General features: G+C 42.8%; 1 protein-coding gene across 2 annotated transcripts; it reads left to right on the top strand.

Annotated features, from left to right (window-relative positions):
• Positions 1-20271: 20271 nt before the first annotated feature.
• Positions 20272-59411, top strand: tnfsf11 (TNF superfamily member 11). Of its 2 annotated transcripts, none has more exons than XM_073045997.1 (5): positions 20272-20435; positions 38256-38411; positions 47894-47930; positions 50097-50183; positions 53863-59411. In XM_073045997.1, the coding sequence occupies exons 1-5, from the start codon at positions 20289-20291 to the stop codon at positions 54282-54284; spliced, it is 849 nt and encodes a 282-aa protein (XP_072902098.1). In that variant the 5' UTR covers positions 20272-20288; the 3' UTR covers positions 54285-59411. The 2 variants fall into 2 exon arrangements, with proteins under 2 accessions (XP_072902098.1, XP_072902099.1); XM_073045998.1 differs by lacking the exon at positions 20272-20435 and adding an exon at positions 21808-21883.
• The last annotated feature ends 4637 nt before the right edge of the window (positions 59412-64048 follow it).

The following is a 64048-nucleotide window of genomic DNA, read 5'->3' as shown; positions in this document are numbered from 1 at the left end:
CAGTCGCTTATATGGGACAGCTTTTAACAGGACAGGAGCCTGTTGCTGGACAGTTTCTAACTAGTGTTAGTCATGTACACTTGTGTGGCCTTTAGACACAATGGCATGCTTAGAGCAAATATTTTTTAAAAGTGTCAGTTATGTGCTTGTGTTCAAAAAGCAGTGATCTTTGTCACTGATAGTTGGCGAGAAGTGAGCAGTAAGACAATTTTGAACTGATTTGCTTGTTGTGGTTTCAAGCATTCAGGCTTGGCGATGCCAGAAACGGCCAGAAGTGAAAGTGAAACAATTTTATTACTTCAACAAGGTAAGAACTGAGAAGAGTTTGAAGATATTGACAATTATCTTGAATGAAGATTAAGATTTGGAAGATGCGATCACTGAAAGCATTGTATGACAGCAGTCCATTATCTGCACTAGGTTCTGAGCTGATTTTGTTCATTTACTGTCAATCAAAAGAACACAGCAGCGCATACACTGGATGAATTCCTCATCAATCACTATTGAAGTTCAGGGTAAATTTATTATCAAAGTACATATATGTCACCATATACAAATCTGAGAATAATTTTCTTGCAGACATACTCAATAAATCCACAATAGAGTAATAACCGTAACAGAATAATAACCATAATAGGATCAGTGAAATACCGCACCAACTTGGACAGTCAACTGGTTTGCAAAAGACACCAACTATGCAAGTACAAAAAGTAGAATCAGGTTTATTATCACCAGCATGTGATGTGAAATTTGTTAACTTAGCAGCAGCAGTTCAATGCAGTTCATAATCTAGCAGAGAGAAAAAATAATAAGATAAAAATAATAGTAATAAATAAACAAGTAAATCAATTATGTATATTGAATAGACTTAAAAAACATGCTAAAACAGAAATGCTGTATGTTTTTTAATGAAGTGAGATAGTGTCCAAAGCTTTTAAGTCCATTTAGGAATTAGATGGCAGAGGGGAAGAAGCTTTTCCTGAATCACTGAGTGTGTGCCTTCAGGCTTCTGTACCTCCTACCTGATGGTAACAGTGAAAAAAGGGCATATCCAGGGTGCAGGAGGTCCTTAATAATGGACATTGCCTATCTGAGACACTGCTCCCTAAAGATGTCCTAGGTACTTTGTAGATGAGTACCCAAGATGGAACTGACTAGATTTACAACCTTCTGCAGCTTCTTTTGGTCCTGTGCAGTAGCCCCTCCATCCCAGACAGTGATGAAATCTGTCAGAATTCTCTCCACAGTACAACTATATACAAACCCCATTTCCAGAAAAGTTGGGATATTTTCCAAAATGTAATAAAAACAAAAATCTGTGATATGTTAATTCAAGTGAACCTTTATTTAACTGACAAAAGTACAAAGAAAAGATTTTCAATAGTTTTACTGACCAACTTAATTGTATTTTTTATTAGTTTTCCAAAACATTTTACAAATTAAAAACCCCAAATCCCAATGAGGAACATTAATACAGTGCAAAATTAAGCATACAATGACAATATGCTACAAAGGAAGAGAATTAACAAAAAAGCACCTAAATTAAAGACAAGTAAGCTTAGTATCCTCCCCAAGCCCCACAACACAAGAAAAAACAACAACTCCAGACCAACCACAACACAATATAGAGAGTATAAGTCAGAACAGTCAAACTCCCAGACTGTGAATACACTTAGCAACAGAGGATAATAATGCCTACAACCAGAAAAAAAAGGGAGCTGAAAGCAAGGGACCGAAAAGAAGAAGAAGAAAAACCAAAACCCCTAGTCAAGAGGAAGGTTATGAAAGTACTCGATAAAAGGTCCCCAGACCTTATGGAACTTTAGATCCGAATTCAGAACTGAATAATGAATTTTTTCGAGGTCCAAGCAGGCCATAATGTCGTTAAGCCATTGCGCATGAGTGGGCGGGGCAACATCTCTCCATCTAAGGAGGATCAAGCGTCTAGCCAGGAGAGAGGCAAAGGATAATATTCGGCATTTGGTCGGACCCAGACATAAATCTGTCTCGCCCCAAAAACCGAACAGAGCAATTAAGGGGTTTGGTTCTAGGTGCTGTTTCAGAATACACGATAACGTAGTGAAGACATCTTTCCAGAATTTCTCCAAACTAGGACAGAACCAGTACATATGGATGAGAGAGGCCACGCCCCTCTTGCATTTATCACAGAGCGGACTAATGCTAGGGTAGAATCGAGATAGTTTAGATTTAGACATATGGGCTCTATGAACAATCTTAAACTGTAAAAGGCAATGGCGAGCACAAAGAGAGGTTGAGTTAACCGATTTGAGAACTGTCCCAGCTCTCCTCTGATAAGGAGATATTTAAATCCTGCTCCCAGGCCATTTTAATTTTATCCACAGGGGCCCATTGTAAGGCTGCTAGTTTATCTCAGATACTTGATATTAAACCTTTACCTAGTGGATTGATGGAAAGAAATAGGTCCATAGCATTTTTCGCAGGCATTTCAGGAAAGTTAGGAATTAAAGGAGCAATAAAGTGTTCGATTTGGAGATATCTGAAAAAATGAGCGTTAGGCAGATTGAACTTAACAGAGAGCTGCTGAAAAGAGGCGAAGCGATTATCAATGAAAAGATCTTCAAAATGTCTAATGCCCTTCCTATACCAAACATGGAATGCTGAATCATACGTAGTAGGTAAAAAAAGGTGATTATGTGCGACAGGGCTGGAAACGGAAAACCCCTGGAAGCCATAGCATTTCCTGAACTGAGCCCATATATGCAAAGTGTGTCTATGAGAGGATTAGCTATTGATCTGGGCAGACTACTAGGGAGTGCAGAGCCAAGAAGTGCAGAGATAGATAATTCTTTAGTGGAGCTCAACTCCATTGCCACCCAGTTAGGGCACTCAGGTTGGCCGTGGAAGAAAGACCAGAAGGCAGCACAACGTATATTAGCTGCCCAATAATATAAGCGAAAGTTAGGTAAAGCCATGCCACCCTCTTTTTTAGATTTTTGGAGATGTATTTTATTAATTCTAGAATGCTTATTCTGCCACAAATATGACAAAATAATAGAGTCTAAGGAATCAAAAAAAGATTTAGGAATAAAAATTGGGATAGATTGAAATAAGTATAAAAATTTGGGGAGAACATACATTTTAACAACATTAATACGACCTACCAAAGACATAGATAGAGGTGACCATTGTACCAGATTCTGTTTTATAGCATGTGAAAGATTGGCAAAGTTTTCACGAAAGAGATCTTTAAACTTCCTTGTGACTGTAATTCCAAGATAAGTAAATTGATTATGGACTACTTTAAAAGGGAGATCACGAAATGTTAGTTCTTGTGCTTCTTTATTAATTGGGAAAAGTTCACTCTTATGTAAATTAAGTTAATAGCCAGAGATCTGGCTAAACTGGTCAAGAAGTGAAAACATTAGAGGTAAGGACGTAGACGGATTTGAGAGAAAGAGTAATAAGTCATCAGCATAGAGAGAAACTTTATGCTCAACACCCCCTCTCCAAATCCCGGTCAATTCAGGACAGTTTCGAAATGCTATCGCCAGAGGTTCTATAGCCAAATCAAAGAGAAAGGGACTTAAGGGGCATCCCTGATGGGTGCCACGTTTGAGATTAAATACTTGGGATTTCTGAAAATTAGTTAAAACAGAAGCAGTAGGACACAGGTACAGCAATTGGATCCAGGAGATGAAACTTTGGCCGAGGTCAAATTTTTCTAAGACTGCAAAAAGGTAGTTCCACTCTATACGGTCAAATGCTTTCTCCGCATCGAGGGAAATAACACATTCAGGAATCCCAGTTGGAGGTGAGTATAAGATATTGAATAAACACCGGATGTTAAAAAAAGGGAGACGGTTTTTAATAAAGCCTGTTTGGTCATCAGAGATAATGGAGGGAAAAATGGTTTCTGGTCTATGAGCCAAAACTTTAGCTAAGATCTTTACATCAACATTGAGCAGAGAGATCGGCCTATACGAGGAACACTCTGCTGGGTCTTTGCCCTTTTTTAAAAGAAGAATAATAGATGCCTCATTGAAAGAGGGTGGCAATTTGCCGTAATTAAACGAGTCAGATAATACTGAAAGTAACTGAGGAGAAAGAAGTGAAGAGAATGATTTATAAAATTCTACAGGGAACCCATCAGGTCCAGGAGATTTCCCTGAGGACAGTGCAGAAATTGCAAAAGATATTTCTTCTGATGATATAGGCGCATTGAGTTTGGCTTTGAAATCAGATGAAAGTGAGGGGATATTCAGATTCTGTAAAAATTGATCCACAGAGATATTGTCATTCAGAGATTCAGAGTAATAAAGCCAAGAATAGAAATTTTTAAATGCGTCATTAATTTCTAAATGATCCGATGTAAAGTCTCCGTTCTCCTTCCGGATCTTTGTAATATGTTGTATGGCTTTGGAACACCTCAGCTGATTGGCTAGGAGTTTACCAGACTTATCCCCATGAATGTAAAAGCGACTCTTGCTTTCGAGAAGTTGGCGTTCGATAGGTTGAGTGGACAGAAGGTTAAATTTAGTTTGGAGTTCAACGCGCTTCTTGTATAATTCAGGGTTCTTAGTTTGGGCATATATTTGATCCAATTCTTTAATCTGGTTAATGAGGTCTAGTCGATCTGCACGGGATCTTCTGTTGAGATTTGCTGTGTAAGAGATTATTTGACCCCTCAGATATGCTTTCATGGCATCCCAGACAATCTGGGATGGCACTTCAGGTGATGTATTAGTGTTAAAATAAAAGGTTATCTGATCCTTAATGAATTTTTAAAAATCATCATCCGATAATAAAGTTGAATCAAACCGCCAGTGTTTATTCCTCTGAGGGAGACCAGGAAAGTTCAGAGAGAGAGTAATTGGGGCATGGTCAGAAATCAGTATACTCTGATAGTCACAAGAGTGGGCAAATGGAATAAGTTGGTTATCGAGTAAGAAGTAGTCAATTCTAGTGAAGGTATGGTGAACATGTGAGAAAAAAGAATAATCTCTCTCCGTAGGATGAAGGAAACGCCATATATCAGAGATACCAAAATTAGAGAGAAACGATTGGATAGCTAAGGCAGATTTAGTAGGTGATCTGGTAACAGAGGACGATCGATCCAGATTAGGATCCAACCAACAGTTGAAGCCACCACCCAGTATAAGAGAGTATGAGTTTAAGTTTGGTAGTGAGGGAAAAAACAGTTCAAAAAAGTTAACATCATCAAAGTTGGGGGCATACAGGTTTGCTAGTGCAACTTTAGTGTTATATAGTTTACCAGAAACAATAATAAAATGGCCATTTGTATCAGAAGTTTTATTATGGAGTTCAAAAGGAATATTTGAGTTAATAAGAATGGAGACTCCCCTAGCTTTAGCAGCAAAGGATGAATGAAAATGCTGACCCGCCCACTTTGACAGAAGCCGGGAGTTATCAACACAACGAATATGAGTTTCTTGAAGGAAAGCAATGTCAGCTTTGAGTTGTTTGATATGTGAGAATATTTTCCTCCTTTTAACAGGGTGATTCAATCCCTTTACATTCCAGCTCACGAATTTAAGTGCACTAGCCATTATCAATTACTAATGCATAAAAGGCAGCAGGCATATAAAAAGTCAAGCAGTACACTAGCAGTCTGGGAGCAGAGATGTAAACATAGATTCGTAAAATCCACCCCACCCACACAACCCAAAACTAGACGGCTACCAAAACAAGTAGCTAGCTCTACCAAAAAAATTAACCCAAATACAACTTCCAGATCTGTGTCATTAACAGCAGTTCCGTATAAATACTATAGCAAATAGTAACTAGTTTACGCACTAGAAAACATAACTACAGATTAGAACACCTTCTGCAGAAATATAAAACTTAATACAGAGAAAATCGGGAGAAAATCAAAACTAACCTACCCGCGAAAAATTATAGAAGAATAAAGTAAGAGAAAGGGGAAAAAAAGGTAAAAAAGAAAAGGAGAAGAAAGGGAAAATTATAAATTCAAGACGAGTATTTATCAACCATTTACAGAGAGGAGAGAAAAAAATTCAGAGATTAGAAAAAAGGGTGAAGAAAAGAAAAATAAATAAATAAATAAATATTTTAAAAAGGAAAAATAAATCAGCAATTAAACTGTGAACCAACAAACAGGGAGGCCTTCACTAACAACTTTAAACCTCCAAAACAAGTTAGAGTCAGTTGTAGAACTCTGTAGATAAAGTTATACAAGAATAAAATAGATTACACACACACCAAATCCAGGGAGAGATTGTAAACAGCCCTTAGAGTTTCAATGAATAATGTCTGAATTCACGTAAAGTCTGAGTCCAGAAAAAGTAATTTTACTACGAGAAGTACTTATCCACCGTTTTAGGAGGTCCGATCGGGTTCCGAAGATGACTGGATAGCCGGAAGACTTGCCACAAATGCTTCAGCTTCCTTCACTGATTTAAACCACTTGTATTTTCCAGTATTAAGCTTGATTCATAGATCAGCAGGAGTACGAAGAGAGGGTTTAAAACCACGATCAAAAAGCACTTTCATTGCGCCTTTAAACTCAGCACGCATCTTTAAGGTCTGGGGTGCAAAATCTTCCACAAAGCGAATGGTTGTATCATGGAAAGAAAAAGAACCTCTGCGACGTGCCTCCACAATCAGACTGTGTTTTACCTGGTATTGATGGAAGCACAAAATTACTGGTCGCGAGCGGGAGCCCAGAATTCCGGGGGGAATGTAGACCCTGTGTGCCCTTTCGAGCTCAGGCGGGTTCGGAAGCAAATCTTTCCTGAATATCTCACAGAGAAACTTGGCGAAAAACTTCACTGTTGATCCCTGTTCAGTGGCCTCTGGTAATCCAAGAATTCTAAGATTGCAGCATCTGCTGTGATTTTCGAAATCCACCATTTTGGAAAGGAGTTTGTTACATTTCCCCTCTAAGCTGGAACAGAGAGTCTCCAAGTATCGAACACGGCTTTTTAAATCTTCAGAGGTCGAATCGATGCGAGATAAGTGTTCAGCATGTTTGTCCACTTTATCGTTGATCCTATCCAGTTTGTCTTCCAACTGTTTGAAAGTGGTTTTGAATTCCTTTAAAATTTCGTCTTGAAGCTGTCCGAGTGCAGCCCGGGTCTCGTCTGAGAGAGCCGGAACTTCCTTTCTCCCGGATTTAGAACTCTTGCTAGACATTGTAAGTTAGATGTGTTCACAGGCAAGTAAGAAATACCGAAAAAGTTCCTAATTAAGGTTTAAAAAATGGAGACATTTAGTGCAAAGATAGCGACCGTAATGGAACAAAAGTTCGGAGCAGCTAAGCAATCACCATCTTACTGGAAGTCCCAATTGTATTTTGTAAATATACACAAATTTAGAATTTGTTGGCTGCAACACACTCAACAAAAGTTGGGACAGAGTTAAAATAAGATTGAAAAGTGCACAGAATATTCAAGTAACACCGGTTTGGAAGACTCCACATAAAGCAGGCTAATTGGTAGCAGGTGAGGTATCATGACTGGGTATAAAAGTAGCATCCATCAAAGGCTCAGTCTTTGCAAGCAAGGATGGGTCATGGTTCACTCCTTTGTGCCAAAATTCGTGAGAGAATTGTTAGTCAGTTCAAAAGGAACATTTCCCAATGTAAGATTGCAGAGAAATTAGGTCTTTCAACATCTACAGTACATAATATTGTGAAAAGATTCAGAGAATTCAGAGACATCTCAGTGCGTAAAGGGCAAGGTCGGAAACCACTGTTGAATACGCGTGATCTTCAAGCCCTCAGGCGGCACCGCCTAAGAAACCGTCATGCTACTGTGACAATTATAGCCACCTGGGCTCGGGAGTACTTCGGAAAACCATTGTCACTTAACACAGTCCGTCGCTGCATCCAGAAATGCAACTTGAAACTGTATTACGCAAGGAGGAAGCCATACATCAATTCTATGCAGAAATGCCGGTGAGTTCTCTGGGCCCGAGCTCATCTCAGATGTGGAACCGTGTGCTGTGGTCAGATGAGTCCATATTTCAGCTAGTTTTCGGAAAAAATGGGCGTCGAGTTCTCCGTGTCAAAGATGAAAACGACCGTCCTGATTGTTAACAGCGAAAGGTGCAAAAGCCAGCATCTGTGATGGTATGGGGGTGCATCAGTGCCCACGGCATGGGTGAGTTGCATGTATGTGAAGGTACCATTGACTCTGAGGCGTATATTAGGATTTTAGAGAGATGTATGTTGCCATCAAGGCGACGTCTCTTCCCGGGATGTCCATGCTTATTTCGGCAGGACAATGCCAGACCACATTCTGCACGGGCTACAACAGCGTGGCTTTGTATACACAGTGCGTGTGCCTGACTGGCCTGCTGCCAGTCCAGATCTATCTCCTATTGAAAATGTATGGTGCATCAGGAAGAGGAGAATCAGACAACAGAGACCACGGACTGTTGAGCAACTGAAGTCTTATATCAAGCAAGAATGGACAAAATTTCCAATTGCAAATCTACTACAATTAGTATCCTCAGTTCCAAAACGATTAAAAAGTGTTATTAAAAGGAAAGGTGATGTAACACAATGGTAAACATGCCTTTGTCCCAACTTTTGTTGAGTGTGTTGCAGCCATCAAATTCTAAATTTGTGTATATTTACAAAATACAATTAAGTTGGTCAGTAAAACTATTGAAAATCTTTTCTTTGTACTTTTGTCAGTTAAATAAAGGTTCACGTGAATTAACATATCACAGATTTTTGTTTTTATTGCATTTTAGAAAATATCCCAACTTTTCTGGAAATGGGGTTTATAAGTTTCTGAGTGTATTTGTTGACATGCTAAATCTCTTCAAGCTCCTAATAAAGTATAGCCGCTGTCTTACCTTCTTTATAACTCCATCGATATGTTAGGACCAGGTTAGGTCCTCAGAGATCTTGACGCCCAGGAACTTGAAGCTGCTCACTCTCTCCATTTCTGATCCCTCTATGAGGATTAGTATGTGTTCCTTCATCTTACTTTTCCTGAAGTCCACAATCAACTCTTCCATCGTACTGACGTTGAGTGCCAGGTTGTTGCTGTGACACCACTCCACTAGTTGGCATATCTCACTCCTGTACACCCTTTCGTCACCATCTGAGATTCTACCAACAACTGTTGTATCATCAGCAAATTTATAGATGGCATTTGAGCTATGCCTAGCCACACAGTCATGTGTATACAGAGTAGAGCAGTGGGCTAAGCACACACCCCTGAAGTGCACCAGTGTTGATCATCAGTGAGGGGGATATGTTATCACCAATCCACACAGACTGTGGTCTTCTGGTTAGAAAGCCAAAGATCCAATTACAGAGGGAGGTACAGAGGCCCAGGTTCTGCAATTTCTCAATCAGGATGGTGGGAATGATGGTATTAAATGTTGAGCTATAGTCGATAAACAACATCCTGACATTGGCGCTTGTGTTGTCCAGGTGGTTTAAAGTCGTGTGGAGAGCCATTGAGATTTTGTCTGCCGTTGACCTATTGGGGCAATAGGCAAATTGCAATGGGTCCAGGTCCTTGCTGAGGGAGGTGTTCAGTCTATTCATAACCAACCTCTTAAAGCATTTCATCACTGTCGATGTGAGTGCTACCGGGCGGTTGTCATTAAGGCAGCCCATATTCTTCTTCTTAGGCACTGGTATAATTGTTGCCTTTTTTGAAGCAAGTGGGAACTTCCGCCTGTAGCAGTGAGAGGTTGAAAATGTCCTTTAATACTCCCACTAGAAATAATAATAAACAAACAATAAATATCGAGAACGTGAGATGAAGAGTCCTTGAAAGTGAGTCCATAGATTGTGGGGACATTTCAACAATGGGGCAAGTGAAATTGAGGGAGGTTATCCTCTTTGGTTCAAAAGCCTGATGTTTGAGGGGCAATAACTATTTCTGAACCTGGTGGTGTGAGTCCTGAAGCTCCTGTACCTTCTTCCTGATGGCAGCAGTGAGAAGAGGGCATGACATAGGTGGTGGGGTCCCTGACAAAGATTGCTGCTTTCCTGCAACAACAGTTTGTACTGTACTATTATTGGTAGTGCTCTAATTTGTTCTGTATTTCACTTAAAAACATAATTTGTTTCTTAGTTAAATGGTGCTTGTCTTTCTTTATACTTTATTATTATTTCCACAAAGTTTTGGCTAATTGGGGCACCTGCTTAATTGATCCAAAACTTGCTGGTCCCATGTGTCCCAATACATACATAAACACACAGTATGTATCCTGTACACCTGCTTGTTAATGCAAGTATCTAATCAGCCAATCATAGAGCAGCAACTCAATACATAAAAGCATGCAGACATAGTCAAGAGGATCCATTGTTGTTCAAACCAAACATCAGACTGGCGAAGAAATGTGGTCTAAGTGAATGTGGGTGGCAGGCGGGTGGTTTGAATATCTTAAAAACTGCCGATCTTCTGGGATTTTCACTGTCACATACCCTGTGACTGGGTTAACAACCAGCAGAAATGGAAAACACTTTGGAGTCTGCTATTACTGTAAACTAATAATTTTTATTAGTAAACTAAGCAATACAGTACTATAAAATGCAAATATATGAAACAGGTTAGCAATGATATATACAGAAGTGTGGAAATAGGAACCAAAACCAGGCTCTTTCAGCGTTAGGGGTAAATGGATACAGTCTTACAATATGATGCAGAGTTCAGTTCAGTTCAAGGTATTTGTTTGAGTATTGTTGGAGAGAGAGATAGAGAGATGATGCCATTGCCGTCGATCTTCCCGTTGTTTTCCTGTTGTGGTCACCAACTATGACCATACCATGTACGACTGTTCTTCAGTGGTGGACCTGTCACCCAGGCGAGGGTGGACACACAAACAGTTCCACACCGGTCACACCTTTACACACTGTGAGCGACTGATCGATTCCCTGAATCGATCCTCGAAAACTCCCATTTTCACATGGGTGCACAAAGCTTGTTTAGTGTCCCATGGTGCATCTGCCTGTGTCCTAGCAGACCCGCTTTTTATCTCCACATGCTGGACACCAGCTGTCCATCAACCGGCTCCTCCCTGCTGTCTCTGCAGGAATCTTAACAAGCATGCAAAAATGTCCTTGGAGAAAAGGTAAACAATCAGCTGAGGAACCATAACATTAAATCTTGTCTCTCTCACATCTGCGCTGGACGCCCCCCCCCCCCCCAATAGCAGCACAGTTCATAGGGTCAATTCTGGACCCCATCACAAACTCGGTTTGCCCATCACACCCCCTCCCTTTTAGGAAATTTTTACGGGGGGTAAAAATTTAAAGGCAAATGTACATTACAGAGTCTAAGTTAATGTGAAAAAGACTAAGGAGCTGGTGGTGGACCTGAGGAGGGCTAAGGCACCGGTGACCCCTGTTTCCATCCAAGGGGTCAGTGTGGATATAGTGGAGGATTACAAATACCTGGGGAAATGAATGGACAATAAACTGGACTGGTCAAAGAACACTGAGGCTGTCTACAAGAAGGGTCAGAGCTGTCTCTATTTCCTGAGGAAACTGAGGTCCTTTAACATCTGCCGGATGTTGCTGACGATGTTCTACGAGTCTGTGGTGGCCAGTGCTATCATGTTTGCTGTTGTGTGCTGGGGCAGCAGGCTGAGGATAGCAGACACCAACAGAATCAACAAACTCATTTGTAAGGCCAGCGATGTTGTGGGTGTGGAACTGGACTCTCTGACGGTGGTGTCTGAAAAGAGGATGCTGTCCAAGTTGCATGCCATCTTAGACAATGTCTCCCATCCACTCCATAATGTACTGGTTAGGCACAGGAGTACACTCAGCCAGAGACTCATTCCACTGAGGTGTAACGCTGAGTGTCATAGGAAGTCATTCCTACCTGTGGCCATCAAACTTTACAACTCCTCCCTTCGACTGTCAGACACCCTGAGCCAATAGGCTGGTCCTGGACTTATTTCCACTTGGCATGATTAACTTATTTTTATTTAATTATTTATGGTTTTATATTGCTATATTTCTTCACTATTCTTAGTTGGTGCGGCTGTAACGAAACCTAATTTCCCTCGGGATCAATAAAGTATGTCTGTCTGTCTGTCTGTCTAATACAATATATAGGTAGTCATTAATTAACAGGGTAAAACAGATATAATTTCAAATTTAACGTCTAGATAAACAATCTGCAATCACATTGTCAGTACCTTTTATATGTTTTATTTTGAGGTCATATTCTTGTAATATCAGACTCCAATTCAGCAACCTTCTGTCCTTATATTTCATATTAGTCAGAAACGCTAATGGTCAGTGTAGATTATTAGTGGCTTCTGTGCAGGGCAAACATAAACTTCGAAATGCTGTAAAGCCAGAATCAATGAGAGTAATTCTTTCTCCACAGTGGAATAGTTTTTTCTGATGTACATTAAATTTTCTGGAGAAATAAGCCACTGGGTGTTCAATCTTTCTGTCCCCATCTTTCTGTAGCAATACTACCCCGGAAGCCTCGTCACTAGCATCCGTTGTGAGAGAGAAGGGTTTTGAAAAGTCAGGTGCTTTTAGCACAGGATGGTAACCCAATATAGTTTTCAGCCTCTCAAAGACTTCCTGGCAAGGGTCACTCCATACAAATTTCTTACTCTTTCTCAAGAGGAAGAGGAAGAGCGATATCTGCAAAGTTTTTACAAAACTTCCGGTAATACCCTACCATTTCTAGAAACCTTCTCAGAGCTTTCTTGTCAGTCGGAACGGGGACTTCAGAAATAGCCTGCACCTTAACTTGTACTGGAGCCAGCTGCCCCTAACCTACTACATACCCCAGATACGTGACAGTAGCATGGCCGAACTCACTTTTGACGAGGTTCACTGTTAGAATGGCTTCAGACAGCCGTTTAAACAGCTTCTCCACAGCTGCAATGTGCTCTTCCCATGTGTCACTCCAGACCACTAAGTCGTTGATATAAGCCTGTGTTTTCTAAACCTCTAATTACCGAGTCGATCATCCTTTGGAATGTCCCTGGAGCATTTTTCATCAAAAGGCAAAACATTATACTCATACAACGCTGATGGCGTGACAAATGCTGAAATTTCTCTAGCCCTGTCAGTTAATGGAACACACCGATATCCCTTCAGCAAGTCAATTTTCATGATGTACCTAGCCTTTCCAACTCTATCAATTCAATCATCTACCCTCAGAATAGGAAGCATCAGTCTTTGTGATGGCATTTACTTTCCTGTAATCAGTACAAAACCTCACTACCATCGGGTTTCGGAACAGTCACTCACGGGGACGCCCAGTCCAAGGTAGATTGCCTAATGATACCTGCAACTAGCATATGTTCAATTTCCCTTTCCACCAATTTGCTCTTTTCTAAATTCATTCTATACGGATGTTATTTAATGGGCTGGGCTGAAGTGACAATAACATCATGTACTGCGACCGTGCATCGCCTTGGGACATCTGGACATAAATCCGTATGCCGGTTAATTAACTTTATCAGCTGCACTTTCTGTGTAGACTCCAAGTGATGGACCTTATCAATAAGGTTGGTCAAAATAACAGAATTCTCCAGTCTGGTAGACACTATATTTAACTTATTAAATTGCTCTTGCCCCTCATTATCAGATTCCACAACTTCATTTCTTTTCATGACAGCACTGACTGGTACTGTCTTAGAGTCATGATATGGTGCTGATAACGCCAAGGTCGCAGGTTCAATCCCGGATGAGCCCCCAATCTGGCACGTACCCCGTGACTGGGTTAAGAACCAGCAGAAATGGAAAACACTTTGGAGTCTGGTATTACTGTAAACTAATAGTGTTTATTAGTAAACTAAGCAATACAGTACTATAAAATGCAAATATATGAAACAGGTTAGCAATGATATATACAGAAGTGTGGAAATAGGAACCAAACCAGGCACTTTCAGCGCTAGAGGTAAATGGATACAGTCTTACAATATGATGCAGAGTTCAGTTCAGTTCAAGGTATTTGTTTGAGTATTGTTGGAGACAGAGATAGAGAGATGATGCCATTGCCGTCGATCTTCCCGTTGTCTTCCTGTTGTTGTTACGTTCCCCAGTAACCGGGTAATTTTCCAGCAAAGATAGATGGATCCACTGAAGCCTGATGCTACTATTTTCAAACGTTTTTATTTATAAAGGGGCACAAACGTATGGTTAATACCAAACATTCAGATCATATACGTCGTCACAACTCAATCTAAAGCACAGGTATAGTAATAATCAATCAGAAATAAGCTCTACAGTTTTCTAGGGGTAATGTAGATATATATTGTTTACTGGATATTTAAAAGTCTTTTTGTGGTCACTGCAGTTCCACCAACTGCATTCGTTGTGGTGTCGCGTTGGTGCACTTTTGTTATACAGAGAGAGAGAGAGGGGATGAAAGAGTTACCCGACAGGTTTTCCAACCTGGAGGAGTTCGGTTTGTCGGAGCCTCGTTGGGGGAATGAACGCTCATCTGTGGCCTCCCCTGTAGCTAAGCCGTTCTTCTGTTGTGGGGTCGCCAATCCCAGGCAAGGAAAAGACGCACACGAACCCCACCACCGGCTGTCGCTCTCTAAACGCTGTCACAGGATCTCAAGCGCGTCTTCTGGTGCGTCTGGCGCCCCGCCTCAGCAGCCCACCTTTTATCTGGACTGGCAGGGTTGTAGATGTCCATCAGGGTAGGGGGGCGAGGCAATCCTTCCCCCATCACCCATCTCACATTGCCCTGAGATTTTGCACGTAGGCCAATTCCTTATCCCACAAAGGTGTCTCCCAAGACAATGGCTATGTCTGAGGCTTTTGTCTTGTTGAGCGACCAGTCCACTTTGCCCGAGGGCTTTACACGTGGTTTTCATGAGACAATAGTCAAAGAGTCGCTTTATTCTGCTTCCCTGGGGAACGTGGTCTTCAGCACGTCTCCCTCTCTCTCTTGGGTCATTTGATCCCCCCTTGACTAGGGCTCTTGCGAATCTCACAAAAGAGGGGGCTGGGGTCATAACACCTCCCCTCTTAAAAGTTTTTTACCAGCGGTTAAAAACAAGTTGGTACAGAGTCTTATAGGATTTTTTTTTCTAACACAATACACAAGCTCCTCTCTTCACAGAGTACTACCGTTATACATTCAAGTCAGTATCTAAACAGATAACAATTACAGTGTCCCTTTCTTTAATATCTTAACATCGCGTACCGTACTAAAGTCTGGTAGCATCAAACTTCAGCTCAATAACCACCTATTTATTTATTTTCTTCAGCAACAAAACTAAGGAGGTGTGTTCTTAGCTTAGGTGCATCTACAAAAGTTTATACAAATACTAATCGTTTCGGTCGTGTTATTTCACCGGCAGGTCTCCAAAGGGGTTGTCTTTATTAGTCACAGGCTTTGGCGCAAACCCGTACAACCGGCGTTGCTGTTTAAAAATGGCATTTTCTATTAACCATCGCCTCTTTTCCAGAGAGTCTCCCCGTGGGGAACTTGAGTAATTTGGTGAGGTACTCTCCCGCCTTTTCTTTTCACGAGGGTTATTCTCTTAACTCCGTGTCCCCAACCTAGTCCATCATGGGAATTTCCACCCAATTCTTTAATGCTACACAGGTAGTTAACCCTTTTGTCAAGACCATGCAGGCTGATGTGGTTCAGTTCGAACCTTTTTCTCTGGCCGCATTTAAATTTTGGCTTCCTCACAGTGCTTTCTTGAATAACAATAGCGTGTGAGGCACCCTTACATTCCAAATCAACCTGTAATCGATGCGCAGGCATCAATCTAGACTTTAACTTTTTTTCATTCGATTTGGGAACTACAGATTTACCATTCTCCTCCACAACAACAGTTATCTCCCCATTCGTAAACTCCACATTAACTCTGAACACCCCCTTCAGCACAACCATCTGGGAACTCACACTTCCCAAGGTTAACCCTTTTTTTTCCGAACCAAGTCTATCTGCTCCAAAAGGACGACCGTCTCGTCCAGCTGAGTCAAATACCTCAGATTTTTTCTGAGCTCTGTGACTAGGTTCAGGACCACGTGCATCCCCATCTTGGACACACTCAAACGGGGCATTGGCCTCTTCCAGGCTTTCAATACCCGTACCCTTTTCAAATTCTAAATTCCCCTGATCCTCCCAGTTACTCTCTGGGCAACTCACTTCCGGAGTAAACTCAACCCCGCGGGCTGAAACAACCCCATCTGCCAACCCAGCAGACTTCTTCAAGGTAATGGCATCCTTTTCATCGAGGACTGCCCTCATTTCATTATCGGGAACACCTTTAGAATTTTCAACTTCTTCAAACAGTCCTGCCAAACCAGACAGATCATCCATGTCCAATCCTGGACCTTTTAACAGCTTTATCTGTTTCTCATCTTTATTTCCTACTTCTAGGACCTTTTTCTTCGCTAAGGGCAGATCTACCTTCTCTCCCTTACCCCCTTTTACGTTACTATCCCTCGTTTTACCACCCTCAAAATCCTCGTGGCACAGGGTCGGTAAAGACGTCTGGGCCAAATCAAAACTGGCCAATTTTAAACTGCTCCCATTCTCAGCTGCCGCTGTCGACAGGCTGCGAGTGTCCGCGCATGCGGTATAGCTCGGGGACTCTATGGGCGGGGCCTCAACACGCACCGGTCGGCGGGTCATAGTCATGGCCGACCAAACTTTTCCTCCTGCTAAATCGTTCCCAAGTAGGACATCCACGTCAGTTCTTGGGAATTCTGATGGCACCCCCATTTCAACTGATCCATACACCAGCTCACAATCCAAAATGACCCTACGCAAAGACACCCTTTCTGTCCCTTTTCCTATTCCTCTCAGGGCTACCTCGCCCGTCGGAGGTCCGAATTGTAATACATTACGGCTAATTAATGATAGCTCCGCCCCCGTGTCTCTCCAAATCCGTACGGGAATTGGCGGGTCCCCCTTCCTCACAGACATGTGACATAAATCTCCGACCCCTCGCGCTCTCTGCTCCCCTGGGACCCTCTTGCTGATTTTCTGATTACCACTGCACACCCGATAGGGATTGCTGCTTTCCCTCTCTCTGGCTCCTTTCTCGGAGCAAAGCATTTAGATGCAATATGTCCCACCTTTCCACAATTAAAACAGGTCAAGCCAGGACCTCTCCTGCCGTCTTGCCTCTCCTCCTCAATTTTACCACTAGCTCCCAGCGGGATCTCCGCCTCAGCCGGCGGACTTTCTCTACCGTTCCCACGGTCTCTCTGGTAACTTTTTGGCAAGGAAAACTTTGTCTTGTGGGTTAGGGCATATTCATCTGCGAACATTGCAATTTCTGAGATGGACTGATTCGTCCTCTCATTCAAATACATCCGGATCTCTTCCGGAACACAACCTTTAAATTCCTCAATCAAAAATAACTCCCTGATATGCCCATAATTCTCGGCCACCTTTTCCACGGTGCACCAACGGTCCAAGAGCACACCCTTCTCATGGGCTAGCTCGGTATATGTTTGATTCCACCCTTTCCTTAAATTTCGGAACCTTTGTCTATACGCCTCAGGTACTAACTCGTAACCTCGGAGAATGGCCTCCTTTACTTGATCATAATTCCCTTCCCCTTCTGGGGGCAACGCGGCATATGCCCGCTGTGCTTTCCCTCGTAACACACTTTGTAACAACGCCACCCACTGCTCTCTGGGCCACTTCTGATTCACTGCCACCTTTTCAAAAAGCAAGAAATAACTATCAACATCCGTCTCCTCAAACGGGGGGACCAACCTCAACGCCCGACTAACATCAAACCCCTCCTCTCTCTCTTGCCCTTGAGCTCTTCGCTCTTGCTTTCGCCTGTCCAGCTCCAATTCATGGCTCCTTTGTTTCTCTTTCTCTTCTGCTTCTGTTTCTAGCTGCTTTAGCTGGAGCTCATGACCCCGTTTCATCTCTAATTCCTTTGCAGCTCGTTCCTCAGCCTTTTCCTTTGCAGCTGCTTCTAGCTGCTTTACTTTAAGATCATGGTCCAACCTTATTTTCTCCAACTCTACCTGATCTGTCCCACTCGCTAATCTCTTTTCGGGGATATTTTCCAAATCCTCAGCTGCAAACACCTCCTTTTCAATGTAATACTGATTTATGACCCCTCGCACTTCCTGCTTTTTCATTGATGACCTCACCTCTGCGAGGCCTAACCCCTTTGCCAGATTTACCAAGTCTGATTTGGTAGCCATCCCTAGCATCTCTACAGTCGGATTTCTCATAAATTCACCCACATCCATCTTCGCTGGTTTCCTGTCTGGCTACCTGCGTAACCAGATTTAAGTTTGGACTTACAGCCCGATTCACTGACCCTCCTCTTTGGTTTCAAATCCGGGACGAACAACCCACTTGTTACGTTCCCCAGTAACCGGGTAATTTTCCAGCAAAGATAGATGGATCCACCGAAGCCTGATGCTACTATTTTCAAACGTTTTTATTTATAAAGGGGCACAAACGTATGGTTAATACCAAACATTCAGATCATATACGTCGTCACAACTCAATCTAAAGCACAGGTGTAGTAATAATCAATCAGAAATAAGCTCTACAGTTGTCTAGGGGTAATGTAGATATATATTGTTTACTGGATATTTAAAAGTCTTTTTGTGGTCACTGCAGTTCCACCAACTGCATTCGTTGTGGTGTCGCATTGGTGCACTTTTGTTAGACAGAGAGAGAGAGAGAGGGGATGAAAGAGTTACCCGACAGGTTTTCCAACCTGGAGGAGTTCGGTTTGTCGGAGCCTCGTTGGGGGAATGAACGCTCATCTGTGGCCTCCCCTGTAGCTAAGCCGTTCTTCCGTTGTGGGGTCGCCAATCCCAGGCAAGGAAAAGACGCACACGAACCCCACCACTGGCTGTCGCTCTCTAAACGCTGTCACAGGATCTCAAGCACGTCTTCTGGTGCATCTCGCGCTCCGCCTCGGCAGCCCACCTTTTATCTGGACTGGCAGGGTTGTAGATGTCCATCAGGGTAGGGGGGCGAGGCAATCCTTCCCCCATCACCCATCTCACATTGCCCTGAGATTTTGCACGTAGGCCAATTCCTTATCCCACAAAGGTGTCTCCCAAGACAATGGCTATGTCCGAGGCTTTTGTCTTGTTGAGCGATCAGCCCACTTTGCCCCAGGGCTTTACACGTGGTTTTCATGAGACAATAGTCAAAGAGTCGCTTTATTCTGCTTCCCTGGGGAACGTGGTCTTCAGCACGTCTCCCTCTCTCTCTTGGGTCATTTGACCCCCCCTTGACTAGGGCTCTTGCGAATCTCACAAAGGAAGGGGCTGGGGTCATAACATTGTGGTCACCAACTATGACCATACCACATATGACTGTTCTTCAGTGGTAGACCTGTCACCCAGGCAAGGGTGGACACACAAACAGTTCCACACCGGTCACACCTTTACACACTGTGAGTGGCTTATCGATTCCCCGAATCGATCCTCCAAAACCCCCACATTCATGTGGGTGCACAAAGCTCGTTCGGTGTCCCCTGGTGTATCTGCCTGTGTCTTAGTAGACCTGCTTTTTATCTCCACATGCTGGACACCGGCTGTCCATCAACCGGCTCCTCCCTGCTGACTCTGCAGGAATCTTAACAAGCATGCAAAAATGTCCTTGGAGAAAAGGTAAACAATCATCTGAGGAACCATAACATTAAATCTTGTCTCTCTCTCTCTCACATCTGTGCTGGACACCCCCCACCCAATAGCAGCACAGTTCATAGGGTCAATTCTGGACCCCATCACAAACTCAGTTTGCCCATCACATCACATACAAGTCTTTAGAATTAACAGAGAATGGTGTGGAAAACAGAAGAAAAAAAATCTGGTGAACTGCAGTTCTGTGGTCAAAACACCTTGTTAATGAGAGGGGTTAGAGAGGAATGGCCAGAGTGGTTCAAACTGGCAGGAAGGCGGACCATGACTCAAATGACCTCGCGTTGCAACTGCGGCGTCCCTGAACGCACAAGGCGAACGTTGAAAGCGACGGGCTACAGCAACAGGAGACCACGAAAATACATCCAGTGGCAGGAGGTACCCCATAAAGTGGCCACTGCATGAAAATCATAATTATTCAATCACCAGATCAATATATAGCAAGTAGGCACACAATTATAAATACAAACTACACAGTTCTAATCAAATAGCCTGTTTGTTAGCAATCAGACACCACGTGTATAATCACAATCACACATATGCCCCTCACGGTCACGCAGTATTCTTCAAAGCCCACGGGCTCCCGTTTGAGCGGCGGGCGGGCGGCGCCGGGACTCGGAGGGGTGTGTTCGGCAGCCGGCTGCCGTTGATAGGACGGCCGGCCGCCCGCCCGCGGCAGGTTATTTGCATTTCACTCTGCCGTTCAGCCATGGCCGAGACGGATGGTCGGCTGAATGGCCGCGGCTTTGCGGCTCCCAGGGCGGCCGGGCTCCTCACCCTTGTCCTGTGTGTCAGTGCCCTGCAGCTTGCCCTCACCATCGGTTTCATCTGTTACACCCAAAGCCAGTGGCTGCAGGTAGGAGAGAGGCGAGGAGGGAATAGGGAATGGAGAAACCTAGGGTTGTTTCGTGGCCATTGCACGGTTTGGGACGGCGCCGCCGGGTAGAGCTACTACCACATGGAGCCAGTTACACGGGTGTTGTGAATGTGGTGTTTGCACGCTTTCCCTTTCTAAGTACGGGGGGGGGGGGGATTAATTGATTGATTGACCGCTCTCTCTATTGGGTGGATTGATGTAGGAACTGTGTAAATAGGAACCCGTTACCGAAGAGTCGAAAAGCTGCGGTACTGTGTGGTAGCCGGTTTCTGCTCTACGTTTGTTGGTTGTAGAGGTGGGTTGTGTGAAAGATTGCTGCGGCCTGCCGTTCAGATTGGGTAACTCCTTCCCTGCAATATAATCCAGACTGGGAGTCTGAATGCTAAATCATACCTGCCGGAATTAGGTCGACTCGGCAGTCCTGTCATTTTATGCTTCTCAAGCTTCAACTAACTTCCTGTTACGTCGGAATAGTGCACAAGTCCACAGACGGAGGAATCAAAGTGGGAATGGGATGTGGGGTTAAGGAAGGAGGTTCAGGGTTAGTCCTGTGAATGGAACGAGGTTATCCAGACTGTTCTCAGTGCCGAGATGAACAATAACAAGCCATCCTGATAGCGAACTTTTACAGACATGAGTTGAGTTTGTCCTTAACTTTGGAAATCGCACGATTTGATAACCATGCTTCCCCGGTTTTGTAATGAATAGCTTCAAATGCGCATAAGATCACAAGAAAGAACTAAAAATGCAGGGAGAGATGAAACGAATTCTGCTGTTGGCTGAATACAAGGACCTTTTGGATTTGGCCAAACAATGGGAGCTTGTCCAAATGTACAGGAGCATGGAGACAGCCTGTGCAGTAAATTAGAAGTGCAGGTGAATTGGTGTTTCAGCGGGAAGGGTTGGTTGGATTTCTGGATAGTGAGAGGATAAAAGTTCAAATTCAATGTAAGTTTATTAAAGTACCTGGACGTCGCCATATGGTGCCCAGAGATTAATTTTCCTGTAGGTATTCGGAGTAGAACTAAGAAATACAATAGCAGCAATGAAAAACTGCATACAAAGACTGATAAACAACAAATGTGCAGAAGAAGAGAAACTGCAAATAAAAAGACTAATATAAATAAATAATGCAGAAAATATGATCTGTAGTGTCAATGAAAGTGGGTGTTGGGTTGTGGAATTAGTTCAATGTTGGGGTGAGTGAAGTTATCCATGTGGTTCAGGAGCCTGATGGTTGAAGGGTAATAATTGTCTAATAATAATAATAATTGGCTATTAATAATTATCCCTGAACCTGGTGGTGTATGACCTAAAACTCTCGTACCTGCTTCCTGATGCAGCAGTGAGAAGAGAGCATGGCCTGGATGGTGACGGTCTTTGATCGATGCTGCTTTCTTGTGGCGATGCTCCTCGGAAATGTGAAGGTGATCGGGGAAGTGCAACTGCAGAGAGTCGAGGGTGGGAAGGGCAGACTGAGGAATCATGGAGACAATGGTCATTTCAGAATCCTGAAAAGGGAGTGGAGGTGACCGGTGATGGAAAATCAGGAGGATGCTTCATTGAATGTGGATGGAGAATAAGGACTTAGAGGACTCTGTTAAAAGTTGGGGTGAGGGCAGAAGAATAGGAAATGGAGGAAATATGTTTGAGAGATCAGTCAGTAGTGCCAGGGGGGGAAACTGGGTTTATGGTAGAAGGAAGATATCACAGAAACACTTGTGTGGCAGGTCCCATCATCCGGACAGATGCAATGGAGACAGAGCAGCTGGTCAAACAGAATCATTGACAGGAAGCGGGTTGGGAAAGGTGTGGTTGAGAAAGCTGAAACAGATCATAGGAGTACCATCCTGCTCAGCAGGTTTGATGACAATGTTGGGATTGGTCCTTGTTGAACATATTAATAGGTTAATTGCCCACTGTAAATTGCCCCTAAGATATGTGGCAGCATCTGAGGGAGGTTGATGGGAACGTGGAGAGACTTAAATAAAAGTTTAGTGTAAATGGATAGTTGATAGTCAGTGTGTATGTGATGGATGGCGGGCCTGTTTCTGTACAGTATCTTTTGACTACTTCGAGAGTGATTTGATACTGTTATAGAGAGGTCAAGGGCATGGAAATGCAATTGAATGTAGACATTATGCATGAATTGCAAGATACAATGAGAACATACCTGATATGTCTATGAAAGTGCTTGGTCATCCAGGTCATTGTATATCAAGCATTGTAAATCAAGGCAACCAGACACTGTGGTCTAGAAGACATTTCACCACTCATCTGAGAGGCTGTTCCATGATTGATAGTCACCAAACATCAAATTCCTGAGTTTTTCAAACCTACAGACACACTCAGACTGAAATTCGTCCACCCCAAGGATCTTATACCCAAACGTAAACAGAGTATTGCCATCTCATGCAGTGAGAACTGCACAGATCTGTACATCATCGAGACAAAACAATCCCTTCTCAAACGGATGGCATAACAGAGGGAGGTGAGTACCTCGGACAAGACATCAATAACAAGTATACCGTTTTGGATACTGTTGGTGGGGGTGACCTACCAGGGACAAGTTGCAGTGGTTGTGTCTCTGGCACTGAGACTGGACCCTCAGCTCAGAAGGGAAGGAGGGAAAAGAGGAGAGCAGTAGTGATAGGGGATTCGATAGTTAGGGGGAGAGATGGGAGGTTCTGTGGAAGAGATCGAGAATCCCGGATGGTCTGTTGCCTCCCTGGTGTCAGGGTCCGTGATATCTCAGATCGAGTTCTCAGTATTCTCAAGAGGGAGGGTGAGCAGCTGGATGTTGTGGTCCATGTAGGGACCAATGACGTGGGTAGGAAGAGTGAGGAGGTCCTGAAAGGTGAGTTTAGGGAGTTAGGCACCAAGTTAAAGGACAAGGACCTCCAGGATAGCAATCTCAGGATTGTTACCAGTGCCACACGCAGGCGGGTTTAGAAATAGTAATATAACGCAGATCAACACGTGGCTGAAGACATGGTGCAGGAGGGAGGGTTTCAGATTTATAGATAATTGGGCAGTTTTCCGGGGAAGGTGGGACCTGTTCCGGTGGAACGGTTTACATCTGAACTGGAGGGGGACAAGTATTCTTGCAGGTAGGTTTGCTAGAGAGGCTCCAGTGTATTTAAACTAGACACAAGGGGGGAGGGGAACCAGAGTGTAGGAACAGATGTATGGGAGAAGGAAGATAAAGAAGATAGTAAAGTTGTTTGCACCGTTAGTGATAAACAGAGAGTAAGAGGTGGAGAATTTCTTAAATGCGATTATTTTAATGCTAGGAGCAGTGTAAGAAAGGTGGATGAGCTTAGAGCCTGGATTGTTACCTGGAAATATGATGTTGTAGCTATTAGTGAAACATGGTTGCAGGAGGGGTGTGATTGGCAACTAAATATTACTGGATTTCAAGACGTATAAAAAGGCTGGATGAACTCAGCAGGTCGAGCAGCATCCGTTGACTGCTTCTTTCAGCGGATGCTGCCCAACCTGCTGAGTTCATCCAGCTTTTTTCTACATCTTGATTTGACCACAGCATCTGCAGTGTACTTTGTGTTCACTATTACTGGATTTCATTGCTTCAGGTGTGAACAGGGGTGTATTATAGACCATCTAATGGGGAGTGAGAATTGGAGGAGCAAATTTGTAAGGAGATAGCAGATATTTGTAGTAAGCACAGGGTTGTGATTGTGGGAGATTTTAATTTTCCACACATAGACTGGGAAGCCCATACTGTAAAAGGGCTGGATGGTTTGGAGTTTGTAAAATGTGTGCAGGATAGTTTTTTGCAGAAATACATAGAGGTACCAACTAGAGAAGGGGCAGTGTTGGATCTCCTGTTAGTGAATGAGCTAGGTCAAGTGACAGAGGTATGTGTTGGGGAGCACTTCAGGTCCAGTGATCACAATGCCATTAGTTTCAATATAATTATGGAAAAGGATAGGATTGGAGCTAGGGTTGAGATTTTTGATTGGAGAAAGACTAACTTTGAGGAGATGCAAAAGGATTCAGAAGGAGTGGATTGGAACAATTTGTTTTATGGGCAGGATGTAATAGAGAAATGGAGGTCATTTAAAGGTGAAATTTTGAGGGTACAGAATCTTTATGTTCATGTTAGGTTGAAAGGAAAGGTTAAAAGTTTGAGAGAGCCATGGTTTTCAAGGGATATTGGAAACTTGATTAGGAAAAAGCGAGATATCTACAATAAATATAAGCAGCATGGAGTAAATGAGGTGCTCGAGGAATATAAAGAATGTAAGAAGAATCTTAAGAAAGAAATTAAAAAAGCTAAAAGAAGATATGAGGTTGCTTTGGCATGTAAGGTGAAAATAAATCCAAAGGGTTTCTACAGTTATATTAATAGCAAAAGGATAGTGAGGGATAAAATTGGTCCCTTAGAGAATCAGAGTGGACAGCTATGTGTGGAGCCAAAAGAGATGGGGGAGATTTTGAACAATTTCTTTTCTTTGGTATTCACTAAGGAGAAGGATATTGAATTGTGTAAGGTAAGGGAAACAAGTAGGGAAGTTATGGAATCTATGATAATTAAAGAGGAGGAAATACTGGCGCTTTTAAGGAATATGAAAGTGGATAAATCTCTGGGTCCTGACAGGATATGCCCTAGGACCTTGAGGGAAGTTAGTGTAGAAATAGTAGGGGCTCTGACAAAAATATTACAAATGTCATTAGAAATGGGAATGGTGCCAGAGGATTGGCATATTGCTCATGTTGTTCCATTGTTTAAAAAGGGTTCCAAGAGTAAACCTAGCAATTATAGGCCTGTAAGTTTGACGTCAGTGGTGGGTAAATTAATGGAAAGTATTCTTAGAGATGGTAGATATAATTATCTGGATATACAGGGTTTGATTAGGAACAGTCAACATGGATTTGTGCATGGAAAAGGTCATGTTTGACAAATCTTATTGAATTCTTTGAAGAAGTTACTAGGAAAGTTGATGAGTGTAAAGCAGTGGATGTTGTCTATATGGACTTCAATAAAGCCTTTGACAAGGTTCCATACGGAAGATTAGTTAGGAAGGTTCAATCATTAGGTATTAATATTGAAGTAGTAAAATGGATTCAACAGTGGCTGGATGGGAGATGCCAGGGAGTAGTGGTGGATAACTGTTTGTCAGGTTGGAGGCCGGTGACTAGTGGTGTGCCTCAGGGATCTGTACTGGGTCCAGTGTTGTTTGTCATATACATTAATGATCTGGATGATAGGGTGGTGAATTGGATTAGTAAGTATGCAGATGATACTAAGATAGGTGGCATTGTGGATAATGAAGTAGGTTTTCAAAGCTTGCAGAGAGATCTAGGCCAGTTAGAAGAGTGGGCTGAAAGATGGCAGATGGAGTTTAATGCTGATGTGTGAGGTGCTACATTTTGGTAGGACTAATCAAAATAGGACATACATGGAAAATGGTAGGGCATTGAAGAATGCAATAGAACAGAGTGATCTAGGAATAATGGTGCATAGTTCCCTGAAGGTGGAATCTCATGTGGATAGAGTGGTGAAGACAGCTTTTGGTATGTTGGCCTTTATAAATCAGAGCACTGAGTATAGGAGTTGGGATGTAATGTTGAAATTGTACAAGGCACTGGTAAGGCCAAAATTGGAGTATTGTGTACAGTTCTGGTCACCGAATTATAGGAAAGAAGTCAACAAAATAGAGAGAGTACAGAGAAGATTTACTAGAATGTTACCTGGGTTTCAGCACCTAAGTTACAGAGAAAGGTTGAACAAGTTAAATCTTTATTCTTTGGAGCGTAGTAAGTTGCCGGGGACTTGATAGAGGTATTTAAAATTATGAGTGGGATAGATAGAGTTGATGTGGATAGGCTTTTTCCATTGAGAGTAGGGGAGATTCAAACAAGAGGACATAAGTTGAGAGTTAATAGGCAAAAGTTTAGGGTAACACGGGGGGGGGAGCTTTTTTTAAATAATTTTTTAAAATGAATTTTCAAATGGTTACAGAAGGAAAAAAAGATTATCAACCCTTCCCCCCCTCCCCTTAACCCCTCCCCCTAACATATCCCTATAGAAAGAGAAAAAAAGAGGAAAAAAAAGAAAGAATAAAGAATGCCTGGATATCGGAAGATCCTCACATGCTCCATGGAGTTCATAATAGCTTTAGTATATATATTTATTTCTTTCCCCAAATAACCAATAAATTTATCTTCGGAGCACCTATATATTTAATCCTATCTTTTGTAAATAAGGGCGCCAAATTTCCAGAAATATTTCATATTTATCTCTTAAATTATAAGTAATTTTTTCAAGTGGAATACAGCTAAAAGCTATATCTATTTTCATTTTCTTAATGTATGTTAAAATTCTTTTTCTTTTCACTGGTCCATTAAGCCCATTAACATTAAAACTTTAAAAATTCATTAAATTAGTCATTATTTTTAACAGGGTTACTCCAGTATATAGTAATACTTAACTTTTCAACTTTCGTAGTACCTTGGAGAATCTTTTAAAAATTCTCCATGTTGCTATGTGTCTCCCCCCGATTGTCCAGGCAAAGAAAAAAAGATTGAAGAAATATAGATTATAGAGAAAAAAATAACAAAATACCCCCCTACTAATGTTGTGAATAAAAAAAAAACATATCATTACCCCCCTCCGTTGTACGGGTCATGGCAATCTCCATGATTACACACGTGAATCCCGTAGCAATCGATCGGAAGTTTTCCCACCTCCCCTGTAACATAAAAAAGTATATATTAGAGAAGAAAAAATAATATCACTACTCTCGATTAATATTTCTCAAATTTTTACCTTTCTCCCCCTGTATCATATAATTAAGAATATATTTAAATATTCTTCTATCCTTAAACATCCATCAACTCCATTCACTGTCCCTGTCTTCATCTTTAATCCGTTTCACTTTTAAATCTTTGGCTGTGGTTAGCGAATATTTGGGAGTTCTTGTGCAAATTCTTCTGCATCCCGATAATCAGTAAAAGATCTTTTTCCGTCATCCAAAAAAATTATCAGGGTTGCCGGGTAGCGCAATATAAATTTATAACCCTTTTCCCATAAAACTTTTTTCGCTGGGTTAAATTCCTTCTTTCTCTTCAAAAGGTCATAACTTGTATCAGGATAGAAAAGAATTGTTTTCTCTTCTATCATCAATGGCCCATTTCTCTTTCTGGCATCTTGATATCTTAAGCATTTTATCAAGATTGATCGTGGGTTTTGATCAACTTGAGGTCTTGATCTTAAGGCTCTGTGAGCCCTTTCAATTTCAATTAACTGGGTTCCTTCTTCCATTTCCAAAATATCCGGAATCCATTTCTGAAAAAAGTTTGTTGGATCCTCTCCCTCTATACCTTCTTTAAGTCCAACAATCTTAATATTATTTCGTCTGCTAAAACTTTCAAGTACATCCACTTTTTCCAACGACCGTTTTCTTTCTGATGTCCAGGCAGAAATATTATCTTCCGTTTTATTCACACTATCAATGGTGTCTCCCGTTGTTTCTTCCAAGTTTTTAATTTACTTGTCCATTTTGTCCTGTCTTTTCATCATTTTATCAAACATAATCTTCATATTTTAATCTTTTTTAATGCTTTTAATTCATGCATTATTTGCACCAAAGGTTTTTTTGTCTCCAATATCACCTCCAACCTCTTCCTGTTGCTCTTCTTTGTTTGTCTCTTCATCTTCGTCTGATTTATCCAGAGAATCTGATTCCACCTCATATTCACTTTCAGTTCCAATTGTAGCTGGGATTTGTAGTTTGGGTTGCTTGTGTTTGCACATGCCCCTTCCTTCACGCATGCGCAATTCCTGTTGCTCTTTTTTTTTTGGAAACGGTTGATGTTGCCGCAGTTTCCTGTTCAGTATCGCCGGAGGTAAAATGCATTTGCCTGAGGCTCTTTCATGGCGGCCAGCCTTGATTCTTTTCCAACTTGTGTTGTCTTCAAAGTAGTAGTTTTCTTCTGCTTCTGTTTAGGAGACATATCTTAAGACAATCCTGAGTAGTTTATAAGTAATTTTTAAAAAGTATTTACTAACTTTTCTTCACTTAAACATTATTTTACTGGTTTTTTACGGAAGAGCTGGATTTCCACGTCTCGATCCTACGTCATCTCATGACGTCCCCCCGGGAACTTCTTTACTCAGAGAGTGGTAGCAGTGTGGGTCGAGCTTCCAGTAGGAGTGGTAGAGGCAGGTTCGGTATTGACATTTAAAGTAAAATTAGATAGGTATATGGACAGGAAAGGAATAGAGGGTTATGGGCTGAGTGCAGGTTGGTGGGACTAGGTGAGAGTAAGCGTTCGGCACGGACTAGAAGGGTCAAGATGGCCTGTTTCCGTAATTGTTATATGGTTATAAGGGACACACCTTTGATAACTATGTGCACATTTTGAACAGGAAGGACAGGTGGTTTGAAAGAGGGGTTAAAGAAGCCATCTTCGTCAAACTGGAAAACCCACCCCTGTGCAGAGGGGAGGGGTACAACAGCACCTATGATCTACTTGCATTGTAGTCCTAACATCTCCACCCCATTATCTCCACAACAGTTCACACCTTCATTCATGCAAAGATAAGACTAAAGACCCTCTCATTACCTCTACGACTCTTAACGACTCTGATGTGATTGCTGTACAGTACCTTTAAACAACTCACAGAGTTTATGGCAGAAAACTACCCACCATGGACTAGGGCTGAAGAAACCCTCTCTGATGAGTAGCAAAACATTTTTTAGACAACACAGCAAGTCCAGTGGCCTTGATTTACCACTGCTTGATAAACATAGCTGATAGTTTGAACAGGCTGGAGAGTGAAACTTCAGCTAAAATAACATGGAATAAATCAAACAAGATGATTAAGGTTAGGGAAATTATGGTCAACACCTTTATCAAAGGCAAGAGGTGAACTAAAAGCCATTGAGGAGAGACGGTAAAAGAGGCAGATGAAAATCTTGTCCGCTCCATCACTGGAGAAGTCTCAATTGAGGGGTGATTATCCCCTCAATCACCGATTGAAGAGCAATCGAAAATCCCCCAAAATTTGGAACTCTGAAATTAGAAACCGAGTTAACCATGTTTTGACACATGCTCTTGGCCCAGAAACATTGACCCTGTTTCTCTTTCCATGGATGCTCCCTGACCTGATGAGATTTTCCAGCCTGTTTGATGTCAGGCTTCTGGTGTCTGCAATTTTCTAATTTTCAGTTGCTTATCCTGAACTACAGCTCAATGGGGAAATGCTGTAGCCAACTGGTGCTCAGAGAATGCTGACATATTGCATGAGACAAATGGTCAGGTAATGGATAGTGAAGCTTTGGCAGGTTAAATGTGGGAAGGATATTGTGTTGACAATACTTTCCTCATCAGGACTTTGTGGTACACAGGCTTTTCAGGTAAACAGTCTATTAATACTTAATGAAGATAAAATGAAACCAGAAACTTGTGAAGTGAACACCGTCCCTTCTAATCTTACATTCAGATTGAAAGCTGCTTTTGCTAAAGACAGTCAGCGACTGCAGTGATAAATTTAAAGGTATGCAGACATTAAGAAAAAATGTACCCTAATGAATTCGATCACCAGTTCCCCCGATGGAATAGGAATCCTGCCCAAACTCAGGCAAAGAGTGGACATACAAAGTAGCATGATAGCAGATGTAAACAGTCCTGTGGTTTGGTGGTGATTGCCCCAAAGCAGCAGTAGTTGCTTCTCTTGTGCCTTGATAGTCACTTCACTGAGTTGCTAACACTGAGTGTCCAGTCATTGACCACACTGGATCCCTGACCAAAGCTCTAAAATTTATTGGATTGATTTTTGGCTCTGCTGCACAGAATCTCCAGTGACAACCGTGCTGAAATTTAGCTGGAGCTGAGGCTTCATCCCCACTATTACTTACATTGAATCCGTAGAAGTGATTCAAAATCTCCACTTAGCTGCAGTTACTGAACTTGTTCTGACTGCAGTATGATGAAGCAACCCTGATAGCACTTTATGCGTATGATGAACAAGAATTTAATGATGTATCCTTGCAAGACACAGTGGAGTTACCTTAACCGAATCCATTTGGAACCTGATGGAATTTTGTGAATAACATCGCGACTAACAATTTTACTGTCTGTTGAAAAGTAACAATCTGGTTGATTAGGAACAGTGATCATTTTGTATGAAACTTTGGAAGTAGTTTAGTTCACTCTGCTCTACTTTGTTCTCATATTCGTCAAGATTCCTCTCACGGGTGAATATTGAAGTATTAATTCCCTCTCACTTTATTAAATTATATTACATACAAGCTTAATCAACCTGATTTCTTGTTTGACAGTGTTGCCATTTCCAGGAATTGGTGTAATGAACCTTACTATCCTTCCTCTAAAGGAAAGTATACAAGTTCCTGCATGTGGAAGTTGAGAAAGGTGATGTGCTGGAATTTTTGAAAAACATTAGGATAGAGAAATTACTAGTATCAGGCAGAATATTCCCCACAGAATATTCCCTAGGTTACTACAGAACTGGGGGAAGAGATTGCTGCACCTTTGGCGATAATCTTTGTGTCTTCATCAGTCGCAGGAGCAGCTCCAGAAGATTGGAGGTTGGCAGATTTTATTCATTTATTTAATAAAGGTAATATGAATAATCCTGGGAATTACAGACTAGTGAGTTTTATCTCAGTGGTAGGAACATTATTGGAGAGGAACCGTAGAGACAGGATTTCTATGTATTTGGAGAAGCATTGTCTGATTAGGGATTGTCAGCGTGGCTTTGTGAGAGATAGGTTGTGCTTCACGAGCCTAATTGGCCTTTTCAAGGAAGTGACAAACAAATTGAAGCTCGACCAGTTAATGTAGTGAATATGGATTGCAGTAAGGAATCAACAATGTTCCCCATTCGGAAAGTCAGGAGGTAAGGCATTCAGGGAAAATTGGTTGCGTGGATTCAGGCAACACACACAAAATGCTGGTGGAACACAGCAGGCCAGGCAGCATCTACAGGAAGAAGTGCAGTCGACGTTTCGGGCCGAGACCCTTCATCAGGACTAATGGAAAAAAGAGATAGTAAGAGATTTGAAAGGGGGAGAGGAGAGGGAGACCCAAAATGATAGGAGAAGACGGGGAGGGATGAAGCTAAGAGCTGGGAAGTTGATTGGCAAAAGGGATACAAGTCTGAGAAGGGGGAGTATCATAGGGTGAAAGGCCTTGGACGAAAGAAATGGGGAGGAGAGCACCAGAGAAAGATGGAAGACAGGCAAGGAATTATTGTGAGAGGGAAAGAGGAAAAAAAAATTAAAAATTAGGAATGGGGGGCATTAACGGAAGTTAGAGAAGTCAATGTTCATGCCATCAGGTTGGAGACTACCCAGATGGAATATAATGTGTTGTTCTCCTTTCTACCTCCTACCCAAGAGGGTAGATCCATTGTTTCAGCTTGCTTCTGCCCCACCAAACTCACTTCTGCATACCTCGACACTGTTTTATCCCCCCTTGTTCAATCCCTTCCCATCTATGTTCGTGACACTTACCATGCTCTGGATTTTTTCAATGAATTCAAGTTCCCTGTCCCCTATAGTCTTATTTTCACCATGGATGTCCAGTTCCTATATACCTCCATCCCCCACCAGCAAGGTCTCAAAGCTCTCCGTTTCTTGTTGGATTCCAGACCCAACCAGTTCCCCTCTGCCACCACACTCCTCTGTCTATCGGAATTGGTCCTTACTCTTAATAATTTCAACTTTGGCTCCTTCCACTTCCTTCAAACTAAAGGTATAGCCATGGGCGTCCATATGGGTCCCTGCTATGCCTGCCTTTTTGTTGGCTTTGTGGAACAGTCCATGTTCCAAATCTATATGGGTATCTGTCCCCCAATTTTTCTTCGCTACATCGAAGACTGCATTGGCGCTGCCTCCTGCACGCATGCTGAGCTTGTTGACTTCATCAACTTTGCCTCCAACTTTCACCCTGCCCTCAAATTTACCTGGTCCATTTCTGACACCTCCCTCCCCTTCCTTGATCTCTCTGACTCCGTCTCTGGAGACGACTTATCTACTGATATCTACTATAAGCCCACGGATTCTCACAGCTACCTGAACTATTCCTCTTCCCACCCTGTTACTTGTAAAAATGCCATCCCCTTCTCACAATTCCTCCGTCTCTGCCGCATCTGCTCTCAGGATGATGCTTTTCATTCCAGGACGAAGGATATGTCTTCCTTTTTTAAAGAAAGGGGATTCCCTTCCTCCACCATCAACTCTGCCCTCAAATGCATCTCTCCCATTTCATGCGCACCTGCTCTCACCCCAGCAGCCTCCGTGTCCAACGTATAATTCTCCGTAACTTCTGCCATCTCCAACAGGATCCCACCATCAAGCACATCTTTCCCTCTCTCCCACTTTCTACTTTCCACAGGGATCACTCCCCCTATGCAACATCCTTATCCATTTGCCCCCCCATCCATTCCCACTGATCTCCCTCCTGGCGCTTATCCTTGTAAGTAGAACAAGTGCTACACCTGCCCTTACACTTCCTCCCTCACCACCATTCAGGGCTCCAGACAGTCCTTCCAGGTGAGGTGACACTTCACCTGTGAGTCGGCTGGTGTGATTTACTGTGTCCGGTGCTCCCAGTGTGGCCTTCTATATATTGGTGAGTCCTGACGCAGACTGGGAGACCGTTTTGCTGAACACCTATGCTCTGTCCGCCAGAGAAAGCAGGATCTCCTAGTGGCCACACATTTTAATTCCACGTCCCATTCCCATTCTGATATGTCTATCCATGGCCTCCTCTACTGTCAAGATGAAGCCACACTCAGGTTGGAGGAACAACACCTTGTATTCCGTCTGGGTTGCCTCCAACCTGTTGGCATGAACATTGATTTCTCTATTTTCTGTTAATGCCCCTCCTTCTTACCCCATCCCTAGTTTTCAATTTTTAATTATTTTTTCTCTCTTTTCCACTCACAATAACTCCTTGCCTGTTCTCCATCTTCCTCTGGTGCTCCACTCCCCCTTTCTTTCGTCCAAGGCCTTCCATCCTATGATACTCCCCCTTCTCCAGACTTGTATCCCTTTTGCCAATCAACTTTCCAGCTCTTAGCTTCATCTCTCCCCCTCCTGTCCTCTCCTATCATTTCAGATCTCCCCTCCCCTCCCCCTTTCAAATCTCTTACTATCTCTTTTTTCCATTAGTCCTGACGAAGGGATTCGACCCGAAACATCGACTGTACTCCTTCCTATAGATGCTGCCTGGCTTGCTGTCTTCACCAGCGTTTTGTGTGTGTTGCTTGAATTTCCAGCATCTGCAGATTTCCTCGTGTCTGCGTGGATTGAGACTGGCTTGCCCACAGAACAGAGGGTGGTTGTAGATGGACTGTGTTCTGCCTGGAGATCAGTAACCAGTGGTGTTCCACAAAGTTCTTTGCTGAGACCCCTACTTTTAGTGATTTAAAAAAAAAAATGACTTGGTTGAGGAAGTGGAAGTGTGCATTAGTACATTTACAGATGGTATGCATGTTGGTGGAGTTGTGGATAGTTGTAGAAAGTTGTCATAGGTTACAATGGGACATTGATAGGATGCAGAGCTGGATTGAGAAGTGGTAGATGAAGTTCAATCTGGAAAAGTGTGAAGTGATTCAGTTTGGAAGATCAAACTTGAATGGGGGTAGTGAGGGTAAAGGCAGATACATCAGGGATATCTAAGAGACTCTTGGATAGGCACATGGATGAAAGAAAAAATAGAGGGTTATGTGGGAGAAAAGTGTTAGATTGATTTTGGAATAGGTAAACAGGTCAGCACAACATCATGGGCCAAAGGAGTTTCATGGAGGAGATGCTGGTTGGTTCTTCCCCAGGTTGGGAATTCTAGAACAATGATAAGAACTTTTGTCATGGGATAAGAAGAGTTTTGGGATGGTGAATCAGTATCATGGCCATGGTAGCTGATTGGTCAATATTTTAAGGAGGTATATGGGGAGGTTGGGATATATGGTACTGATATAGAGAATCAACTATGATGTATCAAGTAGGCTTGAAAATTTGTATAGAACTTAGAACAGGCCTTTTGGCCCACATGTAAGCTGATCAACTTACAGATGCCTAATTAAATGGATCCTGGACTTCTTGACTGAAAGGTCACGGTCAGTCTGTGTTGGCAGAATTATCTCTATCGCCGTCATTTTGAGCATTGGTGCCCTCCAGCTGCTGTTCATGCATGACTGTACTGCTAGATCCATTTCAGATCCAGTCAGGTTTGTTGATGGCATAACAATGGTTGGCCTCGACGTGGACGAGACCAAAGAGATGATTGTGGACTTTGAGGAAGACACAGGCTGGCCATTCCTCACTGCATATACATGGCTCCTCCATGGAGAGAATTAGGAGCACCAAGTTTCTGGGAGTGCACATAATGGATGATCTCACCTGGCCCCTCAACACCACCTCTTTGGTCAACAAAGCACAGCAGTATCTCCACTTCCTGAAGAGATTGAGACAAGTAAAGTGAGGCTTTCCACCCCCACCACCTTTCTAACCAAATTTTACAGAAGTACCATTGAGACTTCCTGACCAGCTTCATCACCAGTTGGCACATGAATTGCAAGGCATTTGACAACAAGTCCCTACAGAGGATTGCAAGGACTGCTGAGGATCATCGGGGTCTCTCTTCCATCCATCAGAGATATTTATCAGGAGTGCTGCATGTGCAGAGCCCTGAATGTTGTCAGTGATCCCTCTCATCCACATAACAGTCCTTTGCCTCCCTGCCATCAGGCAGGAAGTACCATAGCATTAGGACGAGAATTGTTGGGATGGGAAACGGCTTCTTCCCCAAGGCTGTAAAACTACTGAACGTCTCTGCCACCACCTGGGTCTCATCACACGTGAAGTGTCAGTAGTGTTATACTGTTCACTTTTTAACTTGTGTCATGTGCACCTTATTATTTATTAGTGGTAATATTACTTTATGTGTGTGAGTTGTGCAGTTTGGTCTGGAGAAATGTTTTATTTGGTGGTATTCATGCATATGGTGGAATAACAAGAAACTGAATTTGAACTTGATACTATTAACTTTTGCCTGCACATGGTCCACGTCACAATTTCTGCACATTTGTCTATCTAAGAGACTCGTTAAACCTCTATAATATCTGGTTCCATTACGCAGCCTGGCAACACATTTCTGGCACACTCCACTCTGTTTGTTAGTATGTATTGCAGTGCAAATCTCCTTTGAATTTCCCCCTCTCAACTTGTACAGACCCCCTCTAGTATTAGACATTTTAACCCAGGAAAAGGGCAAAGCGTGGATAGTCAGTACATGATTTTCTATATATGAGTTTCTGTCCGGTTTCCCTTCAGTCTCTGCCACTCTAGAGTTCGTCGAATTTCTCCTTGAAACACCTGCCTTCTAATCTGGGGAGCATCCTGGTAAGTCTCCTCTTCACCCTCTCCAAAGCATCCTTTGATTAATGGAGCGACTAGAACTGAATGCCATGCACCACATGTAGCATAACCAGAGTTTTATAGAGCTGCAACATAATCTTCTGTCTCTTGACCTCGACGCCTTAACAACTAAAGGTGAGCCACCCTCTACATGTGTGTGGTCACTTCCAGGAAGCTGTAGACTAAACCCCCCCCCCCCCCCCCAGACCCCCTCTGCACGACAACGCTTTTATGGTCCTGTCATAGTTTCACCTCCCAAAGTGCAACACTTCACACTTGGATAAATTAACTTCTATCGTTTTTCTGTCCATTTTACAACTGGTCTGTATCCTGCCAGATTCTTTCATAATCTTCTGCACTATCCACAATACCAGCTATCTTTGCTTCATCTGCAAGCTTGCCCACCCATCTGTGTTTTCATCTAAGTCTTCACATATATATGTCTTGAATATATGGAACACCTCGTTATGGATATCCAGCCAGAATGAGACCCATTAGCCTCTACCCTGTACGTCCTATGGGCAAACTAGTTCCAAATCCAAATGGCCAAGTCACTCTGAATCCCATGCATCTTAATCTTCTGAATGTGCTTTCCATGAGGAACCATGTCAAAATCCACGTAGACAATATCCTCTGTTCTGCCTTTGTCGATCACCTACTTAAAACACAACCAAGTTAGTAAGTCATGAAGTGATCTGCACAAAGCCGTGTTGATGGGTAATTGGCTTATTGTTGTCACATGTACCAAGGTACATTGAAAATATTGTACATCATTCATACAGATAACTTCATTACAACAGGGCATTGAGTTTGTACCAGGTGAAACAACGGAATGAAGTGTTACAAGGAAAGTAGGGTGCAGATAGACAATGAGGTGCAAGGCCATAATGAGGTAGATGTGAGGTCGAGTCCATCATTAGGGATTTGTTGGTAGAAACTGTCCTGGAGCCTGGTTTACTTGCTTTCTAGCTTTTATATCTATTGGTTGGGGAGGGAAGAAGAGAAAATGTTCATGATGACTTTGGTCTTTGATTATGTTGTCTGCTTCACTGAGGCAGAGGGAAGTATAGTCAGAATCCATAGAAGGGAGGCTATGTTCTCTGATATGCTGAGCTGAGTACAGCTCTCTGTGGTTTCTAGTAGTCATGGGCAGATCTGTTGCCATACCAAACTGTACGCTCTCTAGGTCCTATCTTCCAAGCATTGAATGGCCCAGGTGGGGAAGGAGGAATCAGGGTGGTATAGAGAAATGCGAGTCCAGGCTGGGAGAACACTGAAGGCCCATGTATGCTGCAGAAGGAGTGGATCTCCTCACAAACTACCCACTCACCCAGTCATCAGGCACCTGCTGTCTCATTGGTAGAAGGGTCTGTGGTTCCCATGTTGGCCTTGGCCACTTCTGAAGCCACAGCACCAGTGAAAGTCAGCATTCTGACTTTTGCAAGAAGGCATTGATCAGAATTAGAATCAGGTTTGATATCACCAGCCTTTTTTCGGGAAATATAATTAATAGAACAAAAAAAAGTGTTCCTGGGCGCAATGTCCATTTAGAATTCAGATGGCAGAGAGGAAGAAGCTGTTCCTGAATCGTTGAGTATGTGCCTTCAGGCTCCTGTACGTCCTTCCTGATGGTAGTAATGAGAAGAGGGCATATCCTGATCGATAGGGGTCTTTAATGATGGATGTCACCTTTTTGAGGCATTGCTCCTTGGAGATGTCCTGGATACAATGGAGGCTAGTGCCCATGATGGAGATGGCTAAGTTTACAACTCTCGGATCCTCCTGTTATAACTAGACTTCCAGTGACACTCTGGAGTCATATAAAATTACCACAAAGACCATGGGCCTCTGAAGGTTATCATTCAGTCTTGAGAAACTTACCCACATGTATTATTAGTATATCGGGCAGATGGACATGTGGTGACTAGCTTCTCTTACCTTATTGCAAACCAAACAGGAGATCAGAAGTCCCCAGAGAAAATTCTCAGAATTTAAAATCTACTGGGCACCCCTTCCTCCGCTGTGTCCCAGTTTGACCTCTCCCACCAAAGTTGATACCTGAGGCAGAGTGGCATTTTGTCAGTGCTCCACTGGAACTTTCTGTCTTGTATAAGGGACATCTGGATACCGGCCAAATCCAGACAAATGGGGCTAGCATTTGAGCCAAAGGGCCTGTTTCCATTCTGGTTTGTTCTATAAGCCTTTATTGCCTACACCTTGGGGTTGGGACTTCAACACAACTTGGGCAGTGAGCATTGCCAGTTGGAGGGTTCTAGCATTTATGAAGTAAAAGGCAAATGAGAATCCTTCAATCATTTGTTATTGTTGAATGAGGTGATACTTGCTGTGGGGTTTTCCAGCTGTAACATGCCTCTCTCCTTTACAGAAGAATGTCGGTGGAATCTCTGAAGAGTTCTTTCAGTGCCTGAGACTGATCTCAGATTTTAACAGTGGTACACCAAATGCATCAGAAGCAGAAATGCAGGTAGTCTCCGAGTCCTGCTCACAACAACTACAAGGACTGAAGCAACTTGTCAAGCAGGTGAGAAGTTTGCACGGCTCCCAGAGGCGATCTACAGTATCTGAGGTTCGATTTGATAGTTGTACTGCTCACTGAACTCATCGCTGCTCTTGTAGGAGTGGAGTTAAACTGACTGCCGGTGCAAATTCATCCTGTTACCAGACAGTGGAAGCAATAGGTCAGAATCTATCATTGTGAAGCAGAAGATCATGGGTTCAAATCAAATTTTATGGAAAACATGCAAAACATTATACTTTCATAAAACATCAAGACGTAGGAACAGAATTAGGCCATTCAGCCCATCATTTCTACTCCACTATTCCTTCATGGCTTATTTATTGTCCCTTTAAGCCCCATTCTCCTGCCTTCTCCCCATAACCTTTGACATCCTTATTGATCAGGTAGCTATCAAACTTGGCTTTAAATGTACGCAATGATTTGGCCTCAACAGCATGCATGGCAATGAGGTCCACAGATTAAACACCCTCGGGCTAAAAAAAATTCCTCCTCATTCTGTTCTATAGGGATGTCCCTCTGGTCCTAGACTCCCCCACTAGAGGAAGCATCCACCCATGTCCACTCTATGTAGACCTTTCATTATTCAATATGTTTCATTGAGATCCCCCTTCATTCTGCTAAACTCCAGCAAGTACAGGCCCAGAGACATCAAAAGTTCGTCTTATGTAAACCCTTTCATTCCTGGGATTATTCTCATGAATATCCTCCGGAAGCTCTCCAACAGCATCATTTTCTTAGATAAGGGGCCCAAAACTGCTCTCAATACTCCAAATGCAGTCTAAGCAATACCTCATAAATCCTAAGCGTTACATTCTTTCTTTATGTTCTAGTCCTCTCAAAGCAAAACATTCGCTTTGCTTACTTCCGACTCAACCTGCAAGTTAACCTTTAGAAGAATCCTGCAAAGGCTCTCAAGTCCCTTTGTGTCTCTGGTTTCTGAATTTGTTCCCCATTTAGAAAATATTCTACACCTTTATTCCTTCTAGCAAAATGCATGACCATGCATCTCGCTACATTATATTCCAGTTGTCACTTCTTTGTCCATTCTCTTAATCTCCTTCCACAGTCCTCCACAGCCTAGAACTTCTAATCTAGTCCTTCCACAGCCTCCCTCCCTATGTTCCCTCTAAGCTGTACGTGTGTGCGCATGCACACGTTTTTCAACCAGCGCACAAAGGAGATTAATGTGCACACAATAGGTTAGTTACCTAAAATAATGTAGTAATTAATAATTATACTTATTGAAAATAATCTTTTAGCTAAATGTTTCTTTTAACTGGTTAGTTGGTTTTTCAGATACCACAATGCATGTCATTAATTTACGTCACCTCACCTTTCCTGTTCCGGTTTGTACAGCTGCATCACGGCGGCAGCCATCTTTGGCCGACAGTGTTCATATCGTCAACTTCACATTTGGCCATGAACAAGTTAATGCCTTGTGTCTAAAATACTATGATTTTCTAGCTGAAAGTAACGTTATAGTTAGACAGTTTAATGATTTCAAATTTTCCATGCAAGAAAAAATTAAATCCAAACTGATTTCAAACTTTGCTCAAATGGTGGCATTTGTACTTCAAAATGAACAGTTTTGTGACCTTGCACAGTTGATGGACATTGGGGGAACCTTTCTCACATCTAGTGCGGACTGTGAGCGAGATTTTAGCCTAGTGAATCAACTCAAAAACAAGCTGAGAAACCGTTTAGGTGTATGTCATTTGGATATGTTAATGAGAATCAAAAGCTATCAATTGGATGGAAGTTCTATTAGTCTAGATAGAGTTTACGAAGAATGGGTAAATGCCAAAGACAGGAGAGAGAAAAAAAACTGAGTGACTTAAATATGTATGTTATTTTGTTGTTATTCTGTGCAGTTTTATGTCAGATATCTTGTAAACCTACATAAACTGTGCCATGTGCACATACTTCTGTCACTGGAAAAAAATTTGCACAACATAAGATCTTTGTACACACTGACTACTAAAAATTAGAGGGAACATTGCTCCCTGCTTCCTCCACACTGCCTTTCCGATGCTTTCCGTGCACTAATTGACTGGGGGCTGCATTGTGGCGATTGAACTAAGGTCTTTCAAATCGGTAGTTCTAATTGAGTAAGAACATAATTCTTCGTATGTTCTACTCAATATTTAACCTCCAGTTGGCATGTCAAAGCAGATTACCATATCGATGTTTGTATGAGCTTGGCTGCTGTGTTACCCATGCCATGACAGCAGCTGTCACTTCAGGTGTTAGAAGATCTATGAATTCTGATGTTTGGGACAGCCACGGTAAATAGTCAGTCAATGTGAAAGCAAGCCCTCTGGCCAACTGAGCATCAATCCACCCATCTACACTAACCCAATTTTATTCTCTATGCACCACCCTGCCACAGAATGACACTATTTATAGCAACCATTTAATTTGCCAAGCCACGTATCCTTGGAATGTGGGAGAAAACTGGACTGCTGAGGAAAAAACCCATGAGTTAACAGGGAACTGTGCAAAGTCCACACACGGGCAGCATCCAAGGTCAGTATCAAGCCCGGGGCCACTGGAACTGCAAGGCAGCAGCTGTGCCAGCTCTGAGTAAACCTCTATTGGTCAAGGCTGTGTGCACAGGAGGGACCGTTGCTGTAGAGGAATAGTGGCTTGTGATTCCTGTTGGATGATGGAACTCAGTGGAGGTATCTTGATGCATCAAAACCCAGGGAACCTGAAACAATTTGGATCATCCCCTGTAATTGCATCGTCATCCCAGTGCAACTGGCAGCAGCAGCAGCCCCAGTGAGAAACCATTGGACATTTTGACCTCTTGAGAAGAACGTTCTGAGTTGGTTCATGCTGACTGCTGCTTTGGCCATCAGGTCTGCCCTTGCCTGTGGAGAATTGTCAATGGCAGCTCGCTCCCTGAACATTGCTCTGACTTGATGGTTGAGAGCTGGCCTGTCCTGTCCTTAACTTTTGAAGCTATACTCTTAAACTAAGTTAACTGTCAAATGTTTATGATAACCATTCCAAAAACGGCTCAGTGCCAAGATTTCTGGCAGATTCTAATTTGTATGCCACATGTACATCAATGTCTGGTGTAATGAGTGTTTGTGTTGATAACAAACACATCCAGGGGTATGCTGGGTGCAACCTGCTAGTGTTGCCACGCGTTTCAGCACCAACATAGCATTCCCACTATGCTCAGAAGAACAGCACAGAACGCAAAGAAACAGAACATAGCAAGTGGCAAAGTAATACAAGGCCTCTTCCTCCCTCTTGCTCACTTGCACAAATACACAACCCTCTCATCCCAGAACCGGCCTTCTTTGGCCTCCATCCTCCAGTGGACCCGTGCACTCACTGGGTCTTCGACCTTCAGGTTTTGATCTAATGTATTGAGCCACAACAAAAGATTCACAACAAAAGTGCTTAATATCTGTTTTTATGCCACTTCAGTTCTGCTATTTCTTTACTTAATTCCTTGACAACCCTCCCAGTCATCAGATTTATTACACCTCTTAAATACTAGCTAATTTCTCTGGCTAGTCATGGCTTGGCCCAATTCACTTGTAAATGATTTGTTATTAACTGGGATGCTATTCTTTTAAAAATATTTATTTATCAAGTTGCTAGTGTTTATCTACAGTCACAGATTTTGATAAATCTTCCCAATCTACTTTAACTGGTCCCCGAGACCACTCTAGATTTCTGTGTACTTTAAAGACCACTTTCAGACTTGATTAAATCATTGTTAAAGTCAATATAAAATATATTATAATCAATCTTTCCCAGAGACTATTATACAATAATCATGTTTCCTTTCACAATACTTGTTCTAAAGGGATTCCAAGTAGATCCTTAAAAATATTGATCAAGTATTGAATCCACTTCACAGATGTGAGGACATCAGTTGGGTAGGATGATATAACAGGCCAGCAATGTAGCTAGAATAGTCAGCCTGTATGGTTTGATTTCCAATAGTAAGGTATTGAAATGGTGAGGTATGTAATGGATGGGCAGTTTAAAAGGAACAATATATTAACAGTAGGCTCTATGTTGACTGGGTTTAGAATCATTGGCACTGGGGCGGCCCAGTAGCCTAGTGGTTAGGACAATGCTTTACAGTACAGGTGACCAGGGTTCAATTCCATCCGCTGCCTGTGAGGAGTCTGTACGTTCTCCTCAGGAACATGTGGGTTTCTCTGGGTGCTCTGGTTTCCTCCCACAGACCAGAGATGTACTGGTTGGTAGGTTAATTGATCTTTGTAAATTGTCCAGTGTTTAGGATAAATTGGGGGATTGATGGGAGCCATGGCTTGAAGGGACGGAGGGCCTACTCTGCACTGTATTAAAAAAAAATACAGTCGGTCCTCCTTATCCGCGGGGGATTGGTTCCAGGACCCCCCGCGGATACCAAAATTCGCGGATGCTCAAGTCCCTTATTTAACATGTATCAGTGCGGTGGTCTTTAGGACCCAGTGGAACCCTGGACTTTATTTAACATGTTACGTGCGATGGACATTAGGACCTGGCAGCGCAGCTCTGTTTCTGTTTATGAAAATAATCACGATTGCAATTGAAAATAAGGTGGAAGTAATAAAGCGATCGGAAAGAGGTGAAACGCCATCGGTCATTGGAAAAGTATTAGGCTACAGTTGGTCAACGATTGGAACAATTTTAATGGAGAATGTGAAAGGCCCTGCCCTGATGAATGATACAATTATTACTAAGCAACACAGTGGTTAAATTATTGAAATACATATGTTTCTTAAGTGTTTTATATGCATAGAAAGGTAAAATATATACTAAGAAAAACGTTTGACTAACTGACGCTGAATAATACTGGATGTACCTGTTCCGACTTCAGTTCCGACTTCAAATCCGACTTAAAGATGGACTCAGGAATGGAATTTATTCATAACCCGGGGACTGCCTGTACTTTAAAATCATCTCTAGATTACTTATAATACCTAATACAATGTAAATGCCATGTAAATAGTTGTTATACTGTATTGTTTAGGGAATAATGACAAGAAAAAATAGTCTGTACATGCTCAAGCAACGAGTGCTGGAGAGAGAACTTTCAGTTTTCCCAATCCGCGCTTGGTTGAATCTGCACATACGGAATCCGTGGATAAGGAGGACCGACTGTAATAAATAAATAAATAAATAAGAATGGGTGAACCTCCCATTACTATTGGGTACAGATTGTCTGGATGCAGTTTAGTGTCAATGCTCAGTGTTAAGTAATCTATGATTTAAACATATATTTGCGGTTTTCAAGCTGAACCTGAGATATTTACGTACAATTACACCAGGATCCTGTAGAGTGAGGAATGCAAATAATTTTAAAAACGGTTTCTTTAGTATTCACAGGGTAGCATTTGTAACTGAGCCTTAACCTTTGTTTGCGCTCTACAAGCATACCCACCAAATTACACTGCAAAGAATGATTGCGTTTCTACAAGCACCATGTCCCAGCTGGACCTTACGGCACCAACAGTGAGTGTCCTTTGGTGTGGACTAATTATTACACCCGGCTGGATACTCGTCACTGGACCTCCGATTATTATTGCAATGTTATTATTCCCAGATTGGAAAAACATATTCAAGATTTAGGTCTTCAAGTGATGTGCAAATATCATTTTCTCTGCTGCTTCCTCCGGGCCCCATTCTTGAACCCAGTCAGTGTGAAATGAGTTTGCTATTCTAAACTTTGGCTTTGACTCAGCTGCTGCCTGGGCTCCAGTGGCTGGGTGAGAGAGGGTTACAGTAATGTGGGCTCTGATTATGGTCTGCATTGCACTTGTGATTGAACGGCTGTAAGGAGGCTGGAGGTGTTTTCAGCATGGGCAAGATGCCTTGGTGCTGTCTTCAGCACCGTGTCTTGCCTGTGCTCTCGCCCACTGCTGAAAATAACCCGGGGGTAGCCTGGACTGATTTCTTTGGGCTTCATTACTAGATTTGTCATTTGAACCTCTTCACCTTCCTCACACTCCACACCAGACATGATGCGACGATCTTCTCACACCACCCCCAACTTTCCTGTCCGTGAAACGGTGAAGCAGACACCATTCTGGTGCTTGGGAGTCTGCAGATTAGCACTGCTCCATGTGCTGGGTCTCTGTTGATTACTAGTGATTGTTTGACTTGGGTCAGCTGTTTGTAAGATGACTTTTGTTGCGTTTAATCAATCCCAGTGGGGGTGATTGAAGAGGGTGGTGTGGATGCACCAGTGAAAGGTGGGCAAACAGAAGAAGGTCCAGAGGGCGTAGGTTTGTGAGAAGTGGGAAATTTAAAGGGGAGAGCTTGGGGTTAATTTAATTACAGAGAGTGGTTGATTTCTGGAATGTGCTGTGGGAAAGATATGTATGTATTTTTCTTTTCTTTTTTTCTCTCTCTGCCCTTCTCACAATCACTCCTTGCCTGTTCTCCATCTCCCTCTGGTGCTTCCCTCCCCCTTTCTTTCTCCCCAGGCCTCCCATCCCATGATCCTCTCCCTTCTCCAGCTCTGTATCCCTTTTGCCAATCACCTTTCCAGATCTTAGCTTCACCCCACCTCCGCCAGTCTTCTCCTATCATTTCAGATCTCCCCCTTCTCCTTCTGATGCGCTATCAATAACTCTAGGAGACTGGGAGTAGAGTACAAAATGATAGGCTTTTATTAACATCGAAAACGGGCACGACCATGTTGAAGACTGAGGGAGGAGCAGTGCCCCAATCACCTTTATACAGGGGTCTGTGGGAGGAGCCACAGGAGCAGTCAGCAGAGGGGCATGTCCAGACAGGTGTATACGGTTTACCACACCTCCCACTTTCAAATATATTACTATCTCTTCTTTCAGTTAGTCCTGACGAAGGGTCTCGGGCTGAAACGTTGAAACATGTGCAGAAGTTCGCTGATGACACGGCCATAGTGGGGTGTGTCAGGAATGGACAGGAGGAGGAGTATAGGAAACTGAAACAGGACTTTGTGATCTGGTGCAACTCAAACTACCTGCGTCTCAATATCACCAAGACCAAGGAGATGGTGGTGGACTTTAGGAGATCTAGGCCTCATATGGAGCCAGTGATCATTAATGGAGAATGTGTGGAGCAGGTTAAGACCTACAAGTATCTGGGAGTACAGTTAGACGAGAAGCTAGACTGGACTGCCAACACAGATGCCTTGTGCAGGAAGGCACAGAGTCGACTGTACTTCCTTAGAAGGTTGGCGTCATTCAATGTCTGTAGTGAGATGCTGAAGATGTTCTATAGGTCAGTTGTGGAGAGCGCCCTCTTCTTTGTGGTGGCGTGTTGGGGAGGAAGCATTAAGAAGAGGGATGCCTCACGTCTTAATAAGCTGGTAAGGAAGGTGGGCTCTGTCGTGGGCAAAGTACTGGAGAGTTTAACATCGGTAGCTGAGCGAAGGGCGCTGAGTAGGCTACGGTCAATTATGGAAAACTCTGAACATCCTCTACATAGCACCATCCAGAGACAGAGAAGCAGTTTCAGCGACAGGTTGCTATCGATGCAATGCTCCTCAGACAGGATGAAGAGGTCAATACTCCCCAATGCCATTAGGCTTTACAATTCAACCGCCAGGACTTAAGAACTTTTTAAAAGCTATTATTAATGCTTTTTGAGATAGTGATTTAGATGCATATCATTTTTTTACTGAGTTAAGTATTGTATGTAATTAGTTTTGCTACAACAAGTGTATGGGACATTGGAAAAAAAGTTGAATTTCCCCATGGGGATGAATAAAGTATCTATCTATCTATCTATCTATCTGTACTTCTTCCTATAGATGCTGCGTTCCACCAGCATTTTGTGTGTGTAGGCAAGATAGAGATTGGATGCAATCGTAAGTGGGCAAACAGAGTGTCATGGACATGGTGGGCCGGGGAGCTTGGATCTAGGCTGTACCATTCTGACTCTCTGCTGAGAAGAAGGGTGTTTTCTTCACCTGGGATGGTGAACCTGTGAAATTCTCTACCACAGAGAGCTGTAGACAACCAGGGACTGAATGTATTAAAGGAGATGGATAGGTTTCTAGACTCAGAATGCATCAAGGAAAATGAGAAGAGGGAGGTTTTCATCCAAATACTCAGTCTATTGATGTCCCATTGCAGAATCATAGTACAGAGGATTCTGTTTAATTGGGCCATTAGTTAATTGAGGCAGCAGTTTATCTGGGATGACTCTTAACAAAAACTAATAGAAAAATAGCAGGGATTCTCTCCATTTATTCGGGACACCATTCCATTTAATTAGGACAGACGACTGTCACTGAACATTCTCAAACTAGCGTCAGTCCTGTGCACTTGTGTGGCCGTTAGACTCTATTCCTTGCTTAGAGCAAACAGTTTTTAAATAGTGTCAGTTGTGTCTGCTTGTGTTTAAAAAGCAGTGTTTTTTGTCACTGATAGTTGCCAAAAAATAAACAGTAAAACAATTCAGAAATGTTTTGCTCACTGGTTTCAAACATTCAGGCCAGAAATGGCTGTTGGACATTATGGAGTGAATAGTGTTTAAATGGCGACAATTGTGTGTGCTTGTGTAACGTCATCCATTTGGTCTGACAGACACAGATTCAATAGTGATTTTTGATTGTTTTGCTTTTTATTGTGACTTTGTACAGGAAGGTAAAGAAGGCGGTCCATTATCTGCACTAGGTTTCTGTGCTGGCTTTGTTCATTTGCAGTTTATCAAAAGAACACTGGAGTGATGAATTCTTCTCTTGATAACTATTAGGAACTAATGCACACTTTGTACTACTATAGTAGTGTTCTCGACCCGCTGAGTTCTTCCAGCAGATTGTTTATTGCAAAATGTTACCCCATTTTCAAGGTGCGTCATTGCTTCTAAATTTCTTTTGGGGCACACTGAGATACTGAAAAGCATTGTATACATTTTTTTTTAAAAAAAGCCTCACAGTTGGTAGCTGCTGTTGTGCTGTGGAGGAGGGTACCATTGGAATATTGGTTACTGGGATATCGGCTCTACATTGCTCATACTTGTTGTGTTCGTTAATCAGGGAGAGTGCAGAGCACACCGGAATGGCAGCATGCAGGGTAGTTCACTGAACTTTATCGATAACTCTGCTTGTGCAGGATGTGAACTATGTGGGAGTGACTAACTGAGTCACATAGGAACGTATTGGCTACCATCACAATGCTGGTGTGGAAGTTGCATGCTGCTGACACTGATCTTCACTAACCTGCTTAGCCCTCTACCCAGCTGCTTCCCCTCGACTGACTGTGGGTGGTTTATAGTAGTTACTTTTTTCCCACTGCTTCAAACTGCAGGTGTTCGCTCTACAAACAACACCCACAGGGAGTTAGTGTCAGGCTCTGCCAGGGGGCCGTCTTTCAGCTGATCTCCCCGTGTCCCCAGAGGGGCCTAACTTGTCCAAATTGTACTCCAGTCTGAGGCAGACGAGCTCTCCAAGAATGTGATATCCTGTGACTGTTGCAAATAGGCAGTATGGTAATCACCTGTTTCCGCTCTTTGTTTAGGTGGTACACCCTATTCCAGACAGAACAGGACGCAGAGGTACATTTCTTGATGCTTGTACTGTGTTTGGATTCAGGAGGGAATGGGGTTGTTCATTCAGCTCTGTGCAATTCTTAAAGCTCCAGGTCTGTGTTCAGGCACAGAAAAGGACTACTAGAGTCCAGATATCTGCCGTACGAGGGATGAGTAAGGATTGTGATGGAATGATCTCCCTGTTCCTGGCTGAGGGCGGCTCCAGGAGGAAGCAGTCCACCAACCCTTCTAAATGTTCATTGCTTCCACCCCCAGTGCACGGTGACAGTAGTCTGGAACAACTACAAAAGGCATGACAGGTTACTCAAACAGCTCCTCCCAAACCCTTGATCCTTACCACCAAGAGGACAATGGCAGCAGGTGCAGGTGACACCTGGAGATGTAATCAATACTTACTTTTCCACTTCCATTGAAGCTAACTCCCTCCCCAACAACAGCGTGAGGCACCTTCACCAGAAGCACTAGTGTGGCTCAGGCATCTGTTCACCACACAGTCCTGCTCGCACTCGTTCAACCTGCTGCCTGGCTCGTGCTCCTTCGTGTACTCTATTCCAAAATCACTCTTCACTCGCCCTTTCCCACTGCGTGGTTACTGTCGGGGTGGGGGGGCCATGAGCGAGCAACACACACAAAATGCTGGAGGAACTCAGCAAGCTAGGTAGCACCTGGTGAAGGGTCTCTGCCCAAAACGTTGACTGTTATGTCCCTCCATACAAGTTATCTATGGAGGAAAATAAACTAATCCCATTTACCAGCTCTTGTTGGTAGCCTTTCTATCAGTTGACAGTTCAAATACTCATCCAGACACTTCAGAAGTACTGTGAGAGTCCCTATGCTGACCACCATCTCCGAGATAATGCTCCAATTTAACTTCGCTCTCAGTGATGAAGTTCTTCTGCAATTCCTACCAAAGCTCTTGCCTTAGACCAATGCTCTGTTTTTTGCTGTGAGGAGGAGGAGGTTCTTTCCATCTGTCCTGTCTTTGCTGCTCATTATTTTGCATAATTTTTTTAACAAGTCACCCCCCAACATACACAAAGGGAAACCAGCCCAGCCGACTCAGTCCTTGTAATTCTGTTGCCCTCTGTTTGTACTCACTGTGTAGAACCACAATGTCACTGAACCACAATAATCACATGTACCACAAGAACTGGATCTTGCCCTTCCACCCCCCCCCCCCCCCCCCCCGCCGCCACTCTAGATACCTGTCCGGGGTGGGTGGGTTGTAGGGGTGCACAGCCATTTGAATTCCTGCTCTTTGTTAACCCTACCTCACTGTACCACCCCATACCACCACATCCTTCTGTTTTCCTCCACCCCAGCCACAACTCAGTTGTTTCTTTGTCCACTGTGTGATGGTCAGCTCACCAACCCTTCCAGAAAGGACCTCAAACCCATGGGCAATTGCAAAGGCCAACATCCTCGGGCAGATGCAGAGGAGATCACTGGCATGAGCACACCTCAGCATCTGGGTCAACAATAACAGTTGATGACCATCAAGCAGTTGACTGGCCATTAAAACAGGCTGTGCTGCTTGTAGGATATCGCTGTGCACAGGTCAGCCCCTCTCTTTTACTAACAGCAATGAATGTGATTGGCTGTGAATAATTCATCATGATCTTCCTTCCTATCCACTTTCCCTCCTGGCTAGCAGCAAGGATCGTCTCCATTCCTGCCTTTTACAGGGCACGTCTTCCCTTGCTATGCCTCCCCCTCCCCTCTTTGCTTGATAATCCTTTGGCCCATTCAGTGTATACTGGTTCTCTGAGCAACCTCGTCATTTCAATTGCCCCACTTTCCTGGTAACTTCTCCCTCACTTGCATCAGTGACCCCTGATTTCCCCAGCCGCCACCTATACTGAGGGTAATTAACATGGTCCAAGTGAGGTGGGAGGAAACCAAAGCACTTGGAGAAATGGCTTGCAGTCACAGGGAGAGCCTGCAAACTCCACACAGACAGCATCGGACAGAGCTGAGTGTGAGTCGCTGGAGTAGCACCTGTATTAACTGCATCATTGTCTTGCCCTTGCTCTTCCTTGTGGAATTAATTTCAAATTGATTTGGAAGTTGCTTTGGGACAGGTGAGTCTGACTTTGGGCAAAAAATGTGGCCTCATTGTTAGCGTAGCATTTTGGAATTAGTTTCTCATCAGCAACACATTTTGCTTTTCAGGGGAATTATCAAGTCGCACAAAGGGTTCACAGCGAATGGCACCATATGCCCACCTCACCATAAAGAAACCTATAAAAACGTCCTCGGGTACGTGTCATCCAGTCTCAGCACCGTGAGTGTACTGGGTCAATGCCCTAATCGGAATTCCCGTCCTTCCACAGGCCTTTCCACTCACAGATGCCAAGGGAATTTTATTTTCACACAGAAAAAGAAAACTTCAATGTTTTTGAGTAAACTCTCAGCTTGCTAAAGTGTTTTCTTCCACAGGTTCGGACTAGTGCAAGGATGAAGCTTTCAAAAATAAAAACGGAATGGTGGAAAATCTCAGCGGGTCAGGAAGCATATGTAGAGGAGGAAACAGGGTTAACGTTTCAGATCAGAGACCCTTTATCAGAACCGGGTTACCTGCTGTAGTTTGATACATCACGGGAGGCTCCTTTGCATCTCCTCCCACCCACAAACCAGTCAGACCAGTTTTGTTTCTGTCACCAGTATTTTGGATTAATCACATTAAAAGGAAACAAAATTCCTAGCATTTTCTCTCCTCTGGAGAATTGCAGGCAGGAGACTCCTTAACTCTTGGAGCCTCCAGTGGAATTACAGTTGCCTGCGTGATTAAGGCAGAATACCCACTCCTTCCCCTAATCTTTCCTGAGCTGCTGTTCTTATCAATGGACAACTGGAGCTTCTAAACAGGGAAAAAAATCTTTTTTTTTCAATGCAACCTTCCCAAAATCTTTGTAAGCTCCAAAAAAAAAGCAGAGATCTGAGCACGTCGAGCACAAGTATTCTTTCTGGAATCTTCTGAGGTGGCTTTGAGAAAAGAAATCATTTGCGGGAAAACGGGGCTTTGCTCCCAGAATTTAATTTTTCTTTATTCATTTTTAAAAAGATTTGGGCATCACGGGGAAGGGCAGTGTTTATTGCCAGTCCCTAAAGGTGGTGGTGGTGGTGAGGTGCTTCTGGAGGCAGCTCCAGGGTTTAGACCCAGCAGTCGATGCTAGAGAAATGAAGAAGTACAGGCCTGGAAGAAGGCTCTAAAGATTGGATCTTTTGCTTTGAAGGACTTCCAAACTCTGCAGGACTTTGATTTTTTTTTAAAATTTAGAATTAACACATTTGCCCCAATATTGTTGCTAAATGGCCCTGAATAGTTTTATAACATACAATATAGAACATTAGAGTAAGATGCCAACCCTTCAGCCACAATGTTGTGCTGAACTATTTATCTATTCTAAGATCAATCTAACCCTTCTCTCCTACACAAACCTTTAATTTTTCTATCATCCATGTGCCCATGTTTTTAAAAAATGTACAGTATCTGCCTTTACCATCATTCAGGCAGTGTGTTCCACACACTCATTACACTGTGTATTTTTAAAAAACAAACCTTGTCTCTAATCATCTGAAAATGATTTCCCCTTGTATTAGCCACTTCTGCCCTGTGTAAAAAGTCTCTGCCTGTCCAATCAATCTCTCTGTCTTGTACATCTTTATCAAGTCTCATTTCATCCTCCTCCACTCCAAAGAGGAAAGCTCTAGTTCAATTAAGAATTCACGGATCAACTTTATTCACCATATAAGTTTGCACCTAAAAGGAACTTACTGTGTTGTGTTTGTCAGGGCATGGCATACACCAGAAAACACAATTATAAAGAATTATAAAATTAGTGATTAAAGTACCTCTCCTCCAAAGAATGCTCTCTAGTCCAGTTAGCATCCTGGTAAACCTGAGACGTTATTTACGGCTCAAAACCTTGATTAAAATATTTTTTTCAGTGAATCTATTTCTATTCAAGAAGGTTGCTATTCAGAAATGTGAGTCAATTTTTCAAATATTTCATTGTTTCTTAATTTCAGAATGACTCAAAGCATTTAATAGACAATGAAGTACTTCTGAAGGATTGGCTGTTGTAATGTGGGAAACTATGAGTGCATAGTAAGCTGCCACAAGAAGCAACATGACAATCCCTTGTTGCTCACTCACTGTTGTTACATTTGGAAGTGCTACCCTGCTGTACCTGCAGTGCCTCTGTTTAATGCTATCTGCAGTTGAAGCTCCAGTTTCAGTGTGGTGGAGCATCAACCTTCAGTTTGGTGCTCAGGACTCTGTAGTGAGAATTTAACTTGCAACTGATTGTCCAGAGGCAAGCGTGCTTGTATTTTACCGCCAATACCTCAGTAAGGGTGACTCTGACCTTCCAGTTGGGTGTGTCATTTCACCTGACCACCCTGACCTCTCTATTCCTACACTGTTCGAGAAACAGCACCTCATCTTCTGACTGGGCATGTTACAGCCTTCAGGATTCGGAGCTGATTCCAACAGTTTAAGGCAACAGCCTTGTCGGTGTATTCTACATCTGGCCAGACCTGAAGAAAGGTAGCATGTACTGTTAACCCTTTTTTCTCACGCCATAGATGTTGCTGATCTTCTGAGTATTCCCAGCAAGTCCTTCGGTTTCGGGTTTCCTGCAGCTGCTGTTTTGTGTTGTCGGGTTCCAGCTTTGTTTTGTTTTTCTCTCCTCCATCCCTGTTCATCTCCCACAGCTTCGACTCCTCCGAAACCTGGCTCACAAACAATGGTTTAATATCACCAGCATATGTCCTGAAATTTGTTGTCTTCGTGGCAATACGTGATAGATAAAGAAAAACTAAATACATTTTACAGTAAATATATGTATATTAAATAGTTAAATTAGAAATTGTAGTGTAAAAAAGGAAATAATTTTAAAACAGTGAGGTGGAGTTCATGGGTTCTGGTTTCTGCTAACATCCCACCGTAGTTGGTGGGTGAGATAGTGCACTGTAGACGAATCAGTGAGGAGCTGAAGGTTGGGTGAGAGGGAGACTGGATCTGATGGGCTGAATGGCTTCCTTCCATGTCACAAGAAATGTATAAATGTACCCTGAGAAATGGATCCCTGTGTGTAAATGTGTTCCAAAACTAACATCCTTAAATTAAACACAATCCACTTTTTAATTTCTGATACTGAATAAACATGAACTCAACGTAAAGGGCTTTCTCAATAACATTCACTAAATTTTTATTTCATTTCATCGCATCACCTTGCCTTTTATTATGAAGTTTCCTATGACGATGCAGGTTACAGCCACAATGTCATAAAGTTGTACAAGCACAGAAAGTGCCCATTTGGCCCACCACATGTACCGATCCTACTTGGCCATTGTCTGTATTCTTGCCTCTATACGTGCAGTCTAAATGCCTCTTAAACATACTGATTGTATCTGTTAGCATGTTTCAGCCATCAACTAGTCTATATTTAAAATAAAATTCACCCCTCTCATTCTCTTTAGAACTCCTTCTGCTCACCCGGACGACGCCCTCTTGTTTTTGTTATACCAGCTATGGTGGGCGGGAGGGAGGGGGGTAAGGATGTTCCCTGTAATTTTATATATTTGATTAAGATTTCCTCTCCTTGGATGAGTACAGCCTATCCAATCCCTCCTCATAACTGAAGTCCTCCAATACAGGCAACGAAATAATGAATGCCCTCTCCAACCCAACGGCATCCTTCCTATAGTATGGTGACCAGAACTGTGCCCATTACTCCAAATGTGGCCTAACTCGTATTATGTGAAGTTGCAATGTACTATCCCATCTCTTACATTTTATGACCTGACCTATGAAAGCAAACAAGCCATAGGCCTTCACCCCTATTGTCCCGATAGAGTAATGTGGCAAAGCAGGAGGGAAGAGGGGGTGGGAGTATCCTCTGTTAAATGAAACCCTTCATTTTCCACACAGGTATCGCGACCAGTTTTCCCGGATTGAAAGGCAAACTCATAACGTCGTGGGAAGAGAAGGTGGGAGTTGCACACCTGAGGGAGATGGGCTACAGCCAAGGGTCCCTGCGAATCAACCACCATGGCTTGTACTATATTTATGCACAGATCTTGTTTCGGTATCATGCCGACCATCCCATAAGTACCAGGGAGTACCAGCTGGTTCAGTACGTGTACAGGAAGATAGCCAGATACCCAAAGCCAACTCTCATCCTGCGAGGAGCCAGCACCTGGTGCTCGGGGAACCACAACCTCTACTCAGTTTATCAAGGTGGTGTGTTCAATCTGCAGACTGACGACGAGATCTTCGTCACAGTCTCAAACGTTTCATTGGTCGATATCGACGAGGCATCCAGCTACCTGGGAGCATTCAAACTCGACTAACTTGTGATATCTCGGCATCTTCAGGCTTTAACCTTCAAATACTGTAGAGCCAGCACTGTAATGTTGATACTGTCAGCACCTTCTGAACTGAAAAGCTCCTCGCTTGAATGTAGAAATTAAACAGTGGCTTTTGTATCCTTTAAGAGTATCTACGTCACCATGGCACAATGATATTGCAGCCTGGGGGGTGGGGCGGTTAGAGTTCAGTTGAGGTGCCATCTGTAAGGAGTGTCTGTACGTCCTCCCCGTGGAATGATGGGGTTTCCTCCCACCGTCCAAAGACCTACCGGCTAGATTGTAAATTGTCCAGTGATTAGGTTGGGGTTAAATCGGGGTTGCTGGTGCTCTGCACTGTATTGCTAAATAAGTAGATTGAGAATCTCTGACAGAGTCCAGCACTATGACTGATCAATGAATAAGACAGTCCAGGGGAATCTAGAACAAAACTGAATCTCTAACGAGGTTTGGCCTCTCCCTTGCAGCTCCAGAGATCTTGGTGATGCACGTGTGGAGTTTGCACGTTCTTCTTGTGATGACGTGGGTGTCCCTGGGCTCTTTAATTTTCTCTCGTAGCCAAAAGAAATGTGGGTGTATAGTGCAAATTACTGCTGTAAGCGCCCCTGGGGTAGAGTCTAGGGAGAACTGGTGAGAATGCAGGGGAATACAAAGGGGTGGGTTTAAATGCTGGTTAGTGAGGACTCAATGGGCTGAATGGTATGTTTCTGTGCTGGGTGACTGTTCATCCGTGGGCTATCAGGGAAGAGACAAAAGCCAATGGCATTGCAAGGAATGGAACACAACTTGCTTCCTGGTTGGACCAGCAGCAAGTTTGCTTGATGGTGCCCCATAACCCCCGATCAGTGTGTGACAGGAAGTGGTGATGTAAAGAAGACTTCTACAGGAACTGGCTTTGTCCTGGATGGATGGCCACAAGTAAATCTGAGGGCTTCACTGCAGTGAGCTAACTCCAGTTGTCTCAAAGTCAGTATTTAATCTTGGTACCACCACTAGTAGTGATCATAGAAAACCTACAGCACAATACAGGCCCTTCGGCCCACAAAGCTGTGCCGAGCATGTTGTTGCCTTACAAATTACCCAGGGTGACCCATAACCCTCTATTTTTCTGATCTCCATGTACCTGTCCAGGAGTCTCTTAAAAGACCCACATTCTGAGTTGTATTCCAAATCCTGTTTTTGTAGCTCAGTGCATAGTTGATGCTCAATGCCTTCACTCATTTCATCAATAAGACGAGCTACAGAGTTATTACTCAGAGGAATTGATTTTTAAAATACTGGAGGCATTATTAATCTTTCACCAATTGTATGAGATTTTCCACAATTTGCTATCGTTTTGGAAATGTTATAAGAAGCAATGAGACCACTATCAAGGTCATTTTTAGCTTTTTTGGCAAATGACTGGAGTGTGCATTGCTTTTCAAATGCTTCTTTCATCTTTTGGAACTGTAATACCATAAGTAGCCTTTTCAGTATATCAGATGTTCTTGAACTGTGATCCACGTGGCTGGATCACAGATTATCAAAATATCCCTGCAGTCAGGTAGTGAGACTTCTGTTATGGCTATGCATGGCTTTTACCCACCTCTGCTTTTCAGAGTCCTTCCCATGTGTCAGCAGCCTACAGAACAAACCCAGCAAAGTGACACCACCTATAATGTTTCTTAACTCTAAACTGCACAGCAGTACTTGCTGTAAGAGTGATCAGTTGTACTTAAGTTAACATTGTTCAATTGCTCTGCAGCAAGACTCAGCTTGTGTCCCACACGGGGCATTGGTTTAAGGAGAGAGGGTAAACATTTAAAAGGTTTCTGAGGGGCATAGAAGGTGGTTGGCATCAGGAATGAGCTGCCAGAGGAAGTGGCAGGAGAAGGTACAGAAGACCATGGCACAGGAGCAGAATTAGACCATCTGACCCTTTAAATCTACTCTGCTCTTCTATCGTAGCTGATTTATTATCCCTCTCAGCTCCACTCTGCCTTGTCCCAGTAACATTTGAGTTGCTGATTAATCAAACCTATCAACTTCCATTTTAAATATACCCAATGACTTTATCTCCACAGCTACCACCCTCTGCATAAAAAATTCTTCTTCGTCTCTGTTCCAAAGGGAGGTCGTCCTATTCTGAGGCTATACCCTCTAGTCCCAGACTCCTCCACTATAGAACCATAGGACACTACAGCACAGTACAGGCCCTTCAGCCCTCCATGTTGTGCCGACCCATATAATCCTTAAAAAAAAAGTACTAAACCCACACTACCCCATAACCCTCCATTTTTCTTTCATCCATGTGCCTGTCCAAGAGGTCCAAGAGGCTCTTAAATACCCCTAATGTTTTAGCCTCCACCACTGTCCCTGGTAAGTCATTCCAGGCACTCACAACCCTCTGTGTTTATATTTTTAAAAAAAAGCAAAACAACTTACCCCTGATGTCTCCCCTAAACTTACCTCCCTTAATTTTGTACATATGCCCTCTAGTGTTTGCTATTGGTGTCCTGGGAAACAGGTACTGACTATCCACCCTATCTATGCCTCTCATAATCTTGTAGACCTCTATCAAGTCCCCTCTCATTCTTCTACACTCCAAAGAGAAAAGTTACAGCTCTGCTAACCTTGCTTCCTATGACTTGTTCTCCAATCCAGGCAACATCCTGGTAAATCTCCTCTGCACCCTCTCCATAGCTTCCACATCCTTCCTATAATGAAGTGACCAGAATTGAACACATTATTCTAAGTGTGGTCTCACCAGAGATGTGTAGAGTTGCAACATGACCTCTCTACTCTTGAACTCAATCCCCCTGTTAATGAAGCCTAGCATCCCATAGGCCTTCTTAACTACCCTATCAACCTGTGCAGCGACCTTAAGAGATGTATGGATTTGAACCCCAAGGTCCCTTTGTTCATCCACACTCTTAATTAACTGACCATTAATCCTGTACTCAGTCTTCTGGTTTGTTCTTCCAAAATGCATCACCTCACACTTATCCGGATTGAACTCTGTCTGCCATTTTTCTGACCAACTCTGCAGCCTGTCTATATCCTCTTGTAACCTTCGACAACCTACAGCTCCATCCACAACTCCTCCAATTTTCGTGTCATCCACAAACTTACTCACCCATCCTTCCGCCTCTACATCCAGGTCATTTATAAAAATCACAAATAGCAGGGGTCCCAGGACAGATCCCTGCGGCACTCCACTAGTCACCGACCTCCAGGCAGAATACTTTCCTTCCACAACTACCCTCTGCTTTCTTCCTTTAAGCCAATTTTTTATCCAAACAGCCAAGGTTCCACTTATCCCATGCCTCATGACTTTCTGGATGAGTCTCTCATGAGGGACCTTGTCAAATGCTTTGCTAAAGTCCATGTAGACCACATCCACTGCCCTACCCTCATCAATTTCTTTTGTTACCTCTTCAAAAAACTCAATCAGGCTCATGAGGCACGATCTTCCCTTCACAAAGCCATGTTGACTATCCATAGGAAACATCCTTTACACATCCGTTCTATCTAGGCCTTTCAATATTCAATAGGTTTCAATGAGATTCCCCTTTATTCTTCTAAACCTGGCGAGCACAGGCCTAGAGTCATCAAATGCTCCTCATACATTAACCCTTTCATTCTCGGGATCACTCTTGTGAACCTCCTTTGGATCCTCTCCACTGTCAGTACCTTTTTTTTAGATAATGGGCTCAAAAGTGTGATCTGACCGATTCCCTATAAAGCCTCACATTACATCTTTGCTTTTACAGTATGATCTAGTTCTCTTGAAATGAATACAAATTGCATTCGCCTTCCTTACGACTGACCCAGCTTTCAAGTTGACCTTTAGGGTATCCTGCATGAGGACTCCAAAGTCCCTTTGCACCTCTATTTTCTGAATTTTCTCCTTGTTGAGAAAATAGCCTATGCCTTTATTCCTTCTACCAAAGTGTATTACCATATACTTCCCTACACTATATTCCATCTGCCTCTTCTTTGTCCATTCTCCTAATCTAAGTCCTGCAGACTCCCTGCATCCTCAACACCACCCTGCCCCTCTACCTATCTGGTATCATCTGCAAAACTGACCACAAAGCCATCAATTCTGTCATGCAAATCACTGACATACAACGTGAAAAGAATTGGTCCCAACCAACCCATGTGGAAGTCTACTGGTCACCAGCAGCCAACCAGAAAAGACACCCTTTATTCCCACTCTGTGCCTCCTGCTAGTCAGTCAATCGTCCATCCATGCTGGTATCTTTCCTGTAAGAGCCCATGGTATTATCATGTTAAGCAGCTCATCTGTGGCACCTTGTCAAAGGCCTTCTGAAGATCTAAGTGAACTCTTCTTTAACTATTCTGCCTGTTAGTTCCTTAAAGAATTCCAACAGCTGTTTCAGCCAAGATGTTCCTTTGAGGAAACTGTGCTGACCCCACCCTATTTTATCATGTGCCTTCAAGTACGGTATCCTGAAACCTCATCCTTGCTAATGGATCTTAACATCTTCCCAACCACTGAGTCAAACTAACTGGCTTATAACTTCCTGTCTTTTGCCTTCCTCCCTTAAAGAGTAGAGTGACATTTGTAATCATGTTTAAAGGATATTTAGACAGGTAAGTGGTGTTGGTGCATGGCCAATTGGTTAAGGTGCTGGTCTAGTGATCTGAAGGTCACTAGTTCAAGCCTCAGCTGAGGCTGCGTGTTGTGTCCTTGAGCAAGGCACTTAACCACACATTGCTCTGCGATGACACCGGTGCCAAGCTGTATGGGTCCTAATGCCCTTCCCTTGGACAACATCGGTGGCATGGAGAGGGGAGACTTGAAGCTTGGGCAACTGCCGGTCTCCCATACAACCCTGTCCAGGCCTGAGCCCTGGAAACTTTCCAAGGTGCAAATCCATGGTCTCTCGAGACTAACGGATGCCTATACTAAATGGATAGGAAAGTATTGAGTATTTAATATTTCAATAATATTTGAGTAATCTTGTATATAGAGATATATATAGTGTTTGATTAAGCATTCTTGTTTGTTTAAATAATCCTTTACAGGTTATATGTAAGAATACGTTAATTGCATATGTGATATTATGTGATATGTTCGCTTAAAGTAAACTCGAGCTACACCCATATTTTAAGACTCCCAGCGTCTTCCTTTGAATTAGTTTAATGTTATAAAATATAACATTGGTGACAAATTATTTTAAAAATGAGATGGCATTAAAGCAGAGCGAGACGTTCAAATTAAACAAAACAGCTTAATGCAGCCCAGCACGCGGAGAGACCTCTTTGGAAGGAAAGGCATGATAGAGTCTTTTTTAAAGTCAGAAAATAGAGGAATTTGGGGTTCATGAAAAGTGAGTACTGGGTGATATTAATCATTTTTTAAAAAAGATCAGAAATGGCTGGCTACATTGGAAAGATTGACGAGTTTGATTACACAATGAGTAATTAGCTCATGTATACTGAACTATTGGAACAGTATTTTGAAGTAAATGAAATAACCAATGAGAAGGGAGTACCAATTTTGCTAAGCGTATTAGGTTGAAAGGCATACTGTTTGCTTCAAAGTTTGACTGCTCCAACCAAACCTGCAGAAATGAGCTTTGCTGCTATTGTAAAAGAACTGCAGGAACTTTTAGAACTGTAGATTGGAGATTGCAGAATGCTTCAGGCTCCATAAGTGGAATCAAAAGGAAGGGGAGTCCATTTCAGAGTAAGTAGCTGAATTGAAGAGATTACCTGAGCATTTTCAGTTTGGTAATGGGCTTAGTGATGTACTGAGAGATCGTTCAGTTTGTGGAATCTTACAAGAAAGCATTCAAAAATAGCTCCTAACTGAAGTATATCTTGTATTTAAATGAGCAGTGGGAATTGCTGTTTCAATGGAAACTGCAGACAGAAGCGATATTGATTTGCAGTCAGGAATGAAAGTGAGCGTGAACGCAATTGCATCGTCTAAGCAGAAACTGGCCAAACTAGTTGTGTTAATGTTGCTGCATGGGCTCATGTAGGCCAAACAAATGCCAATTGTAAAAATGAAACTTCTAGAAAATACAACAAAGTAAGGCACTTACAAAGAGCATGTCGGGCAGACAGAAATAAGTAAACTGCACAAAGAGAAGAAAAAAGTTCAATTTGCTGTTTGAAGAAGAGCACTGATGTGCATGCTGTTGATAAATAATCTGATAATGATGAGAGTGCAGCCTTGGATTGTGTAGCCTTGAGATTTACAGTGTGAAAGTTAACAATAAACCAGTCCTGAAGAAGGGTCTCGGCCCCAAACATCAACTATTTATCCTTTTCCATGGATGCTGCCTGACTTGCTGAGTTCCTCCAGCATTTTGTCTGTGTTGCATTAGACAAACAATATGGCTTGTGTCAGATGTGAACAATATGTTAATTAAAAATGGAATTGGACTCTGGTTCAGCTGTTTCAGTCATTCCACAATATGAGTTTGAGAGGCATTTCAAAGGACTACAACTTAATTGGAGATCCATCCACAATTTGCATGCCACATCCCCTGCAATAGAGTCAACTGGAAGTGAATTAAAAAAAGTACTGGATGATACCACAACTGTCTCCATGCTAAACACAATGAACCATTGGCAAGTAGGTATTGGTGCCAAACTCCGTGTCTCCAGTTGGAAAGCATATTGGACAAAGGAAGGGCCATGCTGCTCAGAATTGTGAAAGTGATGAAATCAGTTCTCCGAATATAAGTTTTTTTTTAGGCAACATATTGGAGAAAGCTTCTGATATGTTAATCAGGCAGATACTTGAGAAATGTGGCTTGGATTTAATCTGGAAGAGAGATCAAAGAGCTTCAGGAAAGTTGCAATCATTTGGCTTTTGTGAGTATATGGAATCAGAATCTGCTCTGCATTAAAAGTTATTGCATGAACTTCAAGTGGGAGTCAAAAAGCTGCTTATAAAAGTAGATGCAAAGACCAAAGCCCAGCTGGATGAATGGAAGGTGGAACTGGAGATACGAAAACAGAAGATACGGCAGATGACATTGTGGATGAGGAAACCAAGAGGAGAGAGCAGATTGCAAAAGGAGCAATTGAAGGATTAATTCCTGTGAACTAAATGCACCTTCCCAAGATCAAGATGCACAAATGGAAGAAAAACGAATAAGAAGAAAGGTGACTACTGCTTTTGGAGTCACTTCCTGCAGTCTCAGAGACAACTCCTACAATCCAAGATTATTTTCACAGCCACAACTCTCACTGCCAAGCAAGGCAATCCCTCTTGTCAGGAAAGACATTGTCTGACAAGAGTATGAAATCCTCCAATGGAATTAAATCTTTAGGCCTGAATGCGATGATTTAAAATTTACTATGCTGTGGATGTTTGTATATACTAGTTGTATAGTTTAGTTGTTCTGTTATATAGTATGCCGTGCATATATTTAAGATGCCTTCTCTATTGAGTTGGATTTTATAGCTAATCAGGAAGGAATGTTGTGTATTTAATGTTTCAATTATGTGTATATATAATGATTGTTTTAAATAATTATTTACAGGTTATATGTAAAAATAAGTTAATTGCATACATTATGATGCTAGCTTGTGATACATGTGCACCTCACTTCAAGTAAACATGAAGTTACACCCACATTTTGGACTCCTGTGTCTTTTGAATTAGTTTAATGTTTATAAGTTACAAAACGTAACAGAGGGATACGATCCAAACAAGACTAGGCCAAGGAGACAACTGATTGGTGTGGATGAGTTGGGTTTAAAGTCCTGTTTGCATGCTGTCTGACTGAGCAGACATTGAAATTCTGAGAGAACCACAGCTCTGGCTCCAAGTACAGAGTGACAAAGAAAGGGAGAGATGTGTCTGATGCTCTATAGCCCAAGAAGTCCATGCCAACCACCAGCTCATTCCAAATTCTGGCATTCGACCCGTATCCCTCCCAGCATGATCCTCCCATGTGTATATATCCAAGTGGTTCTTAAATAATAGTATTCCAGCTGCCTCAGCCACCTCCTCTGACATCTTACTCCATGCACTCACCGCCCTCTGCATAGAAAAATTGTTCCTCAGTCCCTTTTAAATTATTCCCCTCTCATTCTAAACCTAGTCTTGTACTTCCCTACCCTGGGGAAAATAATTATCCACCTTATCCATGACTTTCATAGTTTTAAGTGCTTGGATAAAGTTGTCTCTCATTGCCCTCCATTTCAAGGAATGGAGACCTAACCTGGCCAACCTCTTCCTATAACTCAGTCCCTCTAGTTCTGGCAACAGCCTTGTCAGTCTTTTGTGCACTCTTTGCCATTTAGCCATTTCTTTCTATAACGGGGTGATCAAAATCACTCAGTTCTCCAACAATTTAAATAACTGTAACTTCATGTTCCAATTCCCATACCAAATGCCTTGACTGCAGAAGGGCAGCATATGAAAGCCTTTTTTCACCACCCTGTGTTCTGCTTTCAATGAACTTGTACTCTGTGGTTCCTCTGTTTCATCACATTTTTTAGTGCCCCGCCATTCACAGCTCAAGTTCCATGCTGCTCTGACTTTACAAAATGCATCACCTCACACTTAACTGTATTGAAATCCATTTGCCATCACTTGGCCCACTTCCCTAACTGACCAACATCACCCTTTAATCTATGATAACCTTAGCCACTATCAACTACTCCTAATTTCCCATTGTCCACAAACTTAATGATCAATTCTTGTGCCTTCAAGTCCAAACTACTGACATAAATAATGAATAACAAGGTCTTAATACTGACCCCAGTGGCTCCATATTCTGAGAGACGGCCTTCAACCTCTTCCCTCTATTTCTGACCTCCAGCCTACTTTTGAAACCACCTAGCTAGCTCTCCCTGGATTCCACAGGACATTATCTTCTAGACCATCCTACCATGCAGGACCTCGTTGAAAGCCTTGCCAAAGTCCAAATTGACAAAATACACTGCCTTGTTCTCATCTACCTTTTGGTTTCCTCTTCCAGAAACTCTTAAGAGATTCTTTAAGCATGACTTATCATACACAGAACCATGCTGACTCCTAATCACATTCTGCTTATCCTGTTCGTCAGTGTTCCCTCCAGGAAAATCTCCACTTGGCCAGGGCTGAGGGATTTATCCACTTTTGTGTTGCAATGCTGAAAATAACTCTTTCCTGGCAAAATACATTTTCTCTAAAATATCTTCCCTGCTCTCCCCTGATCCCTTGAGGAAGCATGATGTTCTCTTTACTGAATACCATGGAGTAATATTTATAAAAATTCCCACTAATCTCCTGCACTGAAGACATTAGCACCCTGCTGATCTCTAAGGAAGTGTGGTGTTCCTTAACCACCCTTTGAATGTAGCTCTGAGACCACCTGGGATAATCCTTACCCTTACCTTCCAGATCCACCTCATATCCTCTCTCTGACCCCTGCTTTCCCTCTTGTGTATTCTAAATCTTTTTCTAGTCACTTGTCCTGCATCACCCAAGTCCAACGCAAGCTTCTTTATTTTGTTTGACTAGAGCTTCAGCATGTCTCATTGGCCAATGTTCCCTGAACTTCCCTGAGCATGCTGCTCCTGAACTCTTGATATCACACTCTTAAAACCATCCCACTTGTTATTCTTTTCTTTCCCTTCAATTGACCTTTGCTAGGTCCTGCCTAACTCCCCCCAGAATTAGCTCTGCTCTGGTTTAAGGGACCTATCCTACATTTTCCCATGACTGTCCTGAAACAAATAGAATTATGGGCACCAGTGTGCTCTGTACCTACCACTTCAGAGACTGACCC

Source organism: Hemitrygon akajei, chromosome 5 (genome assembly GCF_048418815.1).
Source record: "Hemitrygon akajei chromosome 5, sHemAka1.3, whole genome shotgun sequence".
NCBI classification, from domain to species: Eukaryota; Metazoa; Chordata; class Chondrichthyes; order Myliobatiformes; family Dasyatidae; genus Hemitrygon; species Hemitrygon akajei.
This window is presented reverse-complemented; position numbering and strand designations above follow the sequence as displayed.

Bases quoted from the DNA above. Each gene is read 5' to 3' on its own strand.
- tnfsf11 (XM_073045997.1), top strand. From the start codon at position 20,289: ATGGCCGAGACGGATGGTCGGCTGAATGGCCGCGGCTTTGCGGCTCCC. The intron at 47,931-50,096 runs GTACATTTCTTG...TTTGCTTTTCAG, and splicing joins AGACAGAACAGGACGCAGAG to GGGAATTATCAAGTCGCACA. The intron at 50,184-53,862 runs GTACGTGTCATC...TTTTCCACACAG, and splicing joins ACCTATAAAAACGTCCTCGG to GTATCGCGACCAGTTTTCCC.